The sequence below is a fragment of the Vicia villosa genome, unplaced genomic scaffold (genome assembly GCF_029867415.1).
Source record: "Vicia villosa cultivar HV-30 ecotype Madison, WI unplaced genomic scaffold, Vvil1.0 ctg.000045F_1_1_1, whole genome shotgun sequence".
NCBI classification, from domain to species: domain Eukaryota; kingdom Viridiplantae; phylum Streptophyta; class Magnoliopsida; order Fabales; family Fabaceae; genus Vicia; species Vicia villosa.
Genome location: NW_026704977.1, coordinates 199,178 through 271,266, shown reverse-complemented (window position 1 = coordinate 271,266; position 72,089 = coordinate 199,178). Strand labels below are relative to the sequence as shown.

The window sequence follows — 72,089 nt, the reverse complement described above, 5'->3', positions numbered from 1 at the left end:
ATTCATCAGTTACCAAAGGCACATCAGTTACCAAAGGCACACCTATATCATGTCTCCCCATAGATGTAATGGGAGCTTGGGGAGCTTGACCCATAGCGGCAAAGTCCTTAGCATATCCCTCTTTAGATTGAAATCAGGCTTCCATTCCCTTAGCATCAGAGAAACATTCCTCAAGGTGTAAGGGCCTTTCATCAGCACTGTATCCATATCCTCCTGTGATTTGAATCGAAGGATGAAGTAACCTTCATCGTGGTAATAGATGTCAGGGAGTTTGACAAAATTCCACACCCTTTCCATGAAGTTCTTCACCGTGTTCATACTCAGTTCCTCACTCATCGCATACATGATTAGCGCAGTTTCCCAGTACTTGACTTTCGATGCAATATCATCTTCTTCGATCTCAATCACGATTCCTTCGGTTGTGACGTTTGGTGCTACATATTGCATCGACATCCCTTTTGATGAATTCCGATTCTCAGTGAGAACATCCACCCACAATTTCCGTTCTTTAATCTTTCTTGCTTCTGAATGTGAATCTTGCTTCTTCGTCCCCGTGATTAGGGTTTCGCCTTTGGTTTCGCCATTGTTTTCTTCCTTTTCCGTCTCATCTTTGTCTTCCTGCCTAGCCAGAACAGGGTGAGTCGTCTGCTCCTTCACCGGCGACGATGGTGAAAGGTGGTTCCCCGGTGACGGTGGCGCCGCTTTTGGTGGCCTCCCTCGTCCCCGTTTCGCCCTAGAGCCTGTTCCCGCCATTTTTCGTGTTACGCTTGGTAAATATAAATATATTTTTATATATTTATATAAAAATATATAAATACTTTTATATACGAAAATTTAATATTGATCCAAATATTTTTATAAATGATATCTAAACAAAAATAATATTTGTATAGGGAAAAAATCTATTATTTAAAAAAAATGGTATATATAATCCAAATATTTTTTATTTAAAAATGATATACACGAAAAAATCAACTATTGATCTAAATATTTTTATATACTAAATTTACTATTGATCCAAATATTTTTGTAAATGATAGCTAAACAAAAATTAAGTCTGTATACAGAAAAAAATTATTATTGATTCAAAAATGTTATACGAGAAATAATCTATTATTGATTTAAATATTTTTATATACGAAAATTTAATATTGATTTAAATATTTTTGTAAATAATACCTAAACAAAAATAATATTTGTATATGAAAAAAAATCTATTATTTATGAAAAATGGTATTTATGATCCAAATATTTTTTATTCAAAAATGGTATACGGGAAAAAATCTACTATAGATCTAAATATTTTTATATACGAAATTTACTATTGATCCAAATATTTTTGTAAATGATACCTAAACAAAAATGAAATATGTATACGGGAAAAAAATCTATTATTGATCTAAATATTTTTGTATACGAGAAATGATATTTCTGATTAAATATTTTTGATCCAAAAATGGTATACAGAAAAAAAATCAATTATTAATCTAAATATTTTTATATACGCAAATTTAATATTGATCCAAATATTTTTTGTAAATGATACCTAAACAAATAATATTTGTTACGGAAAAATCTATTATTTACAGATATTTATGATTCAAATATTTTTTATTCAAAAATGGTATAAGGGAAAAAATCTACTATTGATCTATATATTTTTATATACAAAATTTACTATTCATCCAAATATTTTTGTAAATGATATCTAAACAAAAATGAAGTCTGTATACGGGAAAAAATTTATTATTGATCTAAATATTTTTATATACGATAAATGATATTTATAATCAAATATTCCAAAAATAGCATACAAGAAAAAAATTATTATTGATCTAAATATTTTTATATACGAAAATTTAATATTGATCCAAATATTTTTGTAAATGATACATAAGCAAAAATAATATTTGTATACACATATAAAATCTATTATTTACAGAAAATGATATTTATGATCCAAATATTTTTTTATTTAAAAATACTATTCGGGAAAAAATTCACTATTGATCTAAATATTTTTATATACGAAATTTACTATTGATCCAAATATTATTGTAAATGATACCTAAATAAAAATGAAGTCTGTATACGGAAAAAAATTATTATTGATTTAAATATTTTTACATACAAGAAATGACATGTATGGTCAAATATTTTGGTCCAAAAATGATATACGGAAAAAAATCTATTATTGATCTAAATATTTTTATATATGAATAATCAATTATTTATATAATTTTTTTTTATTTTTAAAATTAAAATAAATTATGTATTTAAATGTGTGTAACAAAACAGAATCCGTGCGTATGCATATAAATTATGTATTTTAATTCTAAATAACTAGTTTACTATACGAATGATACGAATGAAGTAGCACAAATGTCTTTTACTAGGAGAGCCTAACACACATGTTTCAAATAGAGTCTAACACACATGTTTCAACTTTTTATTAAGTACTATAACACATGTATACCATGTCTCACATAGCCATCAGTGTAGAGTACTGACTTCAACTTTGTATACCTTGAGACAATCAAATGAATCCATTTGTGCCGCCCATACAATGATACGACTATGTTGTTCCATGGTCCAATATTATTTTGTCCCTGTCACCGTTTTTACTATCACATGATTGTGATGTTAATCATTTTATGTTATTATTATACATAGACAACTAGCTTCTTCAAACTTCAATTAATTGAAAACGCCTAAACTAACCTTATTAATTTGCGTATGAAATCATCTAAACTTGTTATTTAGAAGAATCCAAAACCATGTTTTGTATCCTTTGCCTCGTCTCTGTCTCTGAAGCTCTCTCGACTCTGTTCTTCAAATATGCCTCAAAGAACTCCTTATTCTCTTTCTCTAACTCTTTCCAAACTACATGCCCATTAATTTATCATTAATTTACATGTTCAATTATCTAGATTATATGTAAAACAAGATAACAGAACATAACATTGATGACATTATATATGGACATTTTTAGCATTAGAAATTGGTATATGTTAACATATACATACCACACCGCCTAATATTTTTGTTGTGTAGTACTAGTAGCTAGCTATAATATGGTGATTAATTAATTTGGTAAGTGATCATGACATATATAAAAATTTGATTTCATAAACTAATTATATAAGAGTTTGTAAATTTAAGTACCGGTGGAGGTGATAACTGGTTTGATATTTGCATGCTTGGAAAGAGCTTCCATGCATTCTTCTTGGCTCATGTTGAATAACATACACTCTTCTATCAAACGGTGCACCTATATACATATTAAAAAATTACATATAATATAAATTATGATCATGATTAATATTGAAGAAAAAAGGATTAAAATTAAATTAAAAAAAAAAAGACTCACCAAGTGGATATAAGCAGCAGGAGAGTCTTCCATGGTCTTTGACTATATGAAGAAAAATAGAAAAAGAGGGAGATATATAGAGAAAAAATGAGAGAAAGGACAAGAAAAGATGATCTAAAAAGAGAAAACAGGAAGAAGAGAAGAAAATGAAATGGTTGGATTTACAAGGAAGGTGGTTCGGCATAAGGTATAGAGATTGTTGTGAGATAATAATTATAAAAGAATTGGTAAACAGAAGTGGTTACAGTGAGAAATTGTATAAAAAAAGATTAAGATAGAGTGGCACATGAACTAATATTAGTATATTGTCAGACATATGTAATGGGACCCATTGTCCCACGTGGGAGACAAATGGGGATTGGTGGAGACGAGATTAGGAGAGATTCTACATGAGAAGCACCAAACGTAATTGTTTGCTTCTTACGTGGCAATGGAGCCGTTGTTCACGTGACACGTGGGACCCATTGGCTTATTGTATATCTTATGTGGCATAATTTTCTTGAAATGTAAGGGTGAAAATAGGCTGGGCCGAGCTAGGCTTTGCCAAGCCTAGGCCTGGCCTGTCAAAAAAATCAAAGTCTAAGTCTGGCCTGTGGCCTGTCGTAGGCTTATTTTTATGCCTAAACTTACCCTTTTCGAAGGCCTGGTTAGCCTATTAGCCTACATAAAAGCCTATTTGTTTTGAAATACTAACTAAAATAATGTTTGAATAGACTAACTAACTAAAATACCAAGAGACTAAAAATTTATTTACATTGACTTATTTTAACTTACCTACTAGCATAAGTTCTAAGAGATTATTTGTTTAAGATAAATTATGAAAACAATGTTTATTAGGTATTTTCATCTTATTTTCACAAGTTCTTTAAGATAACCAAGTTTTATTTATGTATTTTAATTCAAAGTACAAAATATAATATAATGATAATAAAAAAATATTCATATTTATTTAAATAGGCCGGCCTGATAGGCTTAAAAGGCTTTTTTTTGGCCCGGGCCCTAGCCTTTTTAACTAAATAGGCTTATAAAAAAGCCTAGGCCTTTTCTATTTATAAAAAATGTGTGGCCTGGCCTGAGCCTTTATAGGCCAGCCTGTAGGCCTCTGTTATCGGCCTGGCCTATTTCCACCCCTGTTGACATGATCAAAAGGATATATTTGTTTGAAGAGCAATGCTATTCATACACTCATTTTTAAATTAATATTTAAATTTAAAATTATACTTATACGGTGTATAATACTTTTTTAAATAAAATATATATTAGTGTGTGTGGTCTAGCGGTGAAACGCTTGGGTCTTGAGAGTTTACTCCTCTCAAGGTTTCAAGTTCGAAACCCGCTAGATACAAAATTGTTTACTAATAAAATATTATTATAATAATTAATAATTTTTTATTTTTTAAAAATTTGTTTAGATTAAACGATACATATAAATTTTTTTATTAACCAATCTCATAATTTCATTAATCAATATTTTATATTTTATCAACCAAATTTATTTTATTACTAAAAGTTATCTTTTAATATCTGGGTGTTTATTAACCAACTTTATAACTTCATTAACCAATATTTTACACTACATTAACCAACTTTGTTTTACTATTAAAAATTATTTTAATATCTGAATGTTTATTAACCAACTATTTACTTTTCATTGTCTAATTTTGTTTGGTAATTTCTCATCCCACCTCACGCCCTTCTTACGCACCACCAAATTGACCAAATTATCCCCGTGCTTCTGTAGATGCACTTCTAGAAGCACTTTTTTTTTTGGTTTAACGTTGTTTTATTCCGTAGATGCACTTTCGGAAGAAAGTTAGGGCATCCCGTAGGTGCAAGTGCAACTACGAAAATGTTTGATGTTATAACTCACGTCATACCTTTGCCCTTCCTCATTATCTTCATTTCAAATTTTTATCTCTCAAACTCTCTAAACCCCAAATATCAAAACTTCAAATTTCTTTCTCCCGAGTTCGGCCTACATTATCAACATCAAATATCAACACATTCCATCAAGTTCAAAGCGATATTTTAATCAGTAAATTTTTGAAATTTTGAGTTATTTTAAAGTATTTTTGAAATCGAATTAGAATGTGATATTTAGGGTCTAGAAATAATTGGATAGGTTTAGAGATATTGTTTAGAGACTAAGGTGCTTCCGTAGGTGCATCAACGGAAACAATATTTTTTTCTTATTTATTTATAATTGAGGGGCCTTTAATTGTATCTAATTCTAATTTATTTATATTACGCAGACATTATGGCCGACCAGGAGGATTGCACAACATGCATCAACAACAAAACATGAGTTCCATATTCAAACAAAATAAGGTCCCCAAAAAAACCTAGCCAACATCAACAGTAAAACATAACTTCTTTGACGTTATCCAAGATAACTGAACTCTACCGGAGTATAGTCGACCAACATTATTATGTGTTGTATGATGAAATTAGATTCAATGTAGATCAACTACAAAGTTTTACTAATAACTTATTCTAAACTTAATTTAAAACAACTAAAACTTTGTAGACGTTCTTCACTGAATCTATTTTCATCATACAACACATGGTAATGTCTTGGTCGACTATGTTCCGGGAGAGTTCAGTTATCTTAGATAACGTCAACGAAGTTATGTTTTACTGTTGATGTTGGCTAGGTTTTTTTGAGGACCTTATTTTGTTTGAATTTGGATTAGAACTACTAGTTTTATCGGTCTCAATTTGAGACACTTTTGATGTCTGTATTTTTATTAGATTGATGTAATTTTATTTTTATTATGTTTGACACTATTTGTAAGTTTTATAAGATGTTTTCTTTTCGTGTACTATATATACCATTACATTTACATTACACTTTCATGATTCTTAATTGTTTCAAGCAAATGAATACACCATTAGAAGCGGCATTTCAGCACGAGCTCGATTCTATAATTTTTTTTTAAGATTTATCAGCAATTATTCCGGAGATGCATCTACGGAAGGAAACACATTATTTTCCAAAACCAGGGTGCTTCCGGAAGTGCATCTACGGAAGTTGGAGGCAAAATTAGAATTTTGCACGATGTGTAAGATATCCATGGGGTGCATTGATATATTGTCCTTTGTTTTACTACTAAATTATTTTTAACATTTTGACGTTTATTAACAAACTTGACCATTTCATTAATCAATTTTTAATTCTTCATTAACCAATTTTATTACTGTTCACTGTTCACGTATATGTCACTGTTCACTGTATAAATACGGTGAACAGTGTTGAGTGTAAGTTTTAATGTAGAAATTATATGTATGAATAGAGTTACTCTTTTTTGAAGCATGAATTATTACTTTAAATTCAATGGTTCACCACATTTTTGGAAACTCTCCAGATCTTAAAAATAAATAAATCTTTTTATAAATTAATCATTTTATTTATTTAAAAGTGATATATAGAAAATTAATGAATGTGTTGAGTTTACAAGTGAGATTCAAATGAGACATTAAGAAGTTTTTAGAAAGCAATGATTTTGAATTGCAAAAAAAATAATGTAAATAATTTTGATTCAACAAAAAATGTGTAAAAGTCTTGAATGATGAGATATTGATGCATGCCAGCCTAATACAAATAAAAAAGATTAAGATGATGGATAAGATTAGAAGTTTCATTATCTTGTACTTTTAAAGATAAATTCTTACAAAAAGTCGTCAAGAAAAATACCACGACTGAGATGTAGGTCAAGCTTGAATTATTATATATGATAGCCTTTGGCCCATAAATCATGTCTAAAACAACAACTCTTCTCATTTTAAATGGTGGACAACAAATTAATTGTGGAGCAATTGATAGAATTTCATATCATTGTCGACTTGAAAAATATTGAGGTGTAGGTTGATGATGATGACAAGACTCTATATTTGTTGAACTCATTACTTATATTTTTTGAGCCTTTCAAGCAATGTTCACCTTAGAATATGAATTTCAGACGGTTGTAAGGTCAAATGAATAAAGGGAACTAGGAAGGTAAGAAATACTTCCCCCTCTTTGGGTGTAATTTGATTTCTCCTTATATATATATATATATATATATATATATATATATATATATATATATATATATATATATATATATATATATATATATATATATATATATATATATATATATATATATATATATAGGCTTAAATGCACCTTTGGTCCCTGTAAGTTAGCGAGTTTTTGATTTTTCGTCCCTGTAAGTTTTTTTTGTTGGTATGAGTCCCTATATCTTACTTTTTGCTTGCGGTTTAGTCCCTAAAGCCAAAATCCGCAGGAAAATCTGCAGGTTTTTCTGCGAATTTTCCTGCAGATTTTGATTTTAGGGACTAAAACAAACGCGAAAGTGAAATATAAGGACTCAGACCCAGAAAAAAAACTTACAGGGACAAAAATCAAAAACTCGCTAACTTACAGGGACCAAAAGTGCATTTAAGCCATATATATATATATATATATATATATATATATATATATATATATATATATATATATATATATATATATATATATATATATATATATATATATATATATATATATATATATATGAGGAGAGTTATATTTCCTCCAAGAGTAAGTTATTATAACTTACTCCACATCTTGACCATTTATTATTTTCAATCTAATAGTTAAAAATAATAAATAATTAAACGTAGAGAGAGAAAATTATTCCTTATTATTTTTAATCATTAGATTGAAAAAAATTAATGGTCAAGATGTGGAATAGGTTATAATAACTTATTCTTGAAGTAAATATAACCCTCATCTCTCTCTCTATATATATATATATATATATATATATATATATAAACTGAGTTAGAAGTCATGTGTTTCGACCGGTAATTTATTGGTATAATCAGTAATTCAATGACCAAATAGTTTGGTCGGTTCGAATTTTAAAATATTTCATAAAAATATACTCAATTATTAACATTAAAAAAATATCTATCATAAGAGTTAATATAATTAATTGATAAATTTAATTATGAGTAATTAAATCACAAATCATTTTATTAAAATTGAAATAATAGATCACACTAAAAATGTTGATTTGTGAAATAAATATCAATTAACAACAAAAATAAATGTCTTAACAAATAGTTCAAAGTATAATTAAGAGTATTATAGATAAAAAAAATTGAAAAGTAATAAAAGTTTTTAGTTCTTCTTAGTATGTAAAAAAAATAAAAAATAACACTTAAGAAGAACGGAGCGACGAGTAATTTTTCATATTTGGTTATAGTGGAGAATATTTCTTGTCATGAAAGCAACGTGGTCGTTCAACTTTTTCCCAAGAAAACAAACTTGTCTGTTTTTCTTTTGCAAAGAAACTGTTAATACACCTACAAGGAGGGAAAAAAAGCCAAAGAAAACAATACCAATTGAATGTGATGAGGTTGTATACGTGAAGTCAAGAATCAGATGTCCTAATTTAATAACGTAAATAAAAGAAAAGAATATGTGTAAGATGAAATGTAACCCCATTTAGAGAGAGTATTCTGTCAGAAAAAGAGAGTTATCTCATTGAATGTTGTGCTCAATCTAGAAGATAGATGAATTTGGCTGGCTAGTATTCGAATTTCAATATTTAATGATGAAATTTTTTGTGCTAACTTTGAAATTGAACATAGAGTGCTTTAAGTCTCTCTCTTTCTTCAATATGAAATTTTTTGTGCTAACTTTGAAATTGAACATAGAGTGCTTTAAGTCTCTCTCTTTCTTCAATATTTTATTTCTATGTGCACCCTAAAGGGTGTATTGGAACCAAAAATAATGTAATTAGGCAAACTAGCTGCTTATACAAAAATAGTGTCATTGACCAAATATAAGCCCAATGTGAATTATAAAACTCATTTCATAGTGACATAATTAATTGTACTCTAAATTGATCGAAACTAGTCTAATCATAAACGAATCACTTTTTTTATGTTATTTTAAACACTTAAAACTTTTAAAATTTATATGCAAGAATATCCAGAATAATTCAGTATATATTTGAGTTTGTATAAGACTGATAAAAACTCGAATGTAGATAAGATAAATCTTAAATTTTGTGTAGAGAGGATAAGCTTGTCTAATGTGTTTTTTTGAATTTGAAATGCTCAATTTATAGGCTAAAGTGGTGATGTTTAACAAGATTGCGACCCTTGATGAAACACGCACTTATTTTTATTAAATATTGCATTGTTCCGCCTACATCTCTTGCCTAATACTATTTATGGACATGTGCTACTTCTGTTTTGTGAATTTTTCGTGAGAAAACTCCATTTCTCACTTTGAGACGACACCATCTTGAAATTTATATAGGTGAAATTCATATTATATATTTTCTTTCGATTTATTCTTGATGTTGAACTTCATTAAGAGTTTGGAAAACTCAACCCTCAATATACAATAGTCAACATTATTACATAATGTCGCACAAACATCCAAATCAACGGCTTGTTGTTATCCATTGAATCTTAGGTTAAGGTTTTCTTAACTTCAGATTGGGTTGCTACCGTTGTTGGAACTCTTATTCAAGGAGTTTTAATCCCATACCACTACTGTAAAAAACACATTTTACCTCACATGCGAAATGTATTTAACCTCAGCTATAGAAACGAGATAATAAAGGACGTCATGAATTAAATGAGAGTGAAATAGGTAAACACTTCATTTTGATTCTGTTGTTTGAAATTAATTCTTAGCCAATTTCTTTTCATAATATTATGTAAGAGACAAATATTTATTCAAAAGTGAGTGAAGCAATATTCATGTTTGTAAAAAGATGTTTATTGAAATAAATGTTTATATATAAATAGTTTTTATAATAAATGATAAAAATACATTACAATATTTATTTATATGGCTTAATTTGATGTGATCTCAAATATAAATTCATTCATCTTTAAATTTAGCAGTGAATTGACACCATCTTAAAAAAAATGATTTTTTTTATAGAAAAAGTAACATAGTTTTGATTATTTTTTAAAGTGATAAATAACAATTTGTCAATTATTTTTCTTGATATGTTGTTTATATAAACGGGAAAAATAAAACTACTATTTAAAATATTGAATAATAAAAATGTATCAATTAAATATATTCACACAATACCGTGCGAACGTACGAGTAACACATCACTATCCGTGCGAACACACGGGTAACACACGCACAGGTAACACACATATATCGTGTAAACGCACAGATAACCATGCCAGAATTCGTGCAAACCGTCGAGTTATTACATTTTTTGTACGATTAAAGAAAATAAAAGTAAATATATTTAAAATAATGTATGAATTCAATTTATATATGAAAGAAAAGAAAGCAATTTATTATCTCTTATAAATATAATAAACTATTTTAGTTAGGCAATTTTTTTTTCTATTTTTCACAATTGTTTTTTTTACAAATTATGTATTAATAGTTTTTCTTAACAATAGAAGTTTTTAAAACTTATACAATTATCTTGCAGTCTATTTTTTTTTAATTTTTTTTAATTTGTTTGAATTCGCATGACAAATTGGTGACGTATACGCGGTATATGCAAGAACCCGTGCGGACGCACGAGTTTCCCACTAGTTTTTCTAACCTTCTTTAACTTGAAGCAAAAATTTCATTATCTTGAGCAAATGCTTTCATAAGAAAGAGAACAAAATATATATCCTGAGAGTTGTTCCTGAGTGTTGTTCCTTTTTGAATGTAGGTTAGAGATCCGTTGTTGTACCTATGTAACAAGACCCTTAGTTTTGCTATAAAACCGAGGAAAAAGTATTTTATTTTGTAATTAAAAAATAAAAATAAAATAAGGAAACCCCTCGCTTTTAGTAAAAAATTAATGTAATAAGTTTAAAAAATGGTGAATGATAAATAATTAAAAGTAACATATCATGTTTCGATTTTAATTTCTTACTAGTCACCATTTTTTGTGTGCAGTTTACACCATGTTTAGGAATAAATTTCTCAATGTTGTCAACCGAGGAAAATAATGTTGTTTTCTTTGATTGACAACATAGGAAGGTTATTCCAAAAATAGAACAACAACATTAACACCATTATGTGAGATAGATTGCAATGACAGAAAAATGTTTTGTTCAAGATAGAAGAATACAAAGCATTGAAGAATTTTTCGGCCTTATAATCCATCCCAAAGAATGATGCATACGGGTTTGGGATGGCTACATATAAGTTAGGATTATGATAAAATTTGTTTAACTAGTGTTTTATAGTAAAATCTGATTATTCTATCCCTCAATTATTACAAAAACTGAAGGGATAGATCATTTAATTTACACTTATAAAGAAATAAAACATAAACTCCAATAGCTAGGATTCCAAGTATGTCCTGAATTGGTTTTCCCCTTGGTTAAAAACTGAGTAAATATGTGATCTTAATTTTTTAAAAATAAAATAAAACATGGCGCGCCTTGGTATTATACCTCAGTTTTTTGTTGGGTGAGGTGAAAGTTTTGTCATGAAATGTATTATTTGTAGTAGCGTACCTCTCGAGGTAGTCTTCATTAAATCTCTGACCTATGATTTAGTAAATAAAACAACCACATTATAGCTCGAAGGTATATATGAGAGTGAAATGATTCCGTCCTTAATAAAATTTCTCATGAAAGAATGTCTAAGTCCTATATTCCTAGACTTTCCATTATACACTTTACTGAATGCTCTAGCTAAATTGGCTTGACTATTATAGTGTATCAGCACCTTTAAAACACTGTCTTTTGCCAATGAAACTTCCAATAGAACTTCCAATAGAAGGTTCCTGAACCATTTAGCTTCTCGACCTACAGAAATGAGAGCCAAAAACTCAATTTCCATGGTCGAAAGAGTAATAAATGTTTATTTTTTACTCTTATAAGAAATTTCACCTTCAGCTAGTGTAAATATTCACTCAGTTGTAAATTTATGATCTTCAACACTCGATATCCAACGCACATATGTATATCCTTCTAATATGGAAGGAAACATACCATATTGGAGGTCAAGGTTTGGGTTTTCAAAATATAATAAAAAAATATCTGTGATGGCCTTCCAATGCTCACCATTTGGATTTCTAGTAAATCTACTCATTTTACTAACTGCAATTGTTATGTCGGGTCTAGTACATTGCATCAAATACTCTAGACAAGTAATTGCACTTGCATATTTCAATTGAGACACGACTCTTCCATAATTTTTTGAATTTTGACCTAGGATCAAATGGAGTACTTCCTTCCTTGAAACTTAAGTGTTTAAACTTATGAAATACTTTCTCAACATAATGTGTTTGACTAAATTCATAACCCTCACTGTCTCACTTTACTTTGATCCCAAAAGGAGTGACAACTAGTCCAAGATCTTTTATCTTGAATGTGGAAGTTAAAAACCGCTTTACTTCTAAAATTCCATTCATCTTGTTGTTAATGACTAATCATGAAATCAACATGGAGGCAGAGGAATATCACAATGTTCTCACACAACTTTGTGTAAAAAATCTTGCCACAAGAATTATATGAAGAAAGTTTTTATATGATCATAAATGATGAAGCAAGATGGTTTTTAGATGAAGTAAGAGATGGAATTCTAAGCAATTTAAAGTAGTATAGTATGAATTTCAATGAGCACCTTAGTATGTTCACTTATCTCAAATCTTCACTTGAATTTCTATGTTCAACCTTCTTGATCAATTTCATTATTGATGTGAATGACACTTTTAATCCTTTTTCTTCTTTGATAGATTTTATCTTTATCAAAACTAAACTAGATATAAGATGTATTTTCCACAATCTCCTACTTTTGATGATGACAAACTCTTTAAATTCATGTTTTGTTAATGATTGAGAAGTTTCCCCTTAACTTGTGTGTCTCCCCCTTAATTGGCGAATCTTGCAATGACAAAGTCAAACTTTTAGTGTCATTGTTTCGGAAACACATCTTTTGTTCATTACCAGGAAGCACACAATCTTCTGGTTTCTCCATGTAAATATCCTCGCTGAGATCTCTATTTAGGAATTTTTTTGACATCCATTTGATGAACTATAAGGTCATGCAAGGAAGCTACTACAAACGAAACTCTAATTTTTGTTGTGCTTGATACTAGTGCACATGTGTTGAAATAATCAACACCTTTCTTTATAATGTTCCACTTAAATAATAATAGGAACCTTATGGAAAAAATCTCATTATTTCCTTCTACTATTTATAAGAAATAAATTTATTATCGATTTTGTTCGGCCTTAGATCCTTAGCCTTTCGAAATCTCTTGCTTATTCTAAGTTTGAGTTGTTTTTCAACAATCAGTGATGAGCTTTCAGTTTGTGTTTCAATAATCCGTGGAGAACCCTTTACGTGAGGTTTTTCATTTGTGAGAATCTCGAATTTCTTATCATCCATAATAAGATTCTCAAATTTCACATCTAAAAAATAATAGTTACATAAACTCCAAATTCAAAAGTCTATATGCATTAATGTTAGGTGCATAACCTACAAAACATATTTGATCCCTCAAGGACCCAACTTGTTTCTTTTTGGGTCCATGCTCTTATAATAAGCTACAGACCTCCACACTCTAAAATAACCGATACTTTCATACTTCATATATGGAGAAATATTGGTTATTATTCAAATGAATTCTATTCATTATATGCTATAACGACTTTAAATCATCAATAAAATAAAATTGATGTCACTTTTGTCATTTAATTATACTGTATCACATACACCAACCAATTTTATGTCATTCTTCCATTGCCAATAAAATATTTAATAATCATTTTGCTTTGAAGTTACACTTTCACTTAAATATATCTAAATGCATTAAATATTCATAGCAATCGATAACCATGATTACAACTTTTATTTTATAAAGAGGTTTAAACATAAAAGTCATATATATATATATATATATATATATATATATATCATATTAACTAACACTCATTTATTTATATTTTTTTTAAAATGAATTTTTATTGCATGAATGACATATGCATCATGAATTATATTTCTTAACTTCATGTTTAACAATGTTCTATGTTATATCCAAATAATAATCACATTAAAAAATAAACGAACCAAAATCATTAATATTTTGTGGAGGTTTTTATCCTCAGAAAACTAAACCCTTTCAGTTTAAACATAATACTATTTTTTGAATACATATGCTGACTTAATTAACTTTGTTGTCATGCCACATATTCAAAGTTAATATTTTTTTCACAAAATTTAATAGAAAAGATCAACTAGACTAATGTAACACCTTTTAAGGGACTAATATATAAAATTTACTAGATAAAGGACTAAAATAAAACGTGAAATTAAATTAAAGGACTTCGTCAACCTTCATTAAGTAACTTATATAAATATTTATACAGTAGTTCCTCCATTCTTTTATCAACATTTTTTTATTTAAAGTTAAAATAATATAATAATCTTTTCATACAAATTTTAGAGGTGCTGAGTAGATTTCTGGTCATTGATCCACATTAGTATTGAATGAGACAGAACCAACGCCTGCTAATGGCATATGAGTGCCATCAGCAGTCATAACCGACATAGATGGTGCAACATTCAAAGACACAAATGATTTAGAATCATATGACATATGGTGTGATGCTCCAGAGTCTAGAATCCAAATGGAAGGAGATATACCTGAAAAACTAGAAGAGTTCATACCTTTAGTAGAGGAGGCAGACATGGCACGTGACTGAGTGGCAAGAAGCCTTTGAAGCTGCTCTGTAATATCAAATATTTGAGAAGTAGTCTCAGATGGATATGCATGATCAGAACCAAAACTAACGGTAGTAGGAGCAACAACAACAACATTTGATGATGGACTCTTAAAAAATTTCTTATTTGCTTTCAACAATTTGGGACATTGTGCTTTCCGATGACCTTTCTCCTTGCAAAAAGCACATTCATCAATTCCAAGCCCAACCCTACCTTGAGGTTTTCCTTTGTGAAATTGAGCAGCAAACACAGACGGAGGAGTGGATAGAACTCCTTTATCTGGAATCAAATTTGAGTGGGACTTGAGTCTAATTTCTTCTGCCAACAATTTGTTAAAAATTGAATCAACACTAGGAAGAGGATTACGATGCAGAATACCCCCACGAAGTCCCTCAAAATCATCCCTAAGTGCCATCAAAAATTGAACCCAACGTTGCTCTTCTCTTTGATCAGTGTACGCTTTAACAACTTTCAATTCAGCCGATTCCATAAGAGCCAATTGATCCCACAAATTAGTCATTGCTGAATAGAATTCTTGAATGGTCATCTTATTCTGTTTGAGAGCTCTAATATCACTTTCCAACTGATATCATTTTGCAAAATTAGATTGAGCATACAAACGTTTCAAATGGTCCCAAACCTCCTTAGCAGTATCATATTTCGCTAGTTGCACACCTATTGACTGAGAAACCGAATTATTTATCCAAGTAAGAATTTTCGAATTACTAACATCCCATGCATGTTTCCAACTCTTGTGCATATTTTAATTTACTTCATCCTTTTTATCTGTAGGTTTAACCGAGGTTCCATCAACATAACTCCACATCCTTTTTCCTTTCAAATTTTTTTTCATTACGTAACTCCAATAGGAATAATTGTCTCCAATGAGTTGGACACTAGCTGACTGAAGAGAGTCATCTTTTTCATTATTCATTGTGATCAACTATGAAATAACCAAAGCACCACAATTAAGCAAAATACCAAGTGAAATTGATCCCAAAAAAAAAATCGGTCACTGTATCAAAATATAATGTATCTCCCAATTCTCTTTTTTTTAACCGTAAAAATAACAAGGAATAGCAAAGTAGCAAAACTAGCCAATGAAACAAATCAAAGAACAGCAACGTGTTGAATTCTTTGCCACAAGAATGATTATCCCAAAAATATTTTAAGAGAACAATAAAGAAAGGCAAGCAAATATCTAATAAACATTACCAAACCACCAAGTCACGCAGTCAGCTTCCAATGAACCAATGCCATAAAATTTCAATGAAACAGCACCGTAAACCAAACACTTCACCGAATAAACATCTTAAAAAAATATATGGACCACTTTACGACAGATCTGAAATCAAACCGAACTCTTTGATACCATGTTAACAATTGTAAATATAAATCAACATAGAGAAGGAGAAACACCCTTTGAATTAGAGTTTCAATAGAATGAACAAAAACATAAAAGAGTAAGGGTTACACCAAAGTATAAATACAAAATATTGAGAAAGACTTAACTACCCTTACAAATATATAATTAATCTATATAATAATATTATTATTATTAATAATAATAACTAACAGAAACCAACACAACGTTACATTATATTTGAATGAGTGTTAAGGTCAGATGAATAAGAAATATGATCTAAGGTGAAAGAGAAAAACAATATAAAAGGTTGAAATCGTATAAATATACATGTCAAATTGTCATAATTATTTTCAAATGATGATTTATAATTAGATTCTAATTTAAAACGGTTTTAATATAACTCTATCAAACCCTTTACATATATTATCTTTAGTAATCTTTTTACATTTTTTTGTACATATGTCTAATTATATACCACCTTTATGATTGACTCATAAGGTAGAAGAATCATTTGGTCATAAACTGAAACCTACAATATAGTAAATCTATAGTAACCAATTCATATGCAGTTACCTTTTCTTGCAACAGAAAATAAATTTGTTACACACAAAAATTAGAAAGTTGAATTTTTAACTTATGTTTGTTCTCTAGTATCATATACACTAAGCAAAACTGTACTTTATCTGTCAAAGTCTAATTATAAATTTTCCAAATAATGCGTGTCTAAAATATAGGACCTAAAATAGACCAAAGAAATTAACAAAAAAAGAATTGGATATTAATGATACAAAGGTAAACAACATCCCTATAAACTAGGAAAGATTAACAAACTAAACAACTTTTAATTTGCAATATAAAAACAATGTTACATCTAAATTCAAAATCCTATAATTCACTTACCTATATCAGCAACATACATGAATCTTTGAATTAGTGTTTCCACAAGCAACAAATTATATTGATAGCTAGCTATAAATATGATTTCTTCGAAAAACGAGGTGAATACAAATACAAAATAGTTTCAGTTTTTTTTATCTAAAAAAAATTAAATTATTAAATATTAAAATTGTTTTTTTTTTTATATTCTCTGACAAACCGGTCTGATTGAACTATATGTTTTTTTTTAATGATAGAGCATTGATGAGATCAAGAACCAACTTCTAAGCACGAGGCTTGAACTGATATCATCAAAAATGGAAGCAAATGCTGAGATAAAGAAATACGAAGAAACTGTTAAACAATTATACAAATTATTGAAGAGTGTTTGTCAAGAAAGAGATGAAGCAAGAAATCAAGTTCAATTGCTAATAAGAAAATTCCAACCATCTGTGCAAATTGATCATCCAATGGAACCTTCGTGTGATTTATCCTTGTCTAGTCCTCAATCAAATGAGAAGAAAATTTCTTCAATAGGTTCATCAAATACAAGGATAGTTGAATCACGCATAAATCATCAAAAGAATCACACAACTCTTTGTAACAATAGTTATGATACGGAAAGTGTTAATCCAAATGAGTTTGTTCTAACTTCTTTGAGTTTAGCATTTCCTGGAAATTCTAATGGACCTTCTAAGATGTCTCGTGGTTCTGGTTCAAGTTCGGGTCCGGGTTCTGGCTTTTTAGTGAAGAATGAACCAATGTTATATATGGATTCAAATGGGATGCAGAATCATACAATATCAAGAAAAAAGAGAAAGTTTCTATGAGGCTGCATTATGTATTATAAAATTCTTATCAGGGTTTATTTTTTTATTTTATTTGAAAAAGAATGTGATACCAAGATAATAGTTAACTATGTGTAGAATCTAACATTGCTAGGTTGCAATTGCGCTGCCTTGTTAAACTTTGGCAGATAAATGATAAATAGAAGTGAGAACGGTGGGAAGTAAATTATGCATCCATTTAGATTTTTCTTATTTTGATCTTATGATACTTAAAATATTTGAATTGAATGGTAAATTTGAGATACAAAAGAAGCTAAGATGTTCGATTATCTTCTTTTATTTTCAAATTTAATTTTTTTATCAATAAACTTGTATATTGAAGGAGTACAAAGGATATTCAACCCTAATACACAAACGCCATCAATCAGTTAGGAAATTCAAAGGATTCTTCCACCAATTATAAAAAGTTTGATAGCTATTCTTCTTACTCCCTAAGACATACTACACTCAAGTTGTAATCTTTACATTTGTTACACTATCGTTTACATTACATATGTCATTGTTAAATAGGATGTTGTTTCTTTTGATCCACAGGTTTCAACAAGTTGCTATCCATAACATAGTTGCTTACCTCGCTGCAATTTTGCCACTACATTACTCAGAGAATTCCTCAAAATGCTCCGCTCCCTCCAAACCGACTGCTACTTGCAATGACAACCAATCTTGTATTCTACTCCACACCACACCACTTTTAAGCACTTGCAGAATAGAGAAGATGTTGTAATTTTTCTTCAGCTAAAAAACATAAAGTACGCACCATTTCATGTTCATTTAAAGACAATTCTCTCCTCTTAAGCTTCTGTTTTGTTGGAAGTATATCCAGCATCATTCTCCATCCAAATGCCTTTGCCTTTTAGGAGAGTTTTGTCTTCAAAATGTTCAGCATAATTTCCAACCACGCTTCTCATGCTGTCTCAATCCTGCACAATTCAAAATCAAAGACATTAAAAAATTGTTATTAGCCACAATTCACAGACATTATAAAAAAATTGTCAGTTGCCACGTAAAATTCATGCCACAAAGTTGTCACATGATTTTTACATCGCAACACTTTGCCACGTGATTTTCATGACACAACATTCTACATTAAATGCAGGTTTGGTATGATATGTGTTAGAAATTTACCACGTGAAAATCACGCCACAAACTTGATACGTGAAAATCATGCCACAAATGTCTACATAGATTTAATATTATAAAAAAATTTATATTATATATTTTGTTTTAATATATAAAAAATAATAATTTTGGATTTTAAATTAATATAAATAAATAGTATACATTATTTATTCTCGGTTCTTGAGCTCAATGTTGTTGTAAACGATGTTTCCTCCGTTGTCAAATGAAGGTGAACGATACTCGAGCTTCACAACCTTCCGTTTGTCACCGTAAGGTAGGCGGTAGTGAATTTCGTCAATGAAAGCGTCGAGCGAGGTGTACTCGTTGAGTTTGAAGTCCCCCCGAGTGTTCTACCATCGGAGTAGGCGACAGTTGTGACATACCAACCGACGTTGTACTCATATTGATGCTTATTGTCACCAATGCAATGGACAAAGATGATTATTTACTTGAAATCCAGTCTTCTTTTGCTCCCTTTGATTTGTTGCACTAAAAAATTGGAGTTTTAGAGTGATAAATAATATTGATGATGTAGGGTTTTTTGGTTGTGGAGAGGTGAGTGTTGAAGAGGAAATGTAACAAAATAGGAGAGTGATCATGTTGGTCCAAAATATATCAGATACTTCCGTAGGTACATCTACGAAACATTCTGATGCTAAGCTATTTCGTAAATATACCCAAGCATATTCTCTAACATGAAGAAGGGGGCATATTTGAAATTTTGCCAGATGCATAAGAAACTCAAAGGGTGTAATGATATATATATATATATATATATATATATATATATATATATATATATATATATATATATATATATATATATATATATATATATAGGGAGCATATCAAGTGAGAACATTTTTAAATGAGAGATGAGAGGAAGAAATATCAACCATTGGATTCATCAAGAGAGAGAAATTAATAGCCTCATTAATGTAGTAACATTCTCTCTCTTGATGAATCCAATGGTTGATATTTCTTCCTCTCATCTCTCATTTAAAAATGCACTCACTTGATAGGTTCCCTATATATATATATATATATATATATATATATATATATATATATATATATATATATATATATATATATATATATATATATATATATATATATATATATATATATATATATATATATATGGAGCATATCAAGTGAAGGCATTTTTAAATGAGAGATGAGAGGAAGAAATATCAACCATTAGATTCATCAAGAGAGAGAATGTTACTACATTAATGAGACTATTAATTTCACTCTCTTGATAAATCCAATGGTTGATATTTCTTTCTCTCATCTCTCATTTAAAAATGCTCTCACTTGATATATATATATATATATATATATATATATATATATATATATATATATATATATATATATATATATATATATATATATATATATATATATATATATATATATATATATATATATATATATATATCACCAAATCATTTGAATCATGGTGTGCTTTAGCTGTGCCCCTAATAAATTATTAATTAGTCTTTTGCCTTTTTTTTTTCTTCTTTCTTTAATTAATTTAATATAAAATTTCATTAAAGTAATAATATTCCAATTATTTTAAGTTCTTCGATGTTGGACTTTGACTCATTACTATCTAAAAAGGTCTGCATTATTGTCATTTTCACTTTAAATGTATTATATATTATCTCAAACACTGACCTTAGATTAGGGTTGATTATGTTTGTATTACTAATCATACATTCCGCCTTTAGCCTTTAACATTTAATAATTTAATTTTTTTTTTATATTTAAAATACATTGTAAAGATTATATAGGACAATGCTATTATAATTAAATTAATTTTTAAAAAATTATAATTCATTGTCTTATGAAACATAATTTTGTTATGCATAAGTAGGTGAGAATAGGTCAGACAGACTTATTGGGACCTATAATCTAGCCTACTTAAGGTCAGACCAGATCAGGCCTATTTAATAAAGAGGTTAGGCTTAAGCTTTTTTAAAAGTCTATTTTATTAAATAGGTTAGACTTAGACTATTAAAAAAAACCTATGAAATCTTATAGACCGGCCTATATTTTTATATATATATATATATATATATATATATATATATATATATATATATTTTTATTAGAAATATGCTAAATAGTTTGGCCCACGTATGAATATATATTAGAAAAACGCTAATTAGGCTAGCCTATGTATGCATATATATGAGAACAAAGGCTAAATAGGTCGTCTTATATGTGCATATATAGGCCGATCTATAAGGCTTCTTAAGTAATATGGATTAATTGAAAATTTTAATGAAATATAGACTTTTAAATAGGCTTTCAGGCCAGACCAGACTTTTAAAAAGGTCAAGGCAGGCCAAAAAACTGAGCCTATGATAGACCATAGGCCAGACTTAGGCCTTTTAAGTTTTTCGTAGGCCAAGCTCAGACCTTCTAAAGCCTAGCCTAACCTAGCCTATTTCCACTCCTATGCATAAGCCTCTATACTCTATAAAAAAATTCACAGTTTTTAATGTTAGAAAACCAAAATTTTCCAAAGTAAAAGGTATGAAAGTACACTACTATGGAAACACATATGATAACGGTTGTGATATACATACAATGACGGTTGTACGAATATTGTTAGGTAACGTGTAATTGTATGTATGTTGGTTTCCACCAAGGACGTGTGAGAGTGGTGATAAACTAGGTAACACGTTACCTATCACAACGATTATCATAAACAACTGATGTGATATATATTTAGGTCACGGATTTGAAACCCAACAACAACAATTTATTTAGAATGAAATTAACATTTCACCATGGTTACAATAGATAACTATTGTGGTATGTGTACCAGATTTTATTATAAAATATGTGGATCGCTTGTTTTTCCTACACCTCACTAAACATATACAACCATTAAAATTGATGTAGAAGATAAAAATCTGAAAAATTAAATTATTCTTGAAAACAAACTTAAACGAACCACTGTTTTTTGAACTACATGCATCTCGCATATAACTTAAAATAGATGAATTACGAGATGAAGGCAATTTGAAAAATATTGATTGATCTAAGTTGGTTTTCAAATATAACTTAATTTTCAGATTATTAGTTTCTAAATCAATTTAAATGAATGCATGTTCAGTGAAGAGTTAGTGAAACAAGCAATATGCAAACAATAAAATAAACTCAACTAGATTTTTTGAGAAACATTTATCAAAACAACAACATACAACAACATTTATCAACATTTATCAACAAAACAAAAATAATATACAACTGTGGAACCTTGTTTTGCAGGTGATATGTTTTTGTTTTGATGATGACAATTGTAAAGATATTCAGTATGATAAAGAAGCAACATGATGAAAATTGTAAAAGATCAGAAAAGAAAGATATCATTCAATATAATAAAGATGCAACAATTAAGAAAGTCAACCAATGCACTTATGCGGTTAAAGATGAAAGCCATGAGTTTGATAAAGATTGAAATTTTTTTAGACATAGATAAAGCTTCAAACATCTAACGTAGTTGCAGACAAAGGAAAACAAACAGATTACATCAAAATCCTCAAAAGAAATCTCAAAGCAAGTGTCAACACAGAAGAATATATCAAGAAAGGCTTAAAGGAGTTAATCTCCCAATTTAGTAACTGAGTGAAACTTTTGTAAAGGCAAAAGTTCTTTCTTTATAGAAGTAAATGACTATAAGCGCGCGCACACACACACACGCTTAAAAACTTTTTATAAAATTATTTGAAAAGAATAAACCTTGAGAAGTATATATAGAAGTTGCATAGAAAATGACGGGAGCATTCAAAAAGCCATAAAATATTTTTTGACAGAATCTAATCGATTATGTCAATCAGTTAGATTAGCGCGCTTTTGAGGAACAAGGCAATTTGAACTCACTCAATATATTATCAACAACTATATATCATTTATTTCCTATTTCAGAACTCATAGTTGTTATATTTAAATGAACTAATTGATTGACTTAATTGATTAGTAACGATCATTTTGGATTTAATGTTATTTCCTCTTTTGGAGGATTTCAAGCCTATAAATAGAGGTCTCATTCTTTGTTTCATTTCATCAATAAATCGAATAGTTTTCTTTACCTACTAAAAACTTTCAAGTATATAATGGAAACTCTCAAGATCAGTACTTAGGGAGAGGAATAGGTCTTTTATTTTTTTTACCAAACCTCTATAACTCTTGGTGTTTTTCTTCTTCCCTTAACTCTTTTACTTTACGCACTTTATTTTTATATTTTGCTGCTTCAAAATAGAAAAGTACTGTATTTCAAATTTTCATTTTAATCTCAAAAAGTTTTGAAAACCATGTGTTTCCAAACAACACAATTCACTCCCCCCCACTTGTGTGTGAAGTTTCAAGTTCAACAAGTGGCATTAGAGTCTAACTCTTATTTAAGGACTAATAGTCTCAGGAGGAAGATGACTTCCGACACAAGATTCTTTTTCAAAATTCACCACCACCTTTTGAAAATTTATTTTCTTTTATATACATGTGTTTTCTTTATAAACCTATTCAATGGTCTGATTTACCCTACTCATCAAATAAATGAAGAAGAAATGGAAAAAATCTCTTTAACCAAAGATAAATTATAAATTTTGTTTTGTAAAACCCCAAGGAAATGTACGATACTTTGGAAAAGATATATAAAGTTTCTCTAAGTATCAAGCCGGGGAATATGAACACATGCAGCGAAGATATTCTTTTCTTCAAAGTTTTAATTGTTACTAACATTTATCTTGAGAATTAAGAATTTAATTTTTTCCAACTCCTAAATCTATAAGCTATAAACCTTCATGAATTTCAGGAAAAGATATATGATACTTTGGAAAAGATATATGAAGTTTCTCTAAGTATCAAGTCGGAGGATATGAACACATGAGGCGAAGAAATTCTTTTCTTCAAAGTTTTAATTGTTACTAACATTTATCTTGAGAATTAAGAATTGAATTTTTTCCAACTCTTAAATCTATAAGATATAAACCTTCATGAATTTCAAGAAAAATCAAGAGAGTGTTTACACCTATTTTTGGTAATATAAACAATCATTATCCATCAACACTTTAGGACTGGATAAAAGTCCGTTTACAATATTCGTTCATGTCTTGCGATTTATGATATCACTTCATGCATTCTTTAAGAACAAAATCATGCTCTTATTAGTGTTAGAATTGATTCCAACAACTTTTATAAAACAAGTTGTCTCACGAGAACTTAAAAGAAATAACACTTAAATGACCATTCAAAAGAAAGAAAAATAAAGGAAATGAAAATAAATGTAGAATTGCAAGAGAAAAAGGAAAATAAACAAAATAATCTTAAATTGGTTGGAAATGTAAAGGATGGGCGGAATCCATCTCTGTTAACCCCTGAACCCGTTTGCCCCCGCGGCGTGGGTTTTACAAGGTTTTCAGAAAATAGGATCCAACCCATAATATATGGTAATTAAAACTATTTATAGAAAAAAATAACTTCCTATATCTAATATTTTGACAAGTGGCTTATTTAATAACTTCATTAATCTAATATTGACACATGTCCCTTTGGATAACTACTTTTAATAACTTCTGATAACTTCTTTGTAGGAGTTGTTTGCTTGATCGACGCAATGTGTCAATATTTGACTCTTTGAATGACTTCTTCGAATGTCTTTTTTCGAATGCCTTTTTGAATATATTATAACATATGCCATTTATTGTTGAAATTGAAGTCTTCAAAAGCATCCTACTATCTATAACACCAACTCAAATTCCTTCGACATCCATCAATCTGCTGCATATAATTTGGTTGACAATCGGAATACAAAGACTTTAATTTTATATATTAACAAAGATAAGGAAATCATAGAAGTCATTGTAATTAAAAGATTAAACTGGAAGATCATCACTCATATCATATCATGTTCCAATTCAACCAACATCCTCATGTTTAAATAACAATAAAGAATACGAAGAAGGTTCTTCAACAAGTTGAATAAAGAAGAGGAATGATTTCAACCTTGGGGAGAAATAGAGAATGGTCTTCCAATGAAGAAGATAACACATGCTCAAAGGCACCATACATGGAAGATAGGAGATAAAAAGAAAAATTAAAATAACATATTTACTTGTTTTGCAGGCAATGCGGTCTAGAACTCTAGAGAAAGATCATTTTAAGAAGAAAGCAAAAGTATACTCTAAAAGTATACATTTTAAGTCTTTGATCCTTGAAGATGAACGATGATGACATATGTCAACAAACTATGACCAAAGCAACACTATTTGAGAGTTTCTCTATATAATGATCTATGATGATGAATAAAGTAAATAATTATGTGATGAACTTATTTATCTGTTTATTTGCCAACTCTCGCATCCAACAATGTGATAAGAAGGATACACCATGAGAAGTTAATCCCACATGGGAAATATTTACCAATAATTATTTCTTGAAGACAAGTGAAATTATTTTAATATTGACATAATCAGTTAATCTTATTAACCCCTTCAAATAATTATTCTTAACTCTTTAACATATTAAATATTTCTTTATTTAATTATTTATAACCTATAAAAATAAGTGTGTTAAACTGTATTTAAGTTTAGGGGTATCAAAAATATGAATTGGAAGTATTAAGAAAGCAGCAAGGCCCAACAAACAAACCAGTGCACCAAGGAAGCCCAAATGAAGAAAATTAATTGATTGCCTTAATCGATTAGAATATTTAAAACAGTGAAAATTCGACGTTGAACAACTACCCAACGAATAGTTGAAGGAGTTAATGTTGTAACGGATAGTTGCAACAGAAAATTCTCAAAAACTACCATTACTAATCGATTGGCCAATCAATTAAATGATGGCTATATAAAGAGTTATCTTCCATCTTTCTTCACTACATCATTTCTAACTTTTTGCTTGCATAAAAATACTTTTTCCGTTCATAACTCATCATCACCATTATCATTATAAAAAATGGCCACAAAAAAGAACTCGTTCTTCCCAACCATCACCATCCTACTTTTCTGAGGATTTCTTAAGCTTAACTCAAGAAACCAACTTCAACCTTTACTACTCCGATAGAGAACTGTTCACCATTCACTACTTAGATGAAGAACTCTTCAAACATTACTCCTTGATGGAAGCATTCAACTTTGCAGGGTTGAAAAACTTTGTCGTAGAAAAACCAACAGAAAGGTATCTCGATCTTGTAAGAAATTTATATGCACACCTCACTTATACAAATGGGATCATCCAATCTAAAATCAAAAAATATCTCATCACCCTCTCTCTTGAGGAGTTTGCAAACATCTGCAACCTACCTTACTTTAAGGAAGAATTTGATCAAAACTACGAAGATAATGAACTTGATCTTGATACTCTTGCTCACTCCTTCCTCGCCGATTCTACCTACTTCGTCCCTTCTCCATTCATTGTAGGAGTCATTCAACTAAACATTAGGTTATTTCACTGCACCTCAGGGCGGATATTGTTTCCAAGAAAAGGCTACTATAACACAATTTCAAGATCAGACATACTTGTTGTCTGGTTCCTTCATAATCTAAATTCCTAAAAATTGGGCAGATGCAGTTCTTGCTCATAGGCTCGAGAGCAAAAGAAAGAACGCCATCTTGCCCTATTCTGAAGAAAGAACCTATCTCTTGAGAATCTTCATCTTCAATCTTTAGCTAGAAATACCATTGTTGTGGTTACTCAACTCTAATGCGGGTGTGAGTGATAGTTGTGAGGTCGATGTTCTAATGTTTTGGTGAAGATTGTTTTGTTTTTCATATTGAAGAATCAAATTGTGGTTCTAAATTCTAAATTCTAGAGATTGACATTTAGTGAAGGAAAAAAAATATTCTTCGAAAATTTTTAGTAGAATCGAGTGAAGATCGTTGAGGATGAAATCGTGGAGTTAATAGATCCTTCAATCGTTTAAAGACTAGAACAAGGGAATTTAATTACAATCGAGTGAATATCGTTGTGTGTGAAATTTTAAAGTATTTTGATTATGATAATGTGGTTGGTTCAAGAATGAGTAAAGATCCTTAAGAGGACTTTGCAACAACAAATCATGGTCTACGTTCATATTCAATCAAACATGATTTGTTGCTAATATGAAGACGGTTCTCCAATTTTGACTATATAGTTCTTAAAATTAGAGTTCATAACAAGAGAGCATAAACATATTTTGGTTTTCTAAAAGTTGCTATTTTATTTGTTTCAAAAGTTATTTTGTAATATTAATTTATTTGTTCAAGTTTAATTATAATTTCTATTTTTAATAAGTGGTATGGACTTATTTACTTAGTTGAAGCTACATGAGATTTGTCATGTCAAGTCACATATTAAATGAATATGACACATCTAGGGACCAAAAAAATCTCAAAACAGGTTAACTAGAAAATTCAAAATCTTAATTTTAAAATAAATGGACTAAATTTTTTTATCAAAATAAAATACCAAAAAGATATTTAAAACCTTTATTTATTTTTTAAAACAAAATAAATCAAAGATTATAATATATTGGTTAATGCGTCTAATAATTTATATTGACGACTCTTGTGCCTGATTTATTAATTGACTCCTTTTCTTTTAGTGGAACCACTTCTCAATTTAAATTTATTCACTCCTTTTCTTTTAGTGGAGTGACTTCTAAATTTAAATTTATTATTTTAAAAGAAAAAGGATGATGAAGTTTACGCTGTCAACCAAATTAAACTATTTTTTTATTTTAAAAAAATTTAATGACATGGTATATTTATGATTTTCTATTGGATGACAGTGTAAAACTATTAATTCTTATTTTACTTGTTCCAACTATTACACAATATTAGATCAATTTAATTATTTCAGAATAATTCATTTTACAAAATTATTTTTATCAAATAAGAAATGAATGATAGTGATTTTGAGGTAATGCAGGCATTATTATTATTTAGATAATTAAAAATAATAATTAATATTACATTGAAAATTAAATAATCATTAATTTTTCTTTTAAATATGTGAGTTATTGCAGAAATGAAAGAGTAAAAAGTATTACTATGTGTGTTACTATGGGATAGGTCTTATAATTCACATTGAAGTGATATTTGGTCAACGACACTCCTTTAGGGTGCACATAGAAATAAAATAGTATTGAAGAAAGAGAGCCTTAAATTATTCCATGTTCAATTTCAAAGTTAGCACAAACCATTTCATCATTAAATATTGAAATTCGAATACTAGCCAGCCAAATTCAACTAACTTCTAGATTGAGCACCACATTCAATGAGATAGCCCTTCTATAAATGGGGTTACACATTACATCTTACATGCATATTCTTTTCTTTTATTTACATTATTACATTAGGACATCTGATTCTTGACTTCATGTATACAACCTCATCACATTCAATTGGTATTGTTTTCCTTGGCTTTTTTTTCTCTCCTTGTAAGTGTATTAAGAGTTTCTTTGCAAAAGAAAAACAGACAAGTTTGCTTTCTTGGGAAAAAAATGAACGAACACATTGCTGTCATGACATGAAATATTCTCCACTATAATCCAAATATAAAAAAGTTACTAGTCCCTCCGTTCATCTTAAGTGTTATTTTTTTTTTTTAACATACTAAGAAATTAATAACTTTTATTACTTTTTAAATATTAATGTTTTTTTATCTAATACTTTTAACTATAATATTTTGAACTTTTTAAAAATATTTATTTTTGTTGTTAATTAATACTTATTTCACAAATCATCATTTTTTATGTGACCTATTATTTCAATTTTAATAATATGATATGTGATTAATTACTCACAATTAAATTTAACAATTAATTGTATTAATCTTTTATGATAGATAATTTTTTAAATATTTTTAATATTAATAGCTTAGTTTTATGTATCAGAAATAAATTTAAAACTGACGAACACAAAAAGATATTATACATGTTTTAATATAAGTACAAGTATTGGTGTTTTATATTTTTATACATAAATAAATAAAGTTTGTATTTGACAATTTTTTAATAAATATAGTTGTATGTTTTGTTAAGTCAATTTAATTAATAATTGTATAGAGACATAATTTTGATTTTTTAGTAAGTGATATTCTAACCATTAATCTATCAGATAAAAAATTAATCAATTAAATATTGAAAATAAATCACAAGAAGAAGAAAATAAGATGTGAATATCTACTTTGACGGAGAAAATAACTTTTTGATTTGTTATAATTCAAAAATTGTTATAAAATATTATAAGATGAGATAAAAAAATAGTTTTTAAATTTATTTAAACATCTCATATTTTCTAACCAAATATTTTTTAATTTCTTTTCAAATTGGAAAAATTGATATAATGTATCACACCAATAATGTTGACGTGTGAGACAATAAAATAAACAGCGAGAATCAAAATAAATAATCTCAATTAAAATTAATCAAAATTAATTAGTTAAGTAATGACAACAAACCAAAAACGAAAAAGAAAATAAAATGTGAATACACACAAAATTTGTTTACCTAGTTAGATAAAACTGATATACTCTAAGGGAGGTTGCAATTTTTCAAATCATTATAGTTAAAAAGTTGTTATATGATATTATAAAATCAATTATAAGAAAATTAAAAATTTCAAGTTATTAAAAAAATATTGTTCATTTTTTTTCCGCAACTCAAAATATTGCCTCCGAAAAATTCTTAATATTTCATTTGAAACACAGTCACTTGTTAACTTAACACGTTATTTTATTTTCGATATACATTATTTTAAACAAATAAAATGTTAAATTTATAAAAAAAAATTTTTTTTAAAGATTTTGAGTGGAGATATACGCATCTCCTAAAGTTTGCAGAAATATAGTGAATAATTTTTTTTAAAGTCTTGTAAAAAAAATTAGTCCATATTCAAATTCAATTTTAAAATTTGAATATTATTTTCAATTAAAATTTAAATCTTTTTCATTATTATAGTAGTTTTTTATTTTTATACTAGTAAATCACCCGTGCTGTCGCACGGATATATTTATTTGATATTATATATATAATTTATTTAGATATTTATAATACTAAATGGTAAATATAATTGTATAAAGAATAATGATATTCATGCATTTGCATAGGTTAGAATAATTTTGTATGGTGGTTTTATACTCAAATGCATGTTGAAAGCAATATATATCAAAAAAATTGCGTGAATTTAACTAATTGTGTCCCGTTTCAAATTTATTTATTATGATATAAATTGTATTTAAATAAAAATGTAGATATTTTATTGATAGTGCCCCGTGAGAAAAATAAAAATTTTGACAGAATTTTGTGTCTCAAATAAAAATAATTGCTAAATAAAATATGTATTTTGTTGATAGTTTTAAGTGAGAAAATAGAAATATTGACATTTGAAAATATTTTTTTAATAATTATGAATAATTCTGACATTTGAAAATAATATTTTTAATAATTATGTTAATTCAATTTATTAATCTATTTATGTTTAAAAAAAAAAGAAAAGAGCAAATTGAGAGAGAGAAAATTAAGATGAAAGTGAAAATATTGGAGAGAGAAAAGGAAAATGATAATTTAAAAAGTGAAAGATTGGGGGACATGTGTTGCATTTTGGTTTGTTTGGATGTTGAATAAAATGGTTGGATTATGAAAAGACAATTTAGTCCTTTTTACTTTGTAAATTGTTGAAACAAAAGGGTAATTTGGGTAGAATGGTGGACTTCTTTTTTAATAGGTTGATAGTAGATAGTAGATTTACTATACAATGACTCTCAAATATATTGATTGCATAATATTTCAATTAATATATCAATAATTCATATTTTTGTCAAATATGCCTAAAGGTATTAATTTTTTATTTTATTATTTGAAATTGTTTTAAAAGTTAATTATTCATTTTTATATAGAACATAATTTGTATTTTTGATACAACAATAATTATAAAGAAGAAAATGCATGGTTCTGTAAATCTACAATATAAGAAAGTTAAATGTTCTGGAAAAGACCGAACTGTCCCTTTGCTTTGTTAGTGAACCACGTGGATGCCTTAACCATTTTTCTTTTCTTTTGCTTCTACTTTATGTGCCTAGGGTTGCTTCTATTTTGAAAAACATTCTCTCTCTTTCTCTACCTCTCTCTTCCTCTTCCTCTTCCTCTTTCTTTTGTCTCTCTTTCTCTGATATCGTTCTTCTGATGATTTCCGAGCAGATGAACATGATGTTGATGACGATGATGAACACGTTTGCTGATGATATCATGATGTTGATTTTGAACCGTTGATGGTTGTTGCTAAGGGTTACGGTCGAGAAATTGATGATGATGTTGGTGACGCTCAAAGTCACAGCAAATCGGTGAGATCTTTCTTTGTTTATCGTGTTTTAAGTTCTCTAATCTCTCTTCTTCTCTCAATATTTTCTGAAGGGTTTGTGTAAAAAATGAGGAAGATGATGATAAAATAGGGTTTCATGAATGTTTGTGTTGTATCCTATTTACTGAATATGAACTGAGTTCTTTTTCTTTCTTCTCATTGTTTTTGGAAAATTTATATACATGAGGATGATGATGATGGAATTTTAGGGTTTTGGTTATGTATTCTGCTGCTGTGAAAAAATGTGAATCAGATTCTCTTTACTGTGAACCAAAGTTTATTTGTGATTTATAGTAAAGATTAGGCCCATGATTTGAATCATTCCCCTTAAAAATTCTGATTCCTTTACATAAACCCTAATGATGAATTGTGAATCTTCTATTGTTGTTGTTTGGAACTTAATTGAATTTCATGTTTGTGTTTTTTTTTGCAGAGTGACTGTGGATAATTCTTCAAGTAGAACAACCACTTTGATAAAGCTTTGAAATTTAAACGTTATAAGGTCTTAATCTTTCGTTAATTTCTGAAGGGTCAATTTGGTTTACCGATTAATAAGTTTCACACTGTTCAATATTTTTTTCTATGTAATACTATGGGGTGTTTGTATGATTTGTTCAGGAATACGAAGCTGCAAAAAATACGAAACAAATTGTTTCGGTAGCTTCTGTTAGCTTTTTGAAGGTCTTCACTTCATTTGAAACATAAAGAGATGTGTTGCATTGCAGGTTATAAATAATTTTTTGAAGGTTTACTTTTCATCTTATGTTGGTTGTGAATTATACTAATATAATCAATGTCGAATTCCGTCTTCGACAATTAACTCAATGCCACCCTTTAAGGTAGCAGCACCTTCATTAGGGCTTCAAGCCCACTTCCTATGAAATCAGGTAAGTGTTTCATTCATTTTTACAATGCTGCAAAATTGAATATCAAGGTTTATGGTGTTTAATTATTTTTGACATTATGAATTATTTTTAAACAGATTTTAGATTTTTCAATCAACTTAAGATTGGTGAAAGAAAAGATTAAGATAGTACTACTGTAAGAGAACTCAGCAGAGAGTGGCCTGGAAGTGCATATGATATGTTGTCCAAAATCTGCAACCACTTTTGTGGTGAATTGTGTGAAATGTCTTTCCGATGCTGGTAACTTCATAAACGTTTACAAATTTTATCATATATACCTTATAGGCTTTGATACAATTGAATATTAAAAGCTTACAAGTTGATACACATGTTTTGGAAACTTATGCTGACATTTTGTCGATTTTTCCTACTCTTCACTTTCATGTTTTCCCTACTGGATTTTGAATTTTGCTACTAATCATTTTTAATTTAAATTTAAGTTACTCCTTTTGCTGGCTGTATAATTTATTAATATACGCATTAAGGTGAGTCAAAAATGTATTGTCATGGCAACTAATGTACGCATGACCCGTGAACTAAGTTAGCCTGAGCTGCTTTGTATATTGTCATGGTTTTTTTAACTGTTTGAGTCATGATGTGTCTATTTTTTAACATTGTTTTGTGAACATTCATTGAATTGCCTTGCATTTGGAGCTGAATATTTGGATTTGTTCCATTGTGTGTTTTTTAAGCTTTTAACCACATTACATGACTTTTCCAACTTGACACACTTACCCTGCATAATCTTTGAATTTCATTGATGTGTATTGAAACTTGGTGATTACATGAACAACATGTCTGACCAACACTTTTCTTTGCACCTTGATATTTTGGTTTCAATCTTAGCCCATAGTGTAGACTCATGAAGTTACTTGGATAAGTTTGATATTGGTGCTTGGCTTATTTTTTTAGGAGAGTTTTGTACGCATGATGATGAGGTATTGATCTGGTTGCAATTTGCATTTGTCCTATATAGGTTGGAGATGGTTGTATGCTGATGTGGGACTTCTTGCTTTTGGCATATGAAAATGACATGTGTGGCTGTTGCCTGTTTGTAGGTTGTGAACATTCTTAGTGGTGCATTGAAATTATGAAGGCAACCCAATTATGAATCTAGAATTGGATTTAATATCAACTTGAAATTTAAATTATAAATCTAGAACTAGCTCATGTCTATCAAACAGACTTGTGAAGTGAGGTTGTGAAAAGCAGTTTAGAAATCAACCAAGTTACTATCGCAATGCAGGATCAACTTTGCAGCAATAAGGACATTTGCATGACCTTATATACTGTTAAAATTTGTCAAACAAATCCGGGTAAGCTAGTGAGATTACGCTGGGGTGTTCTACTCTGCCACTGATATACTGTTAAACCATGTTCATGTTGTTTTGATCTAATTTTTTTCTTTTTTAGTTCAGGAGATTTAGAGGTAACTGTACAAATGTGGAAAGTCCATTAAGGAGAGATAGAGGTAGCTATGCAGGTATGTCAAGTAGTGCAATTTTGTTTTGAGCTGCGATACTTTTTTATTGACGAAGATGATCAATCGATGTTTTTTTCATTACTTTATATCATATTTCAATACTTTATATCGTCTAAGAAGCATCAAGATATCAAATACGGTGGCGTTTTCAACGTCTCCGGAGAATTAGCATCACAACCCATCAAACTAAGAGACGCATCTCTCATGCAGGCAACCGAGAATCAAACCTTAGGACAAACCCAGAAAGGAAATCCCGCCTCTGTCATGCAATCAACAGCCGCAGTAAACACAGCTGTCGATCTTCTCAACTACGACGACATCTCAGACATTTCCAGAAACCAAGGTGTGAGCATCTCCGAAACTGAAGTTCGTGGAAACCGTGTGATCACTAAGTCGGTTGGGTCACAAGTTGTATGACAGTTTGTTGAACCTGATGTGCCAATGAACGGTCTTGGTTTCTTGGATTGTGACTATATTCCTACTGGTACATCATGTACTTGAATTGTGGTTTAATCAATTATTTGTTCCTAAAAAAAGGCATTACCTGCCTATTCTAGATAAAATCTTGGAATTATTTGAATTGTGGTTTAATCAATTATTAGATAAAATGAAGTGATAAATAATAACTTCTAATATTATTGATAATAATAACTTGATAAGTTGATACTGACTTGATGTAAAAGACTAAATATTAATCCCTATTTGCAGAGGTACAAGACTTATCCTAAATAAATAGAGATAAATCATGACAATAACTATAAAATTTGAAAATTAATCTTAGAAGATACTCTAACATTAAAAACTGACCATGGAAGATATACCAACATGTTCTAAAATATTATTATGAGATGTTATCTCATATAAATTACTAACAATAATCATGCAAATAAAAAGCTATATAGTTTCATTTAGGTTAGGGGAGCAAGCCATTCCATTCTCTTCCGGCGATCAATTTATTCCAACTGAAAAATGAAATGGCACTAATCACAAAGGCATTGAGAATGAGATATGGAAAAGCATGAGATCTAGATCAATCAATTGTTGCTTTACTTGCATGATTTACAGGACCAAATTTCTCATTGAAAAAGCACATTCACAATAAAAATGATCTTGACTGTGTTAGATAAAGTTTAAGATATCTAACTTAGACTCTCATTTCATCAAATCCACTTTAAAATACAAATTCAACAATATCTCTTACATTTTAATGAAAACATATACATAAAGAATAAACTTGACATTTACTAAACTTATAAGTTTTTACAGCCGAACAAATCCAATAAGCTAATTGATTTTAGGTTAAATATGTTTTTAATTCTTATAAAATTACTAAAAATTACTTTTAGTCCCTATAAAAAAAAGTCTATTTTTGGTTTCTATAAAATTACTTTTGCACTCACTTTTGGTCCCTCTACAGGAACTAAAAGTGAGTACAAAAGTAATTTTATAGGGACGAAAAGTCGACTTTTTTTATAGAGACTAAAAACTAAAATTGAGATATTTATAGGAACCAAAAATTTATTTAACCGTTAATTTTACAAAACAATAGTAAATGGCACATATAAGATCACTTCGAGTTTACTTAAGTATTTTTTAAAAATATGTGGAGAACTATTTTGCTAAAACAATTTGATGAATAGTTGAATTATATATTATTGATGTAAAGTTTGGTAAAACAATTTTATGAAAAGTTAAAATATATATTTATATATTAAGAAAATATTGAAACCAATTTATTATTTCTTTTAAGAATAATAAATTGTTTTTGGGTGGCAATTTTCCTTTTTATTTTATTTTATTTTTTTTAAATTATTTTATTACGTTGAAAAGAAAAGTGTGCGTAACACACCAATACTCGTGTGAACACGCGTGTAATACACAAACACCCGTGCGCCCACACGGGTAACAATAAAATATAAAAAATTAAAATATATATTATTGATATAAAACTATTTAGATAATACAATTATGTTTATTTTTACATACTTTTTTCTTTTAAAATTAAGGGTTAATACCTATTTTGCCCCCTGTCATATAGGGCGCATTTGAAAAATCCCCCTGCAAAAAAAAAAGTTGCAAGAATTCCCCTAACAATTGAAGAATCTCTCGTTTTAAACCCTGTAAAAATTTTCTTTTGAAAATAAACCTTGCCACTTGAAAGACTTTATCATTTTGAACCCTGTAAATTATTATTTTTAGTAAAATCAACCTTTCCTGTCATATTCCAGAGGGTTTAAAATGACATAATCTACAAGATTATAAGGTTTAAAATGAGTGAATCTTCAAATGGCAAGGTTGGTTTTAAAAACAAAAATTTTACAAGGTTTAAAACGAGAGAATCTTCAAATGTTAGGGGAATTCTTGCAACTTTTTTTTTTGCAGGGGGTTTTTCAAATGCGCCCTATATGGCAGGGGGCAGAATAGGTATTAACCCTAAAATTAATTATTTATTTTGGTTTAATAATTTTGTTTTTTATTATCAAAAGCGTGTGTACCATACCAGTACTCTGCACGGGTAAATGTCAGTACTTTGTAAACGCACGGGTAACCAGTTTTGAGAAATACATTTTATTTTTATCTACTTTTCACAATTATTTATTTTCTAAATTGGTGTTTAAACTTTTTTATTAACAAAACTTTGATTTAATTAACTTATAAATTTATCTTTGACTACTTTTTTATTTTTTCTTTTTAATAATTTAACTGTTTTCCATTTTATTTGAATTTCAAAATCAAACTGGTGATAATTCCACGGTCTACACCAGTACATGTTCGAACACACGGGTAATACATCAATACCGTATTAATCAGGTTAAATTTCATGTGAACGCACGGGTACCAGACATTAGTCTTTTATTAATATCTTTTATTTTTCTCAATTCAAATGCGCAAAAACGACGGGTACCCGTGCGAACGCACGGGTACCAGACATTTTTCTAAACATTCAATTATTATTATTTTCACTGATACCGAACATTTTTCTATACATTCAATTATTATTTTTTCACGAGTACTAGATATTTTTCTAAACATTCAATTATTATTTTTTCACGGGTATCGAAATTTTTTCTATAAATTCAATTATTATTTCTTTCAGAGGTACCAGACATTTTTCTATACATTCAATTATTATTTTTTCACGGGTACCAGATATTTTTCTATACATTCAATTCTTATTTTTCACGGGTACCAGACTTTTTTGTATTAAAAAATATACATCTAAAACAAATGCGCGTCCCGTATCAGAACCCGTGCGAACGCACGGGTTTATTACTAGTTCCTCTTTAACATGTAATACAAATTTCTCTGTAACTAATGTATGAGCATGAAAGAGATTTTTTTTTTTAAGATAATAACATAAGATAGAGACTTTCATCCAGAAACAAAGAGATCAGTATTCTTGTATTTTTAAGAGACCAGTATTCTTGTGTGAAATATTTTGATATTTATCTTTCTCAAGTTTGTGTCCAATGGTGAAGGGTGTAATCATGAGTAGGAATATATCAACAATAACACAGAGAAAATTGGTGATTATCACAAAATTTGATATGATGTTTTGCCCCATGGGATTTTGCAATTTTTATTTAAATTATATTTCATATAATTTCAAATACTTAGATGTAATTATACTTCAAAATATATATTACAATCTTTTATTGGTGGGAGCAATAAAAAATAACCATGAGAAGTATATTTCTATTTTAAAGTGTTATTAGAAATATTATATATTGCTCAAGTAAATGCTTTTTTATTTGGTACAATGTCAAACACATTTCTACTTTGTGTTATTAGAAATATAAAAATATATTGCTTGAATATAAATAGTGTACTAATAAATAATATATTTTTCATAATATTTAATGTATTAATTTTATAATATCTAAATAGACCATAAAAAAAAAACTTTACAATAATGAAATAAATATATTATTTTGCTTTTTTTTTTACACCTTCAATTAACATTTACATTATACCACAAATATTATTTAACTATAGATATTTTTTTAAATTCTTTGTGTTTCACTTATTTAAAGTTAACATTAAAACTATTATTTTTTTTTAATTTTATGGTATGAATTCAACTCAAAATATTAAATTATTTTATAATTTCAACACGACTCTTATCTATATTAATGTATAATGGGATTGGAAAAATAAAGCTTCATTTTTTTTATCAGTATCTATCATAAAGATATTTTTCAACACACACAAAACTACAAAATATATATATATATATATATATATATATATATATATATATATATATATATATATATATATATATATATATACTATAATTTTTAAACTGTTTACAAGAATTGACTAATACATCTCTATAAAAAAACATTTTACAGGAGTGCTATTTGACTAATTATTATTTTTATAATAATTAAATAATTTGTGTGTTTTTTTATGCCATATTTATGATATATTGATTAAAATTTATAATTGAATGAGGATGTAATATGAATTTTTAAATTATATAATATATATTCTCGCATAACATGCATGACTCAGAATCATTTTTAATACATGAAAAATTAGAGTTTTATATTTTTACAAAATTAATTAGTGGTGTGGTGTATGTCTCAATTAGTCATATTTAACTCGTGAAAATAAAGGAGATTCCATTTTAGAAGATATATATAATATTTATAATTAGTTATTTAATTTAAACTTATTAATATATTATTTGTGTGTTTATTATTGTTTTTAATTAATATTTGCAATACTTAAATCTCTAAATTAAAATTCTAAAACTAAAATTAAGTTCAAAATTAAACTATCAATCAAAAATATTTTTTAGTTGTACGTTGCTATTAATCTAGTGGACAATCCATAATAAGTTTAACATTTAGAGGGGCGGGAAATGTTCGAGCCCAAAATTTCTTATAAAATATCCTGACGACTAAGCCAATAAAATATTCTCACCAACTAAATTAGAAATATTCAAATTTTACCTCTATCAAGAGGAAACAAACTTATAGAAAGACATCCCTATCCTATATTTAACAAAATCAGCCCTTAAATTAGTAGGGATGAAAGAAAAATAAATAGAATTAGTAATATTCAGCCCAATGTTAAAAGTGTCAGCAGCAATTATTCCTTCCCGGTAAATATGGAAAACTACAAAATTACAATTAACAATTATACTTATACAGATTAGCCATTTATTTCTAATGTACCTAGGCACTGAAAAAGGAGATTTAAAAGCTTTCACCACTGCTGTAGAGTCAGTTTCCAAGCAAATATTGCTCCAATACTTCTCATAATAACCAAATTCAATTGCCTTCATGGTACCCGAAAGTTCGGCCATGAGAGAATTAGTAACACCCAAAAAAGAAGCAAACGCACTCAAAAAATTACCATAATTATTTCTCATAATGCCTCCACAAGTGGACAAACCAAAAGGAGAAATAGAGGTACCATCACAATTGATCTTGATCCAGTTTTTAGGAGGGAGTTTTCATATCACCTCCAAAATATTAGGGGCTTTGGGAGGCCGAATAAGAACATGAAATTTCTTCAGTATTACAAAATCTTGCATATTCAAATAAGATTCAACTGTGGAAGAGTAACCAGCTAAAGAAATGGAGCTTTGGACAGAAGGGGAACATCCTAAAATTTCAGCCTATTTCGATTCAATCAAATAACATTAAGAATAAAGACAATGGCAACAATGGAGAAGAGATCGGACCAATCAAGAATAGGAGAAGAGTAATTTAAAATTTTACATAACTAAGACCAAAGAAGAGAAACAAACTTACAACCAAAAAAATGGGAGCGGTTTCCTTACAACCATAAAATTTTATAATAATAAATGCATCAAAACATATACTCTTGAATCTTGATCAAGGCAAGAAAATGTAACGAGATAGACAAACTTACCTACTACTATTATGCCACATAAGATATACAATAAGCCAATGGGTCCCACGTGTCACGTGAAGAAGGGTTCCATTGCCACGTAAGAAATAAACAATTACGTTTGGTGCTTCTCATATAGAATCTCTCCTAATCTCCTCTCCACCAATCCCCATTTCTCTCCCACGTGCTACATTGGGTCCCACTACATATGCCTCACAATATACTAATATTAATTCATCTGCCACTTTATCTTAAATCTTTTTTTATACAATCTCTCACTGTAACCACTTCTGTTTACCATTTCTTTCATTTATTATATAATCTTACAACAATCTATACCTTATGCCGAACCACCTTCCTTGTAAGTCCCACCATTTCATTTTCTTTTCTTCTTCTGGTTTTCTCTTTTTAGTTCATCTTTTCTTGTCCTTTCTCTCATTTTTTTCTCTATATATCTTCCTCTCTTTCTTTTTTTCTTCATATAGTCAAAGACCATGGAAGACTCTCCTGCTGCTTATATCCACTTGGTGAGTCTTTTTTTTTTTAATTTAATTTTAATTCTTTTTTCTTCAATATTAATCATGATCATAATTAATATTATATGTAATTTTTTAATATGTATATAGGTGCACCGTTTGATAGAAGAGTGTATGTTATTCAACATGAGCCAAGAAGAATGCATGGAAGCTCTTTCCAAGCATGCAAATATCAAACCAGTTATCACCTCCACCGGTAATTAAAAATTACAAACTCTTATATAATTAGTTTATAAAATTAAATTTTTATATATGTCATGATCACTTACCAAATTAACTAATCACCATATAATTAGTACTACACAATAAAAATATTAGGCGGTGTGGTATGTATATATGTTAGCATATACCAACTTCTAATGCTAAAAATGTCCATAATGTCATCAATGTTATGTTCTCTTGTCTTGTTTTACATATAATAATCTAGATAATTGAACATGTAAATTAATGATAAATTAATGTGCATGTAGTTTGGAAAGAGTTAGAGAAAGAGAATAAGGAGTTCTTTGAGGCATATTTGAAGAACAGAGTAGAGAGAGCTTCAGAGACAGAGACGAGGCAAAGGATACAAAACATGGTTTTGGATTCTTCTAAATAACAAGTTTAGATGATTTCATACGCAAATTAATAAGGTTAGTTTAGGCGTTTTCAATTAATTGAAGTTTGAAGAAGCTAGTTGTCTATGTATGATAATAACATAACATGATTAACATCACAATCATGTAATAGTAAAAACCGTGACAGGGACAAAAATGGCTTCATTTGATTTGTCTCAAGGTATACAAAGTTGAAGTCAGTACTCTACAGTGATGGTTATGTGTGACATGGCATACATGTGTTATTGTACTTGATAAAAATTTGAAACATGTGTGTTAGACTATGTGTACATGTAAATAAAATTAAGGTCTTTATCCACCTTCCTATACCCTGCGAATATCCCACCTTATCTCTGTTTCGGAAATGCAATTTCGAAGTTTTTTTTTCTAAATTTTTCCAGACTTCGGAAGTGCATCTCCGAAAACATCAAAATGGGGGAGTTTTCGGAGATGCACTTCCGAAAACACCTTTTTTTTTTTCCAGATTTTAGGGTGTTTCGGAAGTGCATTTCCGAATTATGCAGAAGTCTCTTTTTTTTATGCTTTTTCTAATACTCCCGTACGAAATATATACAAAACTTATAATATATACAAGACAAAAAAGCCGAACAAAACAAACGACATATCAACGTAAAATACTAATATAATAAATAAAACTCAAATAATATATACAGATGGAGTCATAGTGTGCGAAATATATAATCTGAATACGAAAATAATAAACCCGAACCCCTACTGGGTATGCCTAACCCTCTCTCCCTGGGACCTCCTCTGCCCCTGTATGCCGCCGCACGGTCCGCATCACCGACGATCCTCTCCACCACGGCGACTACCTCTGGACCGCCAGATCAATGATACATCGATCCAACGCCTCTCACCCAAGCATCTCTATCCGCTGGCAGATCGGCAGGAGATCAATGGCATGGTCATCCTCAGCCTGCTGGTTCTCCAGGATCTCCTCGTATGCTGGCCTAGGAGCGCCGGGAGCGTCGAATGTCATCAGAGGATATGACACCCGATAGAAACATGTGAGATACCCCTCCATACTGTGCCAGTCCTGGGTGACCTTCATGCGACGATACTCAAATATGCCAGTGAGTTGCCCTCGGGTCACTGTGTCGGGAGCAGCCTCAAAAGGTGACCTGGGTATCATCTGCACAAATCCAAACTGCCGCATGCACCGCTCAGGGAGATACCGCACCATGGTGTTGGTCCCGCATGCCAACCAGCCAGAATATAACGAGATGCTGTCAAAGGCGACAACATCAGTGTAGTCGCTGAATGACCTCCAACTGATGTCATCGTGCATCGTGCGGTCGAGGTACCCACGATATGGTCCCACTGCATTGTTCCCCCTCTGGAGAACGTATCGGGTGGCCCTGGGCATGGCGTTCTCGTACTCAGGATCAACGCGGAAGCCGTGGATGCGGGGGAAGTAGGAGATGATCCCACTCTGAAACACAAACACGATAATGTATTAAAAATAAATACGAAACATAAATAAATGTGAAACAATTAAAATGAAACGTACCGTCAGTAGTGTGCAGGATCTGGTCAACTGCCTGGTCCTCTAGTTGGAGGCCTCATTCAGCTTCTGTAGTGTGCAAAAATTTTGAAGAGAGGAAGTTTGAAGATGATTTAGGGTAAAATGAATGGGGGAGGGGGCTGTTTTGCTTAATCTGCAAAACACACAGTATTTCGAAAATGCATTTCCGAAATGCTGTTTTCGGAAATGCATTTCCGAAATAAGACAAAATTTTGAAAGAAAAAAAAAGGCGTTTCCGGAGATGCATATCCGAAAACAGCATTTTTTTGCATTTCGGAAATGCATTTCCGAAGTAAGGAGTATTTTGGATTTTTCACCAGAGGTGACCAAGAAGACATGGGGGTGGATAAAGTAATTTTCAAAATTAATTGTTAAATTTTCTATCACGAGCACAACTTTAGCAACTTGTTTTATTTCATTTTATGTAACAAAATTGTTTAGCTTATCAATAACAAATAATTAAGGGTTAAATGCAATTCACCCCCCTGCCATTAGGGCGACATTCGGTTTTGCCCCCCTGAAGTTTTTTTTTTTGTAAACCGCCCTATAAATAAGGATTCTGTTTTCAGAACCCCCTATCTCCCCTTATAAAATAAGGATTCTGTTTTCAGAACCCCCTATCTCCCCTTATAAAATAAGGATTCTGTTTTCAGAACCCCCTATCTCTTGTTTGGCTAACTGGACGTGGGGGATTTCTTTGTTTGGCTGACTGGGCGAGGGATAGGTGGCATCCATGTGGAGTTTGTTAAAATTACAAATTGTAGTTTTTCCAAAATTTTGTCAAAGAGAAGAATCAAACCCACAACCTCTTTGTTACACTTATTGCCTGTTTCCACTAGGCTGATTAGTCATTTATGTTTTGTAACGAAACTGAAGTATATAAGTATATACATATGTGTTATGTGTTATAATTAACGTTTTTTGTCTAATAATTAACGTTTTATGTCTAATAATTAACGTTTTATAATTAACGATTTATGTCTAATAATTAACGTTTTATACTATAAGTTTTATATATACTATAAGTTTTATATTAACTAATTAATAATATATACTGTAAGTTTTATATTAACTAATAAATAATATATACTGTAAGTTTTATATTAACTAATAAATAATATATACGGTAAGTTTTATATTAACTAATAAATAATACATTTAAAAAAGTTAATTAAATAATTAAATAAAAAACGTTAATATTTAAAAAATTTGAGATGTTAAAATAATATTTCAAATAATATTGCTCAATTTTTTATAGGAATTGCTCAATTTTTTTAGAAATTTATAAATTTGAGATGTTAATATATTATATAAAAAAATAAAACGTTAATATTTGTTATATATAAAAATACGTTAATTCAGTTATATATAAAAATTAATCGTGCTATACATCATTTTTATGTACATTTTTATAAATCATTCTAATATATATTATATAAAACATACAAAATTATAAATTAATTTGTATATTGTATAAACAAACAAATTTATAAATATGTACAGTTTTTTTTAAAAATTATTCAGTTTATATGTACAGTTTTAACATAAATAATATATACTGTAAGTAATATTAATAATATTTTTAATATTATATACTGTAAATAATTATTACTGTAAATTAATAATTAAAAACGATAAATAAAAACGTTAAATAAAAAATTGTACTAACTTTTAAAGAATTATCAATTTATAAAAATTAAAAACTTTAAAAGTTCAATTAGAAAAAAATACAAATTTATAAAAAAATATATAAATTAACGTTAATATAAAAAAATTTAACATATATATAAAACAAAAAAAATGTTAACAGTGTTAAAAGATTAAAAAATTTAACATATATATAAAAAAAAATAGTAATTAATATGTACAGTTTTTATTCAGTTAAAAGATTAATAAGAAAACTAAATAAAAAACATTTGGTTTCAACATAAACGTGTAGCTTAGTTGTGGGGAGATGTTGGTTTGTAACAATCAAGTACCAGGTCCAAAACCTGGGTTAGACTAATGTTTGAATGGTTTTTGCTTATTAAACATAGTATACAAGTCCAGTCAGCCAAACAAGGAATTCAAATGCCCAGTCAGCCAAATCCCCCACGTCTAGTCAGCCAAACAAGGGATAGGGGGTTCTGAAAACAGAAGCTGTGTTTTATAAGGGGCGGTTTACAAAAAAAAAACTTCAGGGGGGCAAAATCGAAACTCGCCCTAGTGGCAGGGGGGTGAATTGCATTTAACCCAATAATTAAATATTCTTCGCGATCAAGAATCATATGAGATCGACATTTTACAGTATAAACTTTCTATTCTATTCATTAATCTAGCTTCGGGTAGTGGCGGCTATTTGGAAGAAGGTTTTCAAGTGGATAGGTTCCATTGCGGTTTATTTTTGGAGGAGTTTGAGGGTTTCTCTTTTGTATTCAAGAAGGTGAGGAATCTAGCCAAAAGGGATATAGTAGCGGTCATTTGGTTAGTAATGGTGTGGTGTGTTTGGATGCGGCGTAATGCGATCATTTTCAAGAACGAGTCCTTTAGTTTTACGGATTGTATGTCGGAGATCATTTTCAATTCTTGGAAGTGGTTATGTTCTAGTCATAAACTTGTGAGTAATTGTAACTTTTATGTTTGAAATACTCTACCCTTCACTTTTTTTCAGTAGTAGAGATTTTCCGTTTTGTTTTCGAGAAAAATATCCCTTATACTTCCTTCTTAATTTCATTGCCTATTAAAGAAAAAAAACTAATCTAGCTTCGGCGAAATTGGTAACCGTTGCAAACAATTTAGAGACCCTCTTATCATCTTAAAAACTGGTCCCAACATTAATTTAGCTAAGTTTTATTGTATGTTCCACCGTTATTGATTTTTCATTATGTGTTTTTAGTAGAAAATTTTATCAGACATTGTAATAAAAGGTTTCAAAATGTAATCACCAAGCAAATTTGTTTTGAGACACTATGATAAAGGCTTCAAAATTTTATTAGACTTAACATAGTAACATGAAAAAAAGGCAGACTAATAAGAAAAATTATTAAACCTTATAAATATTGTGTTAGGCTGTTTAATGGTAATTTTTTTGTGTTGAAGCAGTAATTTGACAGAGTATTTATTAATTATATTCGACAGAGAATAACATGTAGCTTTTAAAATTTGCAGTTGTTGAAGGAACTAGCTTCGACATAATTAAATTTAGCATTTATTTTGTGTTTTAGCTGAGTTAGTTAATTAGTTAGTTAAAGTTTGCTTGGTGAATAGGAAAAATCAACTATAAATAGGAAGGTACTCTATCATTGTAAAGTGTGAAGAAAATTTAAATAAAATTTTAGTTTGAAGACAGAGAGAAACTATGCAGAATCTTCTTCTTCTTTCCCTTTTCTCTCAAACCCTAATTTATATTTTCTTCATCAATTCATCTTTTCTTTCTTTTTAAATTTCTATGTAGCGGGAATCATCTTACAATCGAGGTGTGGTTGATTCACTCCAGTGAATAGTGAAGAATAAGAGGCGTAATCAATCAGAAGGATTGATTCTTATTCATGAAGATTAATTCGAATTATCTTTAAGATTGCAGTTTAATTCCAACATACACCAGATTAACTCAATAGCGTAAGTTGGAATTACTTAAGATTCATTTAGGGTCCGTTTGGTTGGAAGTAGATGGAGGGGAGGGGAGGGGATCAGGGGATATTTATTAATATATGTGTTTGGTTCATTTTTTATGAGGGGAGGGGAGGGGAGGGGAGCAAATTCCCTCATAGACTCACTTTTTGCTCCCCTCCAAATTGGGGGGATTTGGAGGGGAGGGAAGATTCATTAATCAAAATTTTATTATTTTTCCTATTTGATCCTCAATTATTAATTTTTTATTCCAAGATTGTCCTTATTGAATTATTAAAGACTAGATTTTTCAGTGTTATTTCACGTTTCATTTTTCTTCTATTGTACGGTTGCTATTTGTGTGTTGTTGCTCTCAGGTGAATTTTTCCTTTTTATTTTGTCGAATTTCCCTTTTTGATATTATGTTGGGTTTTTTTATAATAATAATATCCTTATATCAGTTCTTATTTATAATATATGATAGTAATAAGATTTTTTTATTATACTATTAATAATAATAATAATAATAACAATATGCAAATATATTAAGTTTATGTTATAAATAAAGATTTTAAATTTAATATTGTTTGTCCAAGTTTTTTTAACATTCTAACATTATTTTATTTATTTTTAATTATAGAAATTGTTTTATTGGGTTAGATGAATCATCAAGATCAGATAGTGGCTTGATTTGAGTTGAAGATCTATAGTTCAACTAATGTGTGTTGTTGTTTACTGTTATAGTATGATTTATGAACGAACAAGTTTTTATTTGGGGAAATTTACTCAATACTATTGTGATTTATAATTATTTTTACGAAGTACAAATAACAATATCTATAAGGATAAAAAGGTAATTTGATTTTAAAATCCCTCCCCTCCCCTTGTGAACCAAACATACATGTTATTAAAAACCCCTCCCCTCCACTCCCTTCCCCTTCTTTGAACCAAACATATATTTATTTAAATTCCCTCCCCTCTATTAAATTCCCTCCCCTCCTCTCCGTTGAACCAAACAGACCCTTAGAGTTAAATGGGGGATTTGGGGACAAGTGGGTCAAATGGATGGATGCTTGTGTATTTACTAGCTCTATGTCATTTTTGGTGAATGGCGGTGTCCTAAAGGATTTCTCTGTGAAAAAGGGGCTTAGACAGGGAAACCCCTTATCTCTTTTTTTTTGTTCTAGATATGGAGGGTTTAACTAGAATGGTGAAAAGAGCGACGGAGATCGGAGACTACTCAGGGTTCTTTGTCAATGACGATGTAAAAATTGATATCATCCAGTTCACTGACGACACCGTCATTCTAGGGAATGGATATCAATAATCTTTGGAGTTTGAAAGCCATCTTTAGAGGTTTCGAGTTATTGTCGGGGCTGGGAGTCAACTTCCAAAAGAGTAACATCTACGAGGTTAATTTGAGCGAGTGGAGTATGTTATATGCCTCATCTTTTATGTCGTGCAGTATTGATCGATTCCCCTTCAAATTTCTTGGCATAATGATTGGTGATAGCCCTAGGAAGGTTTCAATGTGGAAAGACTTGGCGAAGAACTTGCATAACAAACTGTCTATTTCGAAAAGCAAGCACCTTTCAATAGGAAGTAGAGTGGTGATGATAAATGCGGTGTTGAACGCTTTATTAGTCAACTCGTTGTCATTCTTCAAGGCTCCAGTATAGATTTTGAAAGAGATAAAAAGAATCCAAAGCAACTTTCTATGGAGAAGTAACGCGAACAAGCGCATCATTCATTGGGTCAATTAGGATACCGTTTGTAGTCCGGTGAATAGTGGAGGGCTCGGTATTAAAAGCATTGATTTTTTCAACAAATCCCTTCTGTTGAAATGGAAATGGAGGATCTTATATGATAAAGAAATTGTTTGGAATGGCTTGCTTCGACATAGATACGGTAACCCAGAGGTTAAGTTATTCACTAGCTCTAAGGAAGCGACTAACAATAAAGATTCAATATGGTGGATATATCTCCTTCTGGTGGACAGTCTGAATGTGGGCAATATTAATTCCTTTTCGATTAACATTTTTTGCAGGATCTTCGTTGGAAGAAATACATCCTTTTGGTATAGCCGTTGGTTGGGAGGTCAAACATAAAGGAAGCTTTTCCAAAAATCTTTTCTCTTGCTAGACATCCTCTCGAAAGTGTGGCGGATAACGGTTCGCGCATTGGGCATATTTGGAGTTGGGATGTTCTTAAAGAAGGGGGTGTTATTGGATGATGAGACTCAGCCAATCGTGGAGGAATTTTTTGAATTTGTTAACTCTGGTTTTTCTTTGCAAGATGGTTTTGATGAGTTTACTTGGGAGAACATCGCCGACGCTTAATTATCGGTGAAGTCTTGTTACGATCTTATTTTTAAGGCCGGTTTTCTTCTCTTATGGTCCAACGAAATCAGATCGACACTGGCTTTCTTATAGGAGATCAAGGCTCCTTCAAAAATTCTCATCTTTGGTTGGCATTTGATCATCGACATGCTGCCCACTCGAGACCAACTAGCTAAGAGAGGCATCGTTCAATCGAATTTAGGTAAGTGTTGTGTTTTTTGTTTCACGAAGAAGAATCTGTTCCCACTTATTTGAATCTTGCTCCGTCTCTTCTCACATTTGGAAAGTCGTTGCTAGATGGATTGAAGATAAGGTTCCTCTGAATTAAAACCATCTCCGTAATTTTCTTCTGCATTTTCATACTGTGAAGAATGCAACTTTTCGAACTGCTATTTGTTTGATTTGGTTAGAAAGGGATTGGAATCTTTGGCTATTCAAAAGTGCGTTTTGTTTCAAGGAAGAATGTTTAGTTTTGTGGAATGTTTAAACTCTATCAAGTTTACGTCTTGGAGGTGGTTACACTTATGTAATAATAAACTTAATCGTACTTTTCTTGAATGATTTTCCTCTCCCCTTGACTTTCTATAGGGAGTGATCTTTTGTATTCGGGTTTTAAGTATCCCCAATACCCGTTCTATTGAAATTTTGTTGCCCATTAAAAAAAAGATTAACTCAAGTCAAAGTGTTTTAAAAACTTTTTAATATATTAGTTTTTACAAAGAATAATTAAATTACATAGAATATTCAATTCAAAATTTCTTATGTTACATTGTTTTGGTTGCAATATACAATTACACATTTTTGACAAAACTGATTTTTCGTCATCACTTTGAATAAATCTAAAATTTGTTGCATACACATTGCTTTCAAGTTCAATGCTTTTGTACTCATTCAATTTTTTATATAACATAAAAAATGTTACATACATAACATAAAATTCCAGTAAAAAGATAAGCTATTATGTAAGAACACCAACTTTGGAACAATTTTTTTATGTACTTGCAATCCATCTTAGAGATCTGTTTCCAACCTTGGAACAAATGTTTTCATTGTTTTTATGGCAAGCGAATTCATTATCAATGTTTGAATTTTACAAGATAGTGCCCAAAATATATAGTGGTGGGGTTCGTATCCTTATTGGATGTAGAAAGTTTCTTGTGGATTGATGTGTTGCCAATATCTTGGATGTTGTTACTTTATCAACATAGAGCATACATTGTTTGTTAGTTAACTAAGTAACTCTACCCCCTTGGTTCACTTATAAAATGGAGTGAAAAGCTTATTTCTTTTTTATTTAGAAAATAAAATAGGGACTCTCCCCTCGGTTTAATTAGACTCAGCAAAGCATGACCTGGAAATTCTTCTCTCGATTCTGCAGAGGGTACCTCTCATTTAAGGTGTGCTGGATAAATTCATGTGGTGGTACGACTCCAATGGTTTTTTCTATAAAATCAGCTTTTGCTAGATTGAGTTCTCGAGTTATCGTTGACTTTCAGCCAGGTATTCATTTGACGGCAGTCTTAAAATGCATTTGGAAAACAAACATTCCTAGTAACATCCAAGTGTTTGCTTGGATGCTTATTCTCTATATGCTTTAAACAATAAACGAACTTGCAAAATGTGGAATTATCTCAAGAGTGCATAATCTCGTATGTTTATTATGCTTTTGTCTAGAAGAAACACATAATCACCTATTCCTTGATTGGTCAGTTGTTAAAGAAGTGTGGTATTCTATATTTGATTGAGTTGGGTTGTGATCGTACAACTCCAACTCTAATGATATTGTCGATCATGTGTTGTCATTTGATGCAGACTTGTACAACTCCAACTCTAATGATATTGTCGATCATGTGTTGTCATTTGATGCAGACTTGCGAGAGACAATGAAGAAAAATTGTAAAATTCTTATTTGATTAGTAGTTGTTTGAGCCATTTGGTTGATAAGAATTGATTTTCTTTTTAATGGAGGAATCAAAAGAGGCTATGGAATTGTATTGGTTGCGAAAGTATTAACTTGGGATTGGTTGGGATTGGTTTGGAGATAGATTTAAAGGTCATCTTTCTTATACTAAAATTGATTGAATGTTTAATACTATAAGTTGGTTGAGTTGACTATAGTTTTTTTTTTTATGGTAATTGATTTGAGTTTCCATGTACTCAATTTAATGCTATCAGTTGCTTATAAAAAAGAATATATAGATATTTGATCCGCGAGAGTCTATTGCATTATCTAATTTACATATTAAAGTAGTTATAATTTTTTGGTACATTGATAAACTAGTTATATGTGTTTATCTAATCATGCTAACATGTGCCCTAAGGACACATGTTAAGGATACTATAATTAGAAAAAGTTAAATGTAATTAAATGCAATAAAGTCATATTTAAAATTTCGATACATTAAATGCATGCGTTCCAAGAAAATATTTCTATAAATATCTCTATATCTTGTGCCCTTGGAGATCATGTTAGCTTTTCTGTATAAAAAAAATAAATAGTTGTGTATAAACAAATATATTAAAATTATAACTAACATTATAAACAAATATACTAAAATTAATTAGGCTTTCATATACTAAAATTCTAAAAATATTAGTATAAACATATATTCTAAAAATAATAATAATATAATATATTTAATTTATTAAAATTAATTAGACTTTCATATACTAAAATAAATTAGAGTTCCAATACTATTACTAGTTAGGACAACCATTAGACTAAGAAAGAAAAAATATAAAAAATTATATTCTTTTCTTTTATTACATGAAAAAATTATATTATAAATATTCATATTCATTAATGAATTAAAATACACTTTAAAAAATAAATCAATTTCAATGAATCTTAGCAATTACTGGTTTAGGTCCACTTGGAAAAATTAGAAGAAATAATAATAATAATAATAATAATAATAATAATAATAATAATAATAATAATAATAATAACTATTATTATTATTATTATTAATTATTTTAGAACACAAACTCTCAATTAAAAGAAATTATTTTAGAGTGTGTTTATTTCTAAGATTAAAATTACATTTTCACGAATGTGACACTGAAAATGGAAGAATCTCTCGTTTGTTTAAAGTTTTTTAGATTATTCTTCAATATTTTCTATTTTATGGATTATTTTGTATTCGTGATTTTTCAATCTTATTCTTGTAAGAACAAAATTTGGTTTTGCATATGGTCTTATTTTTTATGATAACATTACATTGATATTTTAGAGAATAATTTAGCACTCTAACGGATTGTGTCTAATGTGTAGTTTTTTCTAACATGTTCTGACTCTAAAGATAAGGCGTGTGACGTCATCAAGTTAAGGACTCAACACATTGTGACTCTGGAAGAAATCAATTGTGTTTACAAAGACTCAGTCAAGTTCAATAATGCTTTCTAATCGCGACTCTTTTGGAAGAAGCTTTTGAAGACAAGGTTTTGTGTGAACAAGTTGTGAAGACTTCTTTAGCTCAATGATTCTAATATACAAGTACGAAGATTCTGAATATAAGGTTCTAGAAGAACAAATTCTGAAGATTCGAAAGATAAAGATTCTGACGACCAAGTTCTGAAGACTTTGAAGATAAGGTTCTGGATGAACAAGTTATGTAGACTCTGATGACTTAGGTTCTGAAGATTCAAGTTTTGGTCCTTTTAAGCATACTTTATCTACAACTATCAGAAGCCTCTGATGATTAGAAGATAAGAAAAAAATTGGGATGCGTAGGAAATATTACGAGGTATATATGTTTCCACTATTCGGGTAAGGTGGCACGAGTACTGTATTATGGTATTATGTTCTCAACAACTCCCTCACTGACGGTTGACAACAAAATATCTGGAATTAAGTATTCTTATTCTACCCTTCAACGATATTCTCTTTTGCTATAAAAGGAAGACTCTTAAGATTGTAGTAGATATCGATCAATCACCAACAACCTTCAATACAAAACTACGTTGAAATGTTGCGCAAATATTTGATACATTCTTTGTATAGTTTTGTAATTTCCAGTGAACTTTTGTTCATTAACTTGCTGCAAGTGAGCTTTGGTTCATATAATTGCTAAACACTTTTGTGTTTTCTGTTTGTATTTCAAACTTGTGTAATCTTCTTTCAAGAAGCAACTATCTAAACATAACCATTGTATTTTAACTTTTAAGTTGATGGTTCCTTGAGAGACTAGGATATTGTCATAATTTCTCGAGAAGACATTGAAGGGTAGTCTTTGTGTTTTGCAACATTAACGAGTAGTCTTTGTTGTGGTTTTGTAATCAATTTGGTGATAGTGGATTAAGTCCTTATTGAGAAGGAAAAATCACCTTGGCGGGTGGATTGGACTAACTTTGTTAAGAGTGATCCATGATAAAAATAAATGTGTCATTTATCTTTTATTTTGTGTTCTTTGTTTTTATCTTGGGAAGAACTTATTTTAAATCTCCAAACCCAATTCAAACCCCTTTTCTTGTGTTTCTCGCACCTTTAATTGGTATCAGAGCTTCAGTTCTAATATTGATTGTTTAATCAAACATTTAATCGTATCAAATAAATATCCAAAACTTTCCGTGAAATACAATGGCCATGCCACTACCACTGCCACTAGTTATAATTGAAAGAGATTACTATAACGACAAACCTCTAATCTTTGATGGAAAAATATTTGTTACTGGAAGGATAGGATTGAAAGTTTCTTTCTTGATCACGATGTTGATCTATGGAATACGGTAGTAGATGGCTATAAACATCCTATGGATATTAGTTGTAACAAGATCAAAAGAAGAAGTATGTACGATCAACAACAAAATAGTATAAGAATCATCACAAATCTAGAACCATGATGTCGAATGTGATTTCTTATACTGAGTATGAAAAGATAGCAAATAGAGACTCTACTAAGTCTATATTAGATTTTTTGAGAATGACTCGTAAGGACGATATTCAAGTTAAAGAGACCAAGTCTATGAAGCCTTTAAGATGGAAGATGATTAGACTATTGAGAATATGTTATCAAGTTTTCAAACTCTTGTTGCAGGACTAAAGATTCTGAACAAAGGGTATTCTACTTCAGATCATGTATGAAGATTATCAGAAGCTTGCCAACAAGATGGAGGCCTATGGTAACTACACTCAAACTTAACAAGGATATGAACAAATCTTCTTTAGAGGAATTGATTAGGTCTCTATGAAGTCATGAAATAGAGTTGGAACAAGATGAACCTCAAAAGAGAGATAAATTAGTTGCTCTAAAGTGTGCCACAAAGTTTGAAAAGATTAAAGCTCTTCAAGATGAAGAGGAGGAAGAATCAGAAGGAGATTCTGATTAAGAAGATGAGTTGCTAATGCTATCTGTAATACGGTGAACTGACTTTATAGAAATGTTGCGGTAAGCAAGAGTCGCCACTGACTTTTATTTTATCCAAATTAATTAGAAAGGCTAAAAGAACAGGAAAAACCTTTTAAATAAAAACAGGGTTCAGGGGGTAATTATGCAAAGGGAAGGTGTAAGGCACCATTTGCATCCATGGTTTTCCATGGGCTCTTAATTGCTTTGCTCTTTTGAAGGAAAAAAGTGTAGAAAAGAAATAAGACTTTAGCTTGTAAATAAGCGTAGCTTTTTGAAGGTTTATGAGAAAGAATATGAAAAGATTTTTAGAGCAAGGCAAAGCAATTAGGGGCAATTACCTTGTAGTTTAAAAAACGTTCTTTTAGCCTTTCAGGGTGAAAGGGTTTATCCATGCCATAAGAGGGCAGGAAGCCTTTCATTTGGAGGTTGAAGGGTCATCGAGAGTTCGTTAGCCATAAGACTGTCCCATGCCATAGAGAGGCAGGTAGTCGGAGGGAAGAACCAGAATAGCCTTTCGTAGGCAGCCAGAGGATACCTCAGCCTTTTCGTAGGCAACTTTCGAGGGTCGAGGTCATATTGGTGTACCGAAGGCAGCATCATTAGGGTCGTATGACCTTTGCATAATCGAGGCAACATGGCTGAGGTACCCTCGTATTCGAGGGACAATGGCTATTCTGCAAAACACAAGGCAATAGGCAACAGGCATCACAGAGGTTACCTCAAAAGTGTGCGTGTGTGCACCAATCACGTGATTTGATTCAAATATTTATCTTATAATTAGTTATTCTAGGTTTATTACAAGCTTGCACTCCCTAGAATTACTAACCACAACAATTAATATTAACAATTAAAATAATAATGGGGAAAGGGAAAATGAAACCAGCGGGGGAAAGGGAAATTGAAACCAGCGGGATAAACAGAGCAATAAGTTTGAAACAAGTAATAATTGAGATCAGGGTTTAGGGTTACCGACTATTCGTAGCTTTGACAATTGGCAAACCCTGAAAAGGTGGGGAAAATAGGAAACAGGATATATATGAGTGCATTATCAGTTCAACCATAAATATGGTTAACCTTAATCAATAAAAGTAAAAATACAAGATAAAAGGGAAAAGAGAACTTAGCTTCGATTGATGAAGGTTTGTAGTCGGAGGCAAAATCCTGTTGCTAACCCTGAAAAAGTTTGACAAAGGCAAAGACAAAAGCAGGAAAAAAGGTGAGTGTAGGAAGAGTCCATTGACTTTTGAGGATGAATAACAATTTTTATAAGGCAAACAAATATTTAAATAATAACATAAAATAAAATAAAGGTCGGGACTTAGCTTGTTGAAGGGGGTGGCGCGTAATCGGAAAGCATCTGAAAATAACCCTGAAAAGGACACAGAAAAAGCAATATTTTAGCGTAGGTGTGATCTTTGTAAACCCTAATTAGGGTATGAATTGAATAACATAACATAAACGATTTAATTAATTATTGATCTTGCGACCTAATTAATTAAATCGGGAAGCGAAAATGAAATCGGGCACACAGGTATTTTTATGAATTTTTTAGAATAAAAATAAGATATAGGTGAATTATTGAAAATTTATGAATAAATAAATGTAACATTAAGAAAATAATATAATTTTAAATAAAATAAATAGAGAAAAATCGAATAATAATATATATGTATATTAAAATAAATAAGAAAAGATAAATATTAATATATAAACAGAGAATAAATAAAATAAAATTATTATTATTATTATTATTAAAAAGGTTTTGGAAAATAATATATAATAGTTATTTATATAATAAAGGAAAAAAACAATTAAAAACAAATATTTATGTATATTAATATATAAATAAAATATATTTATGTAATTAAATATAAAAAAATTTGGAAAACTTAGCTATTAATCCTGTGTGGCAGGCGTGTGATAGTCCATGGTGGACTAGCATGCTCTGGCCCTTTCGATCTAGAGACATACCCATCAACCAATGGAGCGCCGAGGGTGTATTATAGGTATGCTATTACAAACCCAGGTCGAACCCAGGACTTATGGCTCACTAGCGTGTTCCCTCCACCATCTATGCTGCATGTGCACGCTGATAGTAATATGCCTTGAATCAGAATATATAGAAAATTTAAATTGCAGGCAGAATTAAAAAAAAAAGACACGCGCCATAGCTGCTTCTTCTTCTTCGTGGAGTTCAAAGAATATAGAGACTTTCGGCCACGGTTTTTACGTGTGGCCTTAGACCTTCCTCCCCAATACCTGCAAATACTCAGCGATAAACCCAAAACTATGACCTAAATTAACCATAATCGAGCCCCTGAAATCAACGCAAGCATTAGTTTCGGTCAATTCTGTCTGTAACCATAATTCCCAATTTGAAACTCAGAAAACCCTAGCCATGGTACGACCTTCAATCTGCAACTAAATACAAATTAAATGGCACAGGCAGCTTCTAAACATGATCACGATCCAGAATATACATTCATATGTTATTTATGATGATTATATAAGCGTAATCGAGTTCGAGAAACTTGGCACAAACCGTGACTTTGCTGGAGATAATTCTGGATGTTCTGAATGTTGGTAATCGGTCCAATTCACTTCAGAGAGCGTCGAAAGAGCTTTCACGAACACCAGAACGGATTGAATTGATCGATTTCTTGGACTGCAAATAGCACTTGAATTCACGATTTTGGCAACGTGAATAGAGACTCTGTGCAGCCGAAAAAAACCTCTCCCTATCTGTAATTCTTGTGCATATATATATATATATATATATATATATATATATATATATATATATATATATATATATATATATATATATATATATATATATATATATATGAGTGGAATTAGGTCTTGGAAATTAATTCTGATTGAAGATTTAAGGATGATTGAAGATCTTTATTCTTGAAATGATATTATTAGATTGGGATTGAAATTGATCTTGGACATTTTTTGCAATGTAATCTTGGATTCACAGTGTATCTGCAAGTTTTGGGAGTGAAAAGATTTGATGAATATTTTTCTTATAACAACAATAAAACATACCAAAAATTATAAAAAACTTAAAACTTTACTACTTAAAAGAAATCTTTTATATATATATATATATATATATATATATATATATATATATATATATATATATATATATATATATATATATATATTATTTTTTTATAATAATAACACTAGAATCTAAAATTTCTAGAAAAATTAGTTTAAACTAAAAATACTAAGAAACCAACTTTAAAACTAAATGAAGTGACTAAAAAACTAAAATACTAACAACTATAGAAATTTTTTTAAAAAAAAAATAGTAATAACAGCGAGAGAGAAAAAAAATAAAAAGACAAAAATGTCAAAATAAAAGAGGTGTTGGGATTCGAACTCACGCCTCTTCACACATAGGCAACTCCTTATACCCAACTCGTTATCAGCTAGGCCATTGCGCTTGTTTGAAATAACATGACATTGGCAAATATATATGGGAAAATTTTGGGGTATGACACTATCCAAAAGGGTCAACCAACTGTGGAAGAGAAAGAAAGGCAACTTCAAAAGTTATGGAAGATAGAATCAAAGGCTCCTTCAGAAGCTCCATGAATCTATTTCCGAGGAACACAATAAACTTAAGAAAGAATGCTCTGTTTTGAATGAAGAATTTTTTCTTAACTATGAAAATTCTGCTCTCAAAAGTATGAGTTCTAAACTTGAGAAGGAAACTCCTCCAGAAGCTTCTGAAAGTACCGATGATCTTATAAAGAAGTATGACAAGTCTTTCAAGAAATTTCTAACTAAAATCCTAGAAGAATCATTATGGCTTCGATGATCTATGGTGTTAGAGGAAATGAGACTAGAAGAATTGGTTATGATTCAGATGAAGAATCTGATTCTAAAAAAGAAGATAAATCAAATGTGATCCATTCTCATTTTGTTTATTATGCTAAATCCAAGGAAAAACCAGCAGCTACTCCCTGTCGTTTTAATTCTTGCAAATATGTTTATTCTGCTTCTAAACCCAAAGTTGTAAAAATCTTTGGGAACACTCACAAGAAAGGACTCAATAAGCTATGGGTACCTATAAATAAGATAATATATATCATAGATGAAATTTCTGGTATATGCATAACACATGCTAACATAACTGTCTTACATGATGTATTGACACATGTTATTACATCTGGAAATAGACCAGATTCATCAATTTGAATTTGATACTTAATTAAAATTGTAGAATGGTAAATAATACAAAGAGATGATAATCCAGTTCAGTGCAAATAACACCTATTATGGGGGCCACCAAGCCAGGAAGGAAGTTCACTATAAGGAGTATTAGTTCAAAGCTAAACACCCCCGTTTACAACATATCGCCTAATCACTACCTAACACTAATTTTTCCTAGAATTCGAAATCTAGACCTGAGAAATCGTTATCCCACTTCCAATCACCACTGTGATATCTAACAACTCCAATCCCAGCGACTGTAACAAAAACAAACCAATTTAGAAGATCATTATTCCAATACAAGAACTCGAGTATTTTTCTTAAAATCTTTAAGAGTGAGAACAAAGAACTCAACTCATTACCTAAAGACTTATGAGTGAGAACAAACAGCTTGATAATTAGTGAAGCAACATATAGTTTACTACATAGTATCAAAATATACGTTAGAGACGTAAAACATAAGAGACTCTCAAAACCTAAGCTTTCTAACCTTCCCATAAATTTTACAATAGATAAAATTTATTTACATTAGGTCTAAGGAACTCTTTAAATAGTCTTCAACAATCCATGGGCTTCGAGATTCTTTACTTGATCCAAATGCAGAGTGTTTGCCAAAAATATTTAGAGAAATATTTTTTAATCTTGAAAACAAATATTGCTTCAATCTTTTAATTTTAGAAACTTTAATTCTTGTGGAGATTTGATTCCTTTGTTACATATTAAATATTCTTGACCTGCATAAGTCACTAAAATATATCCAAAGGAAATATCATAGAATAAATTTAAAACAAATTAAATGTGTCAGGATTCCAAATAACCTGTGTTGATCTTTTGATACAGGATGTCACGACATCAGCCGGGACATCAATTTTTCATGTAAGCTCACACTCAGTTGAAACAAGAGATTAAGATGTTATGACATCTTGATTAACATCCTTCAAGCACCACGTTTTAGAAAAATCATGCCAACCCCAAAAACAAGGAGCTAATAGTAGATATCATTAGCAGAAAAGTTAAGAAACCAGCCATGGTACCTAGACTCTGGTTGCTCGCGACACATGAGGGAAAGAAGGCATATGTTCCAAAGCCTGGAACTTAAGTCTGGAGGAGTCGTAGGTTTCATAGGTGATCAAAAAGGGAAGATCATAGGCTCGGGAACAATTGGTAATGGTTCTCTCCCTTCTATTACTAATATTTTTCTTGTTGGATGATTAATGCATAATCTATTATCCATAAGTCAAATAAGTGACAATGGTTATGATATTATATTTAATCAAAACTCTTGTAAAGCTATTAGTCAGAAGGATGGCTCTAGCCTTTTTAATGACAAGAGGAAGAACAACATCTATAAGATTAGAATTTATAATCTTAAAGAACAAAACATAAAATGTCTTATACCTGTTAAAAAAAGAACAATGGACGTGGCATAGACAATTGGGCCATGTTAGCATGAGAATTATTTCTCAACTAAATAAGCTTAATTTAGTCAGAGGCCTTCTTAATCAGAAGTTCTCTTTATAAGCTCTTTGTTAAGCATGTTATAAAGGAAAGTTTTCTAAAACCTCTTTTAAGGCTAGAAATGTTGTTTCTACCTTTAGGCTTTTGGAGCTTCTGCATATTAACTTGGTTTGGATGAGTAAAAACTGTTTCTGTCAATGATATGAAGTATGGATTAGTTATTGTTGATGACTACAATAGATGGATCTGGGTTAAATTTCTAAAACACAAGGATGGGTCACATTCTGTGTTCACTACCTTCTGTGCTCAAGAGCAAAATGATAAGAACTCTAAAATTGTCAAAGTCAGAAGTGATCATGGTGGTGAATTCTAAAATAAATAGTTTGAGAAGCTGTTTGATGAGAATGACATTTCTCATGCTCTAGAACTCAATTGAAAAATGGAGTTGTAGAGAGGAATAATACGAATTTGTAAGAGATGGCTAGAACCATGATCAATGAGACTAACATGGCAAAGCCCTTTTGGGTAGATGAAGTTAATACGTCTTGTTATAGTCAAAACGAGTCTCTGTAAGACATATTATGGGTAAGACTCCTTATAAATTGTGCAAGAATAATAAACCCAACATTTCAAATTTTCATCCCTTTGGGTGTAATTGTTTTAATCTAAACACTAAGGAGAAACTTAACAAGTTTGATTCTAAAGCACCGAAATGCATCATGTTAGGTTACTTTGAACGCTCAAAAGGCTATAAAGTATATAACACTAAAACACTTATTGTTTAAGAATCAATTCATGTTAGATTTGATGATAAGCTTAACCCTAAAAAGTCAAAACTAGTTGAAAAGTTTGTAGATCTGGAGATTACCCATTCAGGCTCTGAAGGCAATGGAGTTGCTGCAAAAGAACATGAGATAAAGGAATCTGAAGATGTTAAACCAGGAGATGTTGAAACCCAAACTCCTTTGAGGAAGCATATATCTATATCATCACATTCTGAACAATTGATTCTAGGTAACAAGACTGAACCTGCCAAAACCTGATCCTCCTTTAAACCTTTTGAAGAAACTCTTATGGGTTTGATGTCCCTTTCAGAACCTACATCTATTGATTAAGCGTTTCTAGACATTGAATGGATTCTGGGATTGCAAGTAGAACTCAATCATTTTCAAAAATACTTTGACATATGTATCCATTTACTTTGTTTGCTTATGGAATATGAGGCTTCTGAAGAGTGAAGTTCTCATGTATCAGAAAGGTTCTAGGTCAGAATCTTTTCTTTTGAAAACTTTATGTTCTTAGGAAACTGAAGAGTTGACTTTATTAAATGAGATTCCAGGATAATGAAAGGTCAGTGATTTAAAAAAAAGATAATGATTGAGTTCATCATTGCAAAAAATATTTAAAAACCACTCACTCATGCTTCACACACTTTCGCTACTACTATGCTACACGTTCATCGTCTAGATAAGAACAACCTCAACAAGTGGTAGAAAGACTTCCATTTCTTCAGTGTTCTATTCTTGTTTCTTAGTTGACTGTTATCAAAGAGCTTCGTGTAGATTTCAAGGATGTCAAACATTATTTCAAGGAATAATCTCCAAGAAAATGTGTATGATCTTACAGAAGAAGTATATTTTCAAGGATGTCAAACATTATTTCATCTTCTCAGCGGACCAATTTTTCCTGATTTAGTAAAGAGTTTTGGAGTATGGCTCGGGAAAGAATATGGGAAATCTATGCATCTATGGTTTGTATGAATATATGTGTCACTGAAAAATCTTTTTCTCAAATACTTAATCATGATGGTACAGGAAAGAAGTGTTGTAATCTTGATAATGGCAGTATGAGTAAGAAGAAGATAAAACAAGTTGCATAAAAAATATTTCAGAATAAGAAAAGTTCCAAATATGTTAAAGAACTTCATCTTAGTCTCATTGTATGGTCTAAGATCATTCTGGGTTGCATTCGTCACAAACCTTCGACAAATACTCTTAACTACATAAACAATAATGAGAAGTTCATGTCGTATTATCTTGCTTCTGAAGAAAAGATTAACCTTCTTGCAATACTTTTTAAGTATCTAAGGGATATGGTTAGAAGTTTTAGAATTGGTTCCTTTAATGATAATACTTGGGTACCTTTGGGAAGAATCACCTCACTGTTTCTTATTGAAAGCAAATTGGTGGAATTTATTTCTCACCAGAATCATAATGAGCTTCAGGTCAAATCATTTGGGAGACCTTTTTATGGAATAAATTTGAAGCTTATGACTTTAATCCCTTATGTAAATAATCCTTCAGAAGATCATATTATTCCTCCAGAAGATTGAACATTAGAAGATGATTCTTGTGATATACCGAGACCATAAGAAGGATACTTATTTACAACTTGGGATTTGTTAGAAGGTATTCTCAACTATTTGGAAGAATTCTTACTCAAGAAGGAATCACCAAGTGTATCTCCCCAAGATATTATGGCACTTATTACGAACTTGAAATAATTCCTTAACATATTGTGATAAGTATTTATGATAATGCTGAAACTTATGGATACCTTGATAATCTTCCAGATGAACCAGAGGAACCTCTTATCGGAAAGAATATAAAGGCTTCATGTACTTGTGAAGATGGACCCTCCGGTACTGAAAATCCTCCTTTTGTTACAGATTCTTTGCAAGATATTCAACCATTTATAAGTAAGTCTCTTTTTAGTTCATCTGATCAAAATGATATGGTTTCTCTATCTCTACCCTTACCTACCATCTCAGAATCTCCTTTTCTAATGTTGACCAAATCACTACTTTTCTAAACCATATAGAAACCCATCTATCCTCCAGTGATTCTTCAGGCCTCGTTCTTATCATCTCATCGGACTCTACAAAAAAACCTTCATCTAGCTCCCATTCAATCTTGTTTGATTCTGATGCACCTCTAACTATATCATGTGATTCTAATTTGGATATGGATTATGTCGAATCAATTCCCTCCCCTTCTTCCCATAACTTGTCTTTGTCCAACCTTGGTTATCTCATAGCCTTACCTGATTGAACCTCAAATCCTTACTCCACACCTTCTAATCCTCTCTTCGTTCAAACCGATGTTCGTCCTTCACCTTTAAATGACCTGATATATTGTTTTGAAAATGAAATTTTGGATAGGCTTCGCTTTGTAGTAGATGCTTGCACTGAAGACCTGGGTCCCGAGGAAACCAATAGCATCTGGAATGACTTTAAGAAGTGGATGGATTCCAGTGCTTCTGAAGCTCAGTTCTTTTTCTTCAAGGAGGCTATGAGGAAAAGGAATGTTGTGATTGCTGCACGTCAGCTTACTCCTCTAGTTCTTCTACTTGTGGTACTAGAAGTCCCTATTGTTGACGAAAGTGCTTATGATCATTAGATCTTGCTGAAGCGGTAGAGTGGCAAGCAACAAAAATTTTGGAAATATTTATCCGAGAATTATCGTGTCCACATAGATGGTCGTTAGAATTCCGTTCAACGATTTCTATGTTTTCGAGCTCAAATTAAATGGGTTCTAAAGTAAAGTGCGAAAAAGGTAAATTATAAACAGAAAATAAATGCACTTTCGAGAGGAGAAACTAATCCGGCACGAATGTAAACTACTCGTCACAAACTTAAGCCTATCACTATGTTACACTCAACTTACAATACTCGTCAGAATCACCACATATCCCTCACATCAATGTATATTTCTACAACACCGACGATAGTTCAACCATATTGCTCTTTTGACGATGTCTCAACTGATCGAACAACACAGAGGCATTAAACTCTGATATTATGTGGATGTTAACCCCAGACCTATCTCTAGAATCTAAAGCTAAAAGATATCCCCATAATCAAAACTTGTGATGTCTATTTCTACAACAACACAAATCCAAAGCACTTAAGCAAAAAGATCAAGGAAACACCGACAAAAATTTGTAAAGCAATTTTTCAACTCGATTGATGAGCAATCCGACTCCGGATCATCAAGATGAAAGCTACATTGTTGTTGTTTTCAAGCTCTCCGTACTAAAAAATGGTTGTGATGACTTTGGGAACAAATACCCCAAAGCATAACCATAAAAAATATGATTTTCCCTATTTAATGACTTTCCAAACCGCCCAGACCGCGCTTAGCGCCAACAGAAACTTGAAATCTTATTTTGGCCATAACTTGAGAACCGAAACTCCGATTTACATCCGGTTTGAAGCGTTGGAAAACTTATTCCATGATCTATCTAAAAATGAATAAATATATAAAAAATTTATTATTTTTAATATATTTGTTTTGAGCCTTGTCTGTCGATGAATTGCTCAAAATCACACGTTTGAAGCGGTGTCTTCGACACTTTATTGCTCATGCTCTAAATATGCATCAATACCTATAAAATGATAATGAAACTATCAAACGGTACATAAATGAATCAAAACCTCAAAGAATATGTAATATGTACAAATATAACGAAAATGTACGCGTTCACGCATAAGTTGAGGAAAAAGAGACGATAAGTGTCGTAAAAATATATACTCAAATAACTACAATCTGGCACCCCAACTAAAACTTGTTTGTCCTCACACAAAAATCAATTAACTCAAAGAATCAAAAGTAATCAGCCAAAGAATCATTAATCAACAAGTTTCGAAAAACAAAAACAAATGCATGGTTCAACACAAAAGCGTACAAACAATGTAAATACTTATCACTATACTACAAAGACAACATGAAAACGAAACAAATCCTAAGTACAAAAATCATACCAAACATTCTAAAACAATACAAGCTTAATCATGAATCACACCTAGAAAAAATTCATCAAGGGATGAAAAACACACAAAGGTGAGGATTTTGAACACTTAACCAACAATATTGCAAACAAAAGATTAAATTATGCATTCATCCCAAAATTACATTGAAGATACAAAAGCAAGAATCACAAGGGCTTTCAAGGTTGTAATGTGGCTTGGTTAACAAACAAGGGATAATTCCTAAGGCTAATCGAAACAAAAACTTTCCTAAACAAAAGGGAGTGGACAATTCACAAAGACTCAAACAACACAATTTCAATTAAACTTCTTCCATAATCCAAAGTTGTGCACCAAAACACTACTTATTTGCACAATTATTCCATACTTATCTTTTTCTTTTTCAAAATTTTTCTCTTTTTTTTCTTTCTTTTTCTTTTTCACATTTTTTTCTTTTCTTTTTCTTTTCAACCTCATAACAATAACCAAATAAGTAGCAAACATTTCTCTCCCCAACTTGAATTCAACCAACATAAAAGTGAGAATACTCCATACTTTATAAGGCAAGGTAAAAATTTAAACCAAAAATCATGGTTGAGGGTTCAAGAAAACAAAGAATTAACATCCATGCAAAAATTAGAATCGAACACTCATGGACAAGCATTTCGCAAAAATAACATGGACATTAACAAAAAGCTCAAAGGGGTTAGCAAATGATCACATTCTCACATGGTGAATTGACTATTTGGTTTTGGTGGTTGTGCTCAAAATCAAACAAATGCCTTGATCCTTTTCATGCTTTCATACAATCAACACAAATAAAAGATTAAGCATGACAAAATCCAGTTAAAACAAAGATTGTGGCCTCCATCATATATGAACAATGGAAAGCTTCCTCACATTTATGGTTTAGTGTTACTGCTTTTATTGGCTGATTGGCATCTATGTTTGGCTAAAACATAATAGCATCAAAACATAATTCAATGTGTAATCTTGCAAAATTATAAAAGAACAAAACAGGTACAAGCAAGATGTTTTATGGAATGTCATGACATCACACCTGCAGAACTAGAATGAAGATTCAGTTTGATAATCAACAGATACAAAATGTTTAGTGAATATTATGTAATCCTATGTGGCGCAAATTTAAAGGTCGAAAGAATATTCAAGAATCAAATTAGAAGATTGAAGATTCAGGAAGAATTAGATCAGAAGATTGAAGATTCAGTAGTTTCTAATTTAGGAGATAAATTAGGAAACTCATGATTAAAAGACCTTAATTGTAGCAGAAAATTTATGCAGATTTATAACAATAAGGAGTGTTGCGATTTGTAAGCCCAAGTCCAATTGGGAATATGTTATAAATAGAAACCTTTGTAACCTAGTTTTATATAGAAAACCTTGTTTAGAAAAGATGTAGTCATTAGGGTTTCTATAGGTAGACCACCCAGGTTGTGGGATGGCTGCCATGTCCTTCTCGAAACCTATAGGTAAGAGAAGTGATTATTCTCACTCGAAACCTGTAGGTAAGAGTTGAGTATTATGTTCTTGATTGAAGTTGTGAAGCAAGATCAAGTTATTGTTCATTATTAATTGTGTAAATAGCTGTTGCAGGGTTGTAACAGTTAGGTATCACTAGGGAGTGAGCAAAGGTTCTCTTGTCTTGGATGGATATCTGAGATAAAGGTTGCATTGGGTAGTGACTAGGTAAACCAGAGGTTGTTTATCTGTAAACCAGAGGTTGTTTACATAAAATAGTACTACTGATAGTGAAATCTTCTTCCTGGCTTGGTATCCCCCAGAGTAGGTAGTTTAAACCGAACTGGGTTAACAATTAAATGTGTTATTTATCTTCTGCATTGTGTTGTTTGTTCAGTCGTGGATGTTATGACATCGTGTATAACATCAGGTTCAGAATTGTCAGCTGTTCCTTTACAGAACCATTAAAATTAACAATCTGGTTATGTTGATTGAACATATATGATTCCAGTTCTCATTGACTCCTTCTTAGGGGTAATTAAAAGTTGGGGGATCTTTCTGTTCTGCCTCTGCTACATTAATAACAGACCAGATGTCTTGACATCGTGAATGACATCCTGAGTCTATCATACCAGAATTTCATTTAGGAACTAAAGTGATTCAATCAACAAGCAAGTAATGTAAAAGAATGAATGGCATGGTAATTGTACAAATGAAAAGTTTCTTAAACATGCTATGCTAAAGAAAGTGATAAATGAGTACCTTGAATGATACAACTTCAAAAAACATAATATCCTACCTTACATCCGCAAGTTGAAACACTCAAGTTTTGGATATCGCCTAAAAAATATTCAAATTAATGAACCACAATTCAAGTCCAAACAACCAACAAAAGAATCAGAAAAATAACACTACTATCCACTACTAAGTAGTTTTGGTGACAATGGGAAAAAGGAAAGACAGAGGCCAAGTGAATTAAAAATAACATTGGCACAACCTGTTGAGCGTGCTAAGCGGGCTTAACAAAAAATACAGAAAAACCAGCAGAATACAACAGGTTTTCCAGGCACTCTCCATTTCACCAACACAACTCATTTACAGAAGAAATACACAAAACTTACAACTGTTGTGGTGCATCCCAACAAGCGTTTTTTTACGTCGTTAGCTCGACACCTTTATTGTATGAGTGCCCGGAAAGTAACCTTCTCTCTTAATGTCATGTTGATGTATCACCGCGCAAACCAAAAGAAAGTGTCCTAACCACACACTCAACAAGCGTTACGTGTACAAATATATACAACAATTGCACGAACATAAAAGAAAACATAAATGTACAGGTATGAACACATACAACTATTAACATACAAAAAGAAAAAGTTGGTGAGTGTTGGATACACAAGTTGAAAAGTGAAAATTTTTAATTAAAGATTTAATCCGAGATCAACATGTCTCACCAAACATTCACCAAAAAATATAGACTTATATGTAAACATATACAAGTGAAAATATACAAATAAACATGTACAAGTAAATATATATACAAGTGAAACTATACAATATATACGATATATATACAAAACTCAAAACCATTGAAACTATTACGATGCAATCCTAAATAAGCCATCCTCGGTAACGACGCCATTTTGCTGAAGCGGTAAAGCGGAAAATAACAAAAGTTTTGGAAATATTTATCAGGGAATTATCGTGTCCACAAAGATGGTCGTTAGAATGCCATTCAACGATTTCTATGTTTTCGAGCTCAAATTAAATGGGTTTTAAAGTAAAGTGCGGAAAAGTAAATTTTAGACAGAAAATAAATGCACTTTCGAGAGGATAAACTAATCCAGCATGTTTGTAAACTACTCGTCACAAACTTAAGCCTATCACTACGTTACACTCAACTTACAATACTCGTCAGAATCACCACATATCCCTCACATCAATGTCCATTTCTGCAACACCGGCGAGAGTTCAACCTTATTGCTCTTTTGATGATGTCTCAACTGATCGAACAACACAGAGGCATTAAACTCTGATATTATGTGGATGTTAACCCCAGACCTATCTCTAGAATATAAAACTAACAGATATCCCCGTAATCAAGACTTGTGATGTCTATTTCTGCAATAACACAAATCTAAAGTATTTAAGAAAATACCCCAAAGCATAACCCTAAAAAATATGATTTTCCCAATTTAATGACTTTCCAAACCTCCTAGATCGCGCTTAGCGCCAAAATCTGCGCTTAGCCCGCTTAACAGAAACTTGAAATCTTATTTTGGCCATAACTTGAGAACCGTAACTCCGATTTGCATCCGATTTGAAGCGTTGGAAAGCTTATTTCATGTTATATCTAACAATGACTAAATATCTACAAAATTGATAATTTATATTATATTTGTTTTATGATTTATCCGCCGATGATTTGCTCAAAATCACGCGTTTGAAGCGGTGTCTTCGACACTTTATTGCTCATGCTCCAAATATGCATTAATACCTGCAAAATGAATAGAAAACTATCAAACGGTACATAAGTGAATAAAAAACGCAAAGACTATGTAATATGTATAAATATAGCGAAAATGTACATGTTCACGCATAAATTAAGGAAATAGAGACGATAAGTGTCGTAAAACTATATTCACAAATAACTACAATTTGGCACTTATCAGATCTCACTCTGGATGAGATTCCTTTTGAATAACTACGGGTGGAACTTATGGTATTGAGAAGCAGCCTGCATCTGGTTCTTGAAATGTGTTTGCTCTACTTCAACAAACTCTAGAAGAGTTTAGAACAGAAAAGGCTTTCTTCTGTCAAAGGCTGAAGCTGCAAGATCAATGGTGTTGTAACTCAATTTTGACCACTGAGATCCCACCTGATTTCAAATAGTAGGATCATCATCATCATCATGCATATATCATTTGCTAACCAAAATACCAAAAATATTGTTGCTTATTGCTTGTGTCCGAAAACAGGAGACTGATCAAAAGAAGGTTGAGCAAATTAGGGTTTTGAAACCCACAAAGGAGTTAAAACATTCTCATCAAAATCAGAGCCTAAGGATGGCTCAAATCAAAATCAACAACTTCCAAATTCATTTGGTGCCCAAATTAGGGTTTTGACCTAATTCATCTGAAGAGTTGACTTTTAATCAGGACATAGCTCCATGGCTCAAAATATGATTCAAGGGTATCCAAATCAACATTATAATCCATTCTTATAATCTATTTGAAGATGAGAGCTTGATTCAATTAAAATTCACAAGATTGTAGTTCATTTGGAAAAAGTCAACTGTGTAGGTCAACCTTTGACTTTTGAGAAATTTGGTCAACTATGGACTTTTGAGGATCAAAATCATCAACATATGATTATTAAATTCATTTGATCAAGAAAAATCATGAAAATTAATCAAGAATAAAAAAGTCAACAAAAGTCAAAATTAGGGTTTTAAGTGATTTTGACCTCATTTTGGGAACTTCAAAATTCACCTACAAACTCAAAAATCTCCAAACATGAAAGTTTTAGATTTTGATCAAGCAAACAACTTTGTCACTAATAGCATTTCTTCAAAAAGTGATTAATTTGGAAGATATTAGATCAAGAAGTTTATGTTCAAAAAAAACTTAGAAAATTTTCAAGTGTTTTAAGTTTATTGTCATTTTTCACCTTGATTCAAAATGAGTTTGAAGAAACTATCAATAAGTGGATTGAAGTATTTAGCAAAGGATTTCCAAAGGGACAATTAGAATGGAATTTCATCATTTGAGCTAGGAGATATGATTTTATGATGAAGGCTCCATAACACTTGAATTTCAAGCATGAACATGAAAAACAAAGATCCAAATCCAATTCAAATCTGAAAGAATCTTGTTTACAGCTCCCATAAGTTGGTTGAGACACCATAATCAGATGATTTTGAATGCTTTTAAGCTATGAACCAAGTGCTTTCACCATTGCCCATTGAATTACATCATTTATGGTACAATGTTAACACTTCCATTCTAGTAAAGTGACTTTAATCACAAACACAAGTACTCTTATCTACATTGTTGCTTCTGATCCAAAAGATTCATAAAACCAACAAGCTACTTCTTGAGCTGCAGAAGAGCCTCCCTATGTTATGATAAAAGCATGGCAAGTACCATTGAAACCACAATTTTCACATTACTTCACCAATAAGCAAAGTTGGATAACGTTCACATGTGAACTTCTTTTGATCTGATTCCTTCGCCCACAAACCCTAATTTACGCCTTTAAATAGAGAGAAAGGCTTATGGCATCAAACACACAACAATCCTGAATCTCACCCTCTCACTTGAAATTCCAAATTTGTGTCATTTGCATTTCACTAGTCATTTTGGTTGTAGAAGTTCTGGGTGCAAACCAAGTATCCCAATAGCTTCTAAAAATCATTTGTGAGCTGTTCATCATCTCGACCACCCTCAAGAACCACTCAAACTCAGAATCACCATTTTCACCTCCATTAACATACCTTTGAAGCCTTAACCTTCAAAGTTTCTCCAAAATCACACATTAGCCAAACTAATCATCCAAACACCTTCTATATACCATAGAGAAACTATCCAATCCATCAAAACACTTCTGTAACACCTGGAATCAAGTCCACCATTTCACATTTCTTGTTTTGTAGGTACTATTAGATTAGAAGTTCTAGGCTTGTTCAAGCTCAAGTAAGCTTTCATTTAGCTTCCCTAAGGTACAAGGAAGCTATCCTGATCATCAACACACTTCTGTAACACCTCTAAGCAAGGGTTCAATCTCCATTTTCAGAGGTAAAAACTCAAATTTTGAACTCATAGATAGAGGTATCATTTCAAACAAAACTTGACACCAATCTACTCGGAACAATGTAGGGAATAAAATCCCTAATGTTTTAGGGATTGATTGTGCATATCCATCATTTAATTTTGTTTTGAAAATTTAGGGTTCATACTCTTTTTCCAGAAATTCATGAATTCTAGGTTAAATAAATGAATGAGAGAGTTATATGGTTAGAATCGTGGTACAATTCTGAACATTTTGCATTGTTGTTTCATTGAAATTGATTGAGAAATGATGAGGTTCGAATTTGAGTTCATGGCTGAACCAAGGTTGAAGATGAAGTTGATCTGAAACTTGGAACATGTTTTAAAATATATTTTAATGCGCTTGTGTTAATATGAGCTAGAGCGCGTTGGCTCAGTGGTAAAGTTTTAACTTGGTAACCATTAAGGCGTGGGTTCAAACCTCGCTAGGACCAAAGTTAATTTTTTACCACCTTTTCTATTCTATTTTATTTACAACTTTTTATTTTTATTTAAAATAGTAAAAAAAATTATTTTTTAACCAAATTTTGTACACTACTCATTTATGGTACCTATTTAAATATTATGATTAAAAATCAAAAAATATTTATTATTTTCATCATTTAAAAAATTAAATCAAAACAAGTCCTTTTACGTGTTAAAAAATACAAAAAAAAATCACTTTCCTTTTGATATTTTCTCCAAATAAATTGGTAGTATTTTTATGAGAATATCCCTAGGTTTAGGTCAATGTCCCTTTGATGATACCACGAACCCTTAGACCAACTCTCTTTTAGGGTTTGGTATTTTAAATAAATTAAAATCAATTAGGTTTAAGTGTGATTCTAAAACCCTAATTTTCAAAACCCTAATTTGAAATCCATGATCTTTAACCTCACCTTGTTAATAGGACTTGTTGCTTTGATCATTTCCTATGCTTGTTGATTTTATCCTTGTACACTTGTACTTTTATTCATTGTATTATCATTGTATATATACATTGTTTACTAACCATATGCATGAGATATCCATCCATCCATCACCATGTCATATTCATTCATACATGAAATGATTTCCAAAGGTATAAACATCCTTGTATCCATTATCATTTCAGTTTACATTGATCTCTTTGTTATGCTCACTTGTTTGTCTTTTGTGACACATGTTATTTCACACACACACACACACACACACACACACACACACACACTTGAGGTATCCATTGATTGATTGCTTGAGTTGTTGTTGAAAATAAATAGGAATGGGAATGTTATTGACTAAAATTGTCAAGGTACTCAATCTCTTTTACTTTGTGCTTAGTATTGTTAAAGCCTTGCACCTGTTTTAAAAATGGTTTTGTATTGTTAAAGCTCAACCTTTTTAATTCAATCCTTGGTTTTGTATCGTTAAAGCTCAACCAATCCCCTTTTTTAAAACCTTGGTACTAAGAGGAGAATTATTCTTGGTGAAACTACTCTTAGACCATTGACCTTGT

The 72,089-nt window shown here is 30.5% G+C and overlaps 3 protein-coding genes and 1 long non-coding RNA gene across 9 annotated transcripts; 3 read left to right on the top strand and 1 right to left on the bottom strand.

Annotated features, from left to right (window-relative positions):
* Window positions 1–2,371: 2,371 nt before the first annotated feature.
* On the bottom strand, window positions 2,372–3,613 carry LOC131622922 (uncharacterized). Of its 3 annotated transcripts, none has more exons than XM_058893934.1 (4): window positions 3,371–3,613; window positions 3,166–3,271; window positions 2,722–2,883; window positions 2,372–2,624 (listed from the first exon to the last, which is right to left on the bottom strand). In XM_058893934.1, exons 1-3 carry the CDS (start codon window positions 3,401–3,403, stop codon window positions 2,756–2,758), a joined length of 267 nt encoding a protein of 88 aa, XP_058749917.1. In that variant the 5' UTR covers window positions 3,404–3,613; the 3' UTR covers window positions 2,372–2,624; window positions 2,722–2,755. The 3 variants fall into 3 exon arrangements, with proteins under 3 accessions (XP_058749917.1, XP_058749918.1, XP_058749916.1); XM_058893935.1 differs by having other exon boundaries at window positions 2,372–2,609; XM_058893933.1 differs by having other exon boundaries at window positions 2,372–2,883; window positions 3,371–3,612.
* A 13,727-nt stretch (window positions 3,614–17,340) lies between these two features.
* On the top strand, window positions 17,341–18,187 carry LOC131622883 (uncharacterized). The gene is made up of 2 exons (XM_058893901.1): window positions 17,341–17,453; window positions 17,589–18,187. The coding sequence occupies exons 1-2, from the start codon at window positions 17,433–17,435 to the stop codon at window positions 18,159–18,161; spliced, it is 594 nt and encodes a 197-aa protein (XP_058749884.1). The 5' UTR covers window positions 17,341–17,432; the 3' UTR covers window positions 18,162–18,187.
* Window positions 18,188–31,406: 13,219 nt separating this feature from the next.
* LOC131622882 (uncharacterized) lies at window positions 31,407–34,394 on the top strand. 2 transcript variants are annotated; one of them, XR_009290031.1, is made up of 7 exons: window positions 31,407–32,162; window positions 32,279–32,385; window positions 32,500–32,547; window positions 32,643–32,805; window positions 33,542–33,881; window positions 33,984–34,048; window positions 34,259–34,394. It is a non-coding gene; the product is annotated as an uncharacterized LOC131622882 (long non-coding RNA). The 2 variants fall into 2 exon arrangements; XR_009290030.1 differs by having other exon boundaries at window positions 33,979–34,048.
* Window positions 34,395–40,189: 5,795 nt separating this feature from the next.
* Window positions 40,190–41,332, top strand: LOC131622921 (uncharacterized). Of its 3 annotated transcripts, none has more exons than XM_058893932.1 (4): window positions 40,190–40,277; window positions 40,402–40,443; window positions 40,543–40,648; window positions 40,923–41,332. In XM_058893932.1, exons 2-4 carry the CDS (start codon window positions 40,411–40,413, stop codon window positions 41,048–41,050), a joined length of 267 nt encoding a protein of 88 aa, XP_058749915.1. In that variant the 5' UTR covers window positions 40,190–40,277; window positions 40,402–40,410; the 3' UTR covers window positions 41,051–41,332. The 3 variants fall into 3 exon arrangements, with proteins under 3 accessions (XP_058749915.1, XP_058749914.1, XP_058749913.1); XM_058893931.1 differs by lacking the exon at window positions 40,190–40,277 and having other exon boundaries at window positions 40,284–40,443; window positions 40,923–41,084; window positions 41,197–41,332; XM_058893930.1 differs by lacking the exon at window positions 40,190–40,277 and having other exon boundaries at window positions 40,285–40,443.
* Window positions 41,333–72,089: the final 30,757 nt, after the last annotated feature.

Bases quoted from the DNA above. Each gene is read 5' to 3' on its own strand.
- LOC131622922 (XM_058893934.1), bottom strand. From the start codon at position 3,403: ATGGAAGACTCTCCTGCTGCTTATATCCACTTG. The intron at 3,272-3,370 runs GTGAGTCTTTTT...ATATGTATATAG, and splicing joins CTGCTGCTTATATCCACTTG to GTGCACCGTTTGATAGAAGA. The intron at 2,884-3,165 runs GTACTTAAATTT...ATGGGCATGTAG, and splicing joins ACCAGTTATCACCTCCACCG to TTTGGAAAGAGTTAGAGAAA.
- LOC131622883 (XM_058893901.1), top strand. From the start codon at position 17,433: ATGATTTCTTCGAAAAACGAG. The intron at 17,454-17,588 runs GTGAATACAAAT...TTTTAATGATAG, and splicing joins TGATTTCTTCGAAAAACGAG to AGCATTGATGAGATCAAGAA.
- LOC131622921 (XM_058893932.1), top strand. From the start codon at position 40,411: ATGGAAGACTCTCCTGCTGCTTATATCCACTTG. The intron at 40,444-40,542 runs GTGAGTCTTTTT...ATATGTATATAG, and splicing joins CTGCTGCTTATATCCACTTG to GTGCACCGTTTGATAGAAGA. The intron at 40,649-40,922 runs GTAATTAAAAAT...ATGTGCATGTAG, and splicing joins ACCAGTTATCACCTCCACCG to TTTGGAAAGAGTTAGAGAAA.